At 41.9% G+C, this 72,089-nt stretch overlaps 1 protein-coding gene across 1 annotated transcript; it reads right to left on the bottom strand.

Annotated features, from left to right (window-relative positions):
* Positions 1-14,686: 14,686 nt before the first annotated feature.
* Positions 14,687-51,554, bottom strand: cnmd (chondromodulin). Its single transcript, XM_067985473.1, has 7 exons — positions 51,375-51,554; positions 50,663-50,800; positions 43,559-43,699; positions 42,298-42,411; positions 29,859-30,012; positions 28,151-28,398; positions 14,687-15,550 (listed from the first exon to the last, which is right to left on the bottom strand). Exons 1-7 carry the CDS (start codon positions 51,444-51,446, stop codon positions 15,326-15,328), a joined length of 1,092 nt encoding a protein of 363 aa, XP_067841574.1. The 5' UTR covers positions 51,447-51,554; the 3' UTR covers positions 14,687-15,325.
* Between the last annotated feature and the right edge of the window lie 20,535 nt (positions 51,555-72,089).

The following is a 72,089-nucleotide window of genomic DNA, read 5'->3' as shown; positions in this document are numbered from 1 at the left end:
AGGCATTACCCACGAGAGAGGGTGTGGAGTCAGTGGCTGAGCTTCCTGGACCTCTCTGAGGAGCAGTGCCTACGCAGGCTCAGATTGAGTCTGCAGGCTCCTTCATGAAGAATTGCTCCTGGCTGGACCTGGTGGCCACGCATTGCCCGTCGCAGTTAAAGTCACCACTGCCCTCAATTTCTTCCCCTCCGGATCTTTCTGGAGCACCACTGGTGACATCACCAGGATCTCTCAGTCGTCTGCACATAAATGTATGCGACAGGCCACGGATGGCTTGTTTGCCAGGGTATTCGACTACGTCAACTTCCCCTGCAACGATATCAGCCAGACTGGGAGGGCAATGGGTTTCAACTCTCTGACTGGCTTCCCACGGGTGCAGAGCGCAAATGATTGCATACACTTAGCAATCTGAGGACCTCCACATGAGCCAAGACTGTTCATAAATCGAAAGGGATATCACTCCATCAATGCACAGCTGGTTTGCGGTCACCGGAGGAGATTTCTGCAGGTGTGTGTCAGATTCCCTGGTAGCTGCCATGATTCATTCATTTTCCGTGAGACAAACATCCCGGCCCTCTTCCACACAGAAGACAGACTTAAGGGCTGGCTTCTTGGAGACCAGGGATACTCCCTGCAAACATGGCTCATGACACCTGTGAGAAACCCCACCCACGAGGCACAGCAGTGGGACAATGGCAGTCACATCTGTCATCGAACAAGCCACAGGAATGTTGAAGACGCACTTCAGGTGCCTGGATCGATCTGGGGGATCCCTTCAGTACTCACCAGCGAGGATGTGCAGAATAATTGTCGTGTGTTGTGTCATGCAGAACATCGCTCAGCAGAGAGTGTTACAGGTGAACGAGCTCGAATGCACTCATCAAGCATCCTCAACTGCCGGCAACATTGAAGAGGAGGAGGAGGAAGAGGAGGTGGAGGAGGAGTAGAATGAGGAGGATGATGATGAGGAGGAGGAAACTGAAGATGGGGAACTCATCACCAAAGCAGCGCTGCGCATTGTTGCCCATGATGCCAGGGATTCCCTCATCTCTAACAGGTTCTCATAATGAGATCTGCAAATTGAAGACTGCGCAATACTCAGGCCACCTGGAACAACCACCATCACCACCAACAACCCCTCCTTCTCCCCTTGCACAAAACAGTCCTTCAACCACGCATACACCCATTGCACACGCGCTTAATGGGTGGCATCATGTCATGGCATTCATGGCGAATTCACAAAAGGGACTTACTAATGGCCAAGACTTGGCAGTGGTGGTGATAATTGTTAAATTTAATGTGCCATAACAAAAAAAATATATAAGTTAACAACACAACAGCTCGACAAACACCCTTGTGCATACCCTTGGTGAATTACAATTGCTTAGGCTTTCTTTTTCTACCGCTTTTACGTGATGCATCACCTGCGGCTTCAGCAGAGGTTGCTCAGATCCCTTCCCTGACTGCTGAGATGCTCTCAGTCTACAACCTCTGGGTTTTGGACCCTGTGAGGGCCCTGACAATCACTGCTCCACCTGCACCAGGAGAGGAGGCAGCATTGCGGGTATTGGTTGAGAGCGGGGCAATGGCAATAGGAGTACTTTGAGAAAGTCCCCATTTCCATGTCCCTTTTTGCCATCATCCCTCTCCCAGGCCAGCACAACCTCAGTCCCACCACTCTGCTGGCCAGCAGGTTGGTGAGCAGATATGCCGCGTTGCAAGGCCATGGCTAAAGTATCTGTCTGCCTGTTTAAGGTGGCAGACATGTTGGCATCCAGAGCCTGCGCAGCCATGGTCATGGTCTGCATGGACTCATTTGAGAGCTGTGCTTGAAGATCAATGGAGGCTGCCATTCTCTCCAATGCAGACATTCCCATACTTTCCTGCGTAACAAATCCACTAGTGATGGAGTTGGACTCTTCCATCTTTCCTGCTATTGTGGAGGATGCACGTGGCACATTTTTCAGTACCTTGCAAAGATGCAGCTGTACCTCTATTATTCTCATTCTCAACGATGGCCTCAGGGGTTCAGCATCTGTGTCCAGCTGAGCAGAGCATGGAGAGGACTGAGCCCCCCAACGTGTGCTCTCCACAGCTGCCAATGCTGTATCACTAGGTGACAACCTAACTAACTGTCTAACAGGACCCACCAATGTGCCAGTATCTGCACTGGTGCATGGCTGTGACAATGCGCCCTCAGAGGGAATGAGCTCCTCTGGGGAATCACTTTCTTCCATCTCAGCTCTTTCCTTTTAAAGGCATGAAGGCCCTGGAACAACAGAAGCCGATATTAATTATTCATCGGAAAAGTGACAATCTTTCCACTGACCATACTGAGGTGTGGAACAGTTCAATCATTGATAAAATCAATTCATCATGTGTGTGAAAGATGTTAAAGTTCTGTCACCAGCCATCCGCGGGTTGCCAGTCTCTCCATCTCTGACGGATAGACATACAACAGTGCGACTTAACTCCATGGCCTCCTCTTCTGCATCCATGAGCTGGACTATTTGTGGTGGTCCACCTCCATTCCTCCTCCTCTCCCTTGCATTATGCGCTCCCTTCTCCTACAAGAGGACAAAGAACAGACCTGTGAGTGACTGAAGGTGATATAATCACCTGCTGGATGCATTGCTTTTGGTGAGGCTGACAATGAAATAGATGCATCGGAGAGTGACTGTCAGGCAGATGTATCACATTGCATCAGGATTGGGGTAAGTGGCAGTGGTGGGTGCACAAATGGGGAGGTGAGGAAGTGCATAGGAAGTGAAGGATGATTGATGCTGAAACTTAAGTGGGTGTGAGGAGTGATGTGATGGAGTAGGCATGTCAACACAGAGTGAGGGGTGGGGGGGTTGGGGGGGTGGTTGTTGCTTTTCAGAGGATGTGGGTGAATCAGCAAATGTACTCACTTTTCCTGACCTGGTTAGGTCATTAGACTGCTTTCTACACTGCCGCCAAGACCTGGACACCGTGCTTCTGCTGCTCACCTCTCCTGTCACCACCAGCCAGAACTGGGTTTCTTCCTCCCATCGCTTGGGTAAATTACCTCCCTCCTGGTTCTCACTGCACCCAGCAGTACTTCCAGTGAAGCCTCAGTAAACCTGGGTGCATCCTTTGCTTTCCTGGACTCCATTTCTCCTTTCTCCTTCAAAATCCAATCTTGGACTGGCCCTTTAAATAGTGGGCTTTAAATCATTTGGGTGTGCAGTAGGCCCGCTCGTGCATCTTAAAGATGTGAAACCCAGAAGCAAAGATAATTGACTGCAATCGAGATATTGATCGCAGAGTTAAACAAGTTCACTTTGCCTCCGGATTCCCCATGCGCAAATTCACCCACCCGCTGCATTCCCACCACCATGCTAAAATCATGCCCATGGTCTTTTAACATTTCAACAATATTGAAGATATGATAGCCTAGTGGTTATGTTACTGGACCTTGTAATCTAGACATAGGGACTAATAATCCAGAGAATATGAGTTCAAATACTACCATTGCAGCTTGAGAATCTAAATTCAGTTTTAAAAAAATCTCAAAATACTAGTAAAAGTGACCATGGAGCTGTCAGATCGTTGTAAAAACCTAACTGAACCCCTAATGTTCTTTATCCATCACCCCTGTGCGCGCTGACCTACATTGGCTCCCGGTCTGGGAGCACCTTGAATTTAAAATTCTTATCCTAGTGTTCAAATACTTCCATGGCCTCGCCACTCCCTACCTCTGTAACCTCCTCCAGCCCAACAACCCTCCGAGATCTCTGCGCTCCTCCAATTTTGACCTCTTGCGCATCCCCGATTTTCATTATCCCACCATTGGCAGAAGTGCCTTCACCTGCGTAGGCCCTAAATTCTAGAATTCCCTCCCAAAACCTTTCCACCTCTCTACCTCTCTCTCCTCCTTTAAGATGCTCCTTAAAGCATACCTTTTTGACCAAGCTTTTGGTCACCTGTCCTAATATCTCTTTATGTGGCTCGGTGTCAAATTTTGTTTGAAAATGCTCCTGTGAAGGGCTGTGGGATGTTTTACTATGTCAAAGATGATATATAAATGTAAGTTGTTGTTGTTGGTAGGGAAGGAAACCTGCCGTCCTTATACGGTTTGGCCTATAAGTGACTCCAGTCCCACTCCAATGTGGTTGACTCTTAATTACCCTCAGTTGTATCACTACCTTCTTAGGGCTTCTAGGGATGGGCAATAAATGCCAGCCTTGCCAGCAACTCCCACATCCTGAGAATGTGTTTTAAAAAAGTCTTGCTTACATAGCCATCAATGAATAATTTCATCTCAAGCAGGAGGAGAGAAGAACATAAGAACATAGGAAATAAGAGCAGGAGTAGGCCATATGGCCCTTGAGCCTGCTCCACCATTCAATAAGATCATGGCTGATATTCAAACTCAACTCCATTTTCCTGCCCGATCCCTATATCCCTTGATTCCACTAAAGCCCAAAAATCTAACAATCTCAGCCTTGAATATTCTCAATGACTGTGCATCCCCAGCCCTCTGGAGTAGAGAATTCCAAAGATTCATAACCTTCTGAGTGAAGAAATTCTTCATCATCTCAGTCCTAATCCTGAGACTATGCCCTCTAGTTCTAGACTCTCCAGCCAGGGGAAACAGCCTCTCAGCATTTACCCTGTCAAACCCTCTCAGAATCTTATATGTGTCAATGAGATCACCTCTCATTCTTCTAAACTCCAGAGGGTATAGGCCCATTCTACTCAACCTCTCCTCATAGGATAACCTCTAAGGCAAATACATCCTTCCTTAGGTAAGGAGACCAAAACTGTACACAGTACTCTAGGTATGGTCTCACCAAAGCCCTGTACAATTGTAGTAAGACTTCCTTACTCTTGTACTCCAACCCCTTGCAATAAAGGCCAACATACCATTTGCTTCCCTAATTGCTTGCTGTACCTACATGTTAACTTTCTGTGTTTCTTGTACAAGGACACTCAAATCGCTCTAAACACCAACATTTAATAGTTTCTCACCATGTAAAAAATATTCTGTTTTTCTATTCTTCCTACCAAAGTGAATAACCTCACATTTCCCCACATTATATTCCATCTGCTACCTTCTTGCCCACTTACTTAATCTATTTCCCTTTGCAGACTCTTTGTGTCCTCCTCACAGTTTACTTTCCCACCTAACTTTGTATCATCAGCAAACTTGGATACATTACACTCGGTGCCTTCATCTAAGTCATTAATATAGATTGTAAATAGCTGAGGCCCAAGCACCGATCCTTGCAGCACCCCACTAGTTACAGCCTGCTAGCCTAAAAATGACTCGTTTATTCCTACTCTCTGTTTTCTGTCCGTTAACCAATCCTCTATCCATGCTAATATATTACCCCCAACCCCATGAGCCCTTATCTTGTGTAACAAACTTTTGTGCAGCACCTTACCGAATACCTTTTGAAAATCTAAATATACTACATCCACTGGTTCCCCTACTAATTACATCCTCAAAAAGCTCGAGTAGATTTGTCAAACACGATTTCCCTTTCATAAAACCATGTTGACTCTGCCTAATCATATTATGATTTTCTAAGTATCCCGTTACTAAATCCTAAATAATAGATTACAGCATTTTCCCGACTACTGATGCTGGGCTAACTGGCCTGTTCCCTGTTTTCACTCTCCCTCCTTTTTGAATAGTGATGTTACAATCCACTGTGACCGTTCTAGAATCTAGGGAATTTTGGAAGATCGCAACTAATGGATCCACTAACTCTGCAGCCATTTCTTTTAGAACCCTAGGATGTAAGCCATCAGGTCCGGGGGATTTGTTGGTTTTTAGTCCCATTAATTTCTCCGGTACTTTTTCTTTAGCAAGGCTTTTGACAAGGTCCCACATGGCAGACTGGTCAGAAAAGTAAAAGCCATGGGATCCAGGGAAGATGGCAAGTTGGATTCAAAATTGTCTCAGTGGCAGGAAGCAAACGGTAATGTTCGACGGGTGTTTTTGTGACTGGAAGGCTGTTTCTAGCGGGGTTCCACAGGGCTCAGTAGTAGGCCCCTTGCTTTTTGTGGTATATATCAATGATTTAGACTTAAATGTAGGGGGCAAGATTAAGAAGTTCGCAGATGATACAAAAATTGGCCGCATGGTTGATAATGAGGAGGAAAGCTGTAGACTGCAGGAAGATATCAATGGACTGGTCAGATGGGCAGAAAAGTGGTAAATGGAATTCAATCCAGAGAAGCATGAGGTAATGCATTTGGGGAGGGGAAACAAGGCAAGGGAGTACACAATAAATGTTAGGATACTGAGAAGTGTAGAGGAACAGAGGAACCTTGGTGAGCAAGTCTACAGATCCCTGAAGGTATCAGGACAGATACATAAGGTGGTTAAGAAGGCATACGGAATACTTTCCTTTATTAGCTGACGCATGGAATATAAGAGCAGAGAGGTTATGCTAGAATTGTATAAAACACCAGTTATGCACAGCTTGAGTACTGCATACAGTTCTGGACTCCACATTACAGGAAGGATGTGATTGCACCAGAGAGGGTATGAGGATATTGCCAGGACTGGGGAATTTTAGATATAAGGAAAGATTGAATAGGCTGGGGTTCTTTTCTTTGGAACAGAGGAGACTGAGGGGAGATTTAATTGAGGTGTATGAAATTATGAGGGGCCTAGATAGAGTGGGTACAAAGGACCTATTTCCCTCAGCAGAGGGGTCAATAACCAAGGGGTATAGATTTAAAGTGATTGGTAGAAGGATTAGAGGGGAGTTGAGGAGAATTTTTTTCACCCAGAGGGTGGTGGGGTCTGGAACTCACTGCCTGAAAGGGTGGTAGAGGCAGAAACCCTTGTTGCATTTAAAAGGTGCTTGAATGTGCACTTGAAGTGCCGTAACCTACAAGGCTACGGACCAAGAGCTAGATAATGGGATTAGGCATGATAGCTCTTTTTCGGCCTGCACAAACACGATGGGCCGAATGGCTTCCTTCTGTGCTGTAAATTTCGATGATTCTATGATTCTGTGATTAATTACTTTAACTTTCTCACTCTTGTTAGCACCTTCATTCCCTACTATTTCTGGTATGTTTTTGGTGTCCTCTACTGTGAAGACAGATACAAAATATTTATTTAACATTTTTGCCATTTCCTTATTCCCCATTATAATTTCTCCTGTCACAGCCTCTAAGGAACCCATGTTTACTTTTGCTACTCTCTTCCTATTTACATACTTGTAGAAGCTCTTACAATCTGTTTTTATATTTCTTGTTAGTTTACTCTCATATTCTATTTTCTCCCTCTTTATCAATTTTTTGTTCATCCTTTGCAGGTTTCTAAAACTCTCCCAATCCTCAGGCTTACTACCCTTCTTGGCAACATTATGAGCCTCTTCTCATCCTTGTGTTCAAATCCCTCCATGGCTTCGCCCCTCCCTATCTTTGTTTCCTTTTCTGTCAGCAAGTACATAATTACGTGGGAGCGAGCCTGTGAATTTATAAAGTAAACTGAAGAAATAAAAATAGCTGTAATGTTAAGACTCCTCAGGGAGGTAAAAGTAAACACATTTACTGGGGGAACAAGCAACCTCTCAACAGTAAGCTATGACAGTATTTTTCCTGTAGTTCATTCTTGCTTTCAGATGTGTTTGGCTTTAAAATGAACAAAGTAGAAAACATCTTCTTTTGTCTTTCAGTGTCAAATCACTGCTTTTTAATACAATGCAAAGGACTGCTATTTGTTTTGTTGGAACTTTTTTCCTTCTGGTCTTTTGCTCCTGCCTTTGTGTCCTTTGTAGTTTTAGGAGTGAGTGTATGCAGTCAAACCTTTATTAAGTGAAGACCATTCATGAAAACAATGCAATCGGTTTTAGAACTGCGGCTTGCACTTGTAATGGTGACACTCTGCCTAATTTGATTGTATTGTACCTTGTACTAATTATAACCGGTAGTTATAACTCCATGTATATCTGAAGCTGACACCAATTCCAGATATTTCTGTTCTCGATTTCTTGTCTGGCACAAACTCCTTTTAAATCATTGGTTTTCAAACTAGGGTCCCTGGGCCTTAAGAGTTCATAAGGTGATCCCAGGGGTTCGGTAAGGACTTTGGATTTCGGACCAATAGGGGTGAGGCATAGAGAGCACTGCAGGCACAGTGGCATAGAGATTCAGGCATGCCCATTTTCGGATGCATGGAAGCAAGGTGGGGGGGAGGGGAGTGCACAGAGAACATTCCCTTCACCTGAATGGTGAAGCCCGAGGCACCCCATCAGTCTACTCTTAATCATCAGCAAAGTGATGGAAGGTGTCTTCGACAGTGCTATCAAGCGGCACTTACTCACCAATAACCTGCTCACCGATGCTCAGTTTGGGTTCCGCCAGGACCACTCAGCTCCAGACCTCATTACAGCCTTGGTCCAAACATGGACAAAAGAGCTGAATTCCAGAGGTGAGGTGAGAGTGACTGCCCTTGACATCAAGGCAGCATTTGACCAAGTGTGGCATCAAGGAGTCCCAGTAAATTGAAGTCAATGGGAATCAGGGGGAAAACTCTCCAGTGGCTGGAGTCATACCTAGCACAAAGGAAGAGTGTAATAGTTGTTGGAGGCCAATCATCTCAGCCCCAGGACATTGCTGCAGGAGTTCTTCAGGGCAATGTCCTAGGCCCAACCATCTTCAGCTGCTTCTACAATGATCTTCCCTCCATCATAAGGTCAGAAGTGGGGATGTTCACTGATGATTGCACAGTGTTCAGTTCCATTTGCAATCCCTCAGATAATAAAGCAGTCTGTGCCCGCATGCAGGAAGACCTGGACAACATCCAGGATTGGGCTGATAAATGACAAGTACAGTTCATGCCAGACAAGTGCCAGGCAATGACCATCTCCAACAAGATAGAGTCTAACCACCTCCCCTTGACATTCAACAGCATTACCATCGCCGAATCCCCCACCATCAACATCCTGGGGGTCACCATTGACCAGAAAACTGGACCAGCCGCATAAATACTGTGGCTACAAGAGCAGGTCAGAGGCTGGGTATTTTGCAGCAGGTGACTCACCTCCTGACTCCCCAAAGCCCTTCTATCGTCCAAGAGGCACAAGTCAGGAGTGTGATGGAATACTCTTCACTTGCCTGGATGAGTGCAGCTCCAACAACACTCAAGAAGTTCGACACCATCCAGAACAAAGCAGCCCACTTGATTGGCACCCCATCCACCACCTTAAACATTCACTCCCTCCACCACCAGTGCACCGTGGCTGCAGTGTGTACCTTCTACAAGATGCACTGCAGCAACTCGCTAAGGCTTCTTCGGTAGCACCTCCCAAACCCGCGACCTCTACCACCTAGAAGTACAAGGGCAGCAGGCACATGGGAATAACACTACCTGCACGTTCCCCTCCAAGTCACACACCATCCAAATTGTTCCTTCATCGTTGCTGGGTCAAAATCCTGGAACTCCCTACCTAACAGCACTGTGGGAGAACCTTCACCTCACATTCTGCAGCGGTTCAAGAAGGAGGCTCATCACGACCTTCTCAAGGGCAATTAGGGATGAACAATAAATGCTGGCCTTGCCTGCGATGCTCATATCCCATGAATGAATAAAAAAAATACAGCTATGTGAAAATCAAAACCAACCCAGAACTTTTAAACACAATGCTAAACTGTATACAAGCTCCTAATCAGTTTTCTGAAGGCCAGAGCAGGAGGTCTCATCAGTGTGTATACAGCACTAAAGAAGTGAACAGGTAAAAAAGATTGCTGATTTCCTCATGGCACCAATTTATAGAAGATTGGCTAAAACTCGGCTTCCGAAAATTCGGAGCTTGCTGAAACTCGCACCGCACGAATCAGGCATTTGGACCTAGTTGCCCGATTCAGTGAGGTGTGCTCCCAGAACATGAGGGCGATGCTCTGTGACCACACCATTATTGAATCAGCCCTGTTATTACTGTTGCCGTATCACTAATAACTTTTCTGCAATGATAGGTTTATTTTCCTTTGGGCAGCTGACACTGTTTTGGAAGTTGGCACAGCGGGTCCTGGGACTGTGTCAACACTTGAAGTGGGTCCCTCACAGAATTTGAAATTTGAAATTAACTTTGAAACCTCTGTCAGGATTGTTTTAAAGCTCAGCGCGGAAGTGTTTTCTGCTGTTGTACTTAAATATCTGGAATTGGAATAATGCGGCTTCGAACAGATTCAAAGTCAGGAAATTCAAAACTTGGATTTGACCTAGTTGAAATCATTTTAGGTCAGTGAAAACTCTTTCCTGCATTTTTTTTCCTCCCAAGGAGATTCATTTGAACAAACTATTGGGTTTAACCATCCACAAACAAAATAATTCTTCTTCTTTCTATACAGACACACATAATCTACATGAATAAGCATGTCCCCTGGGACTAGCCAAAGGTTATTATTTGTATTCGATTATCTGAGCTTTTGCCTATTTTGGTCAATTTGGAAGCACTGAAGCACAGGAGATGCTGGAATTATGTGTCTGTGCAGAGTTCCATTTTCAGTGTGCCACCAAAACATCCTCTGCCCTGTGGCAGTTCAGAGAAGTCCAATAACCGAGAGAATAGAGCTGGTTTGACACTTTATGGTGAGTGCCTGCCAGATCCCTGGCACTATAATGAGGCTGGGCTGATATGTGTTTGATCCCTGGTTGTCTGGTGTGGGCCCATTATGTATCAGAGTCATTGGTAAACGAGAGAAAAAAAAAATGTTTCCTCTACCCAACTGTGGGGCCAACCTATTAAATCTTAGCATTCAGATTCAGATTCTTGTTAATCTCAAGTTCACATTTAATCATGTCTAATGCTCTCCACATGCCACAAGAAGTAATGTGACTTGGACTTCAACACTTCCCATCTGTTCATGCATCCACGAATGCTCTTGTCACTGAAATCAGTGACAAACGCTTGATAAGTGTTTCACCAGAAATCACTTATTTACTCTTGTTAGACTTTGGATTCTTTTCAAAAAGGATTGCTGCAAGCTGTCCACACATCCATGCATGAAAACTAACTTGTTAATTTAGATAATACTCAAACATTTTATGAGGTTAATCATTAAACTTCCTCTTACCAAATCTTGTAAATTCAATAAAGCAGAACAATTTACTTGAACTTCTCTAAACTTGAACAGTTGAAATACCACAACATGATTTTGTTTATACCTATTTCTGTTACTCCTTTTTATCCATTACTTGTTAGTCTCCTTCTTTCCTTGTAGGTAATTTGTTCCCTCTGCCTGTCCACCATAACCAGTCAGAGCAGCGGAGGAGTAACTAACCTTCAAGGTGTTCCGCCTTTACCAGGGAAAATGCTGAGCCTCCATTTGACTTGTCCTTTCATGGGCTCACTGAGACTAGGAGCTCACCACATGAGAATCTCCAGTACAAGCCCACATCCTATCTCCACTATTTGAACAGTGCATCACGAGGGAACCAACACGAGGGAAAAACCTACTTGACCTCACCAATCTAGCTGTCGCAGATGCATCTGTCCATAACAGTATTGGAGGAGTGACCACCGCACAGTCCTCGTGGAGATGAAGTCCCTTCTTCGTACTGAGGACACCATCCAACGTGTTGTGTGGCACTACCACCATGCTAAATGGGATAGATTCAGAACAGATCTAGCAGCTCAAAACAGGGCATCCATGAGGCGCTGTGGGCCATCAGCAGTAGCAGAATTGTATTCCAGCACAATCTGTAACCTCACTCTGCCACTACCAACAAGCCAGGGGATCAACCTTGGTTCAATGAGGAGTTTAGAAGAGCATGCCAGGAGAAGCACCAGACGTACCTAAAAATGAGGTGCCAACCTGGTGAAGCTACAACTCAAGACTACATGCATGCTAAACAGCAGAAGCAACATGCTATAGATAGAGCTAAGCGATTCCACAACCAACACATCAGATCATAACTCTGCAGTCCTGCCACATCCAGTCGTGAATGGTGGTGGACAATTAAACAACTAATGGGAGGAGGAGGATCTGTAAACATCCCCATCCTCAATGATGGCGGAGTCCAAAACATGAGTGCAAACGACAAGGCTGAAGTGTTTGCAACCATCTTCAGCCAGAAGTGCCGAGTGGATGATCCTCCTCGGTCTCTTCCCAATATCCCTACCATCACAGAAGCCAGTCTTCAGCCAATTTGATTCACTCCACGTGATATCAAGAAACGGCTGAATGCACTGGATACAGCAAAGGCTATGGGCCCCGACAGCATCCCGGCTGTAGTGCTGAAGACTTGTGCTCCAGAACTAGCCGCCCTCTAGCCAAACTGTTCCAGTACAGCTACAACACTGGCATCTACCCGACAATATGGAAAATTGCCCAGGTATGTCCTGTCCACAAAAAGCAGGACAAATCCAATCCGGCCAATTACCACCCCATCAGTCTACTCTCAATCATCAGCAAAGTGATGGAAGGTGTCGTCGACAGTGCTATCAAACGGCACTTAATAACCTGCTCATCGATGCTCAGTTTGGGTTCCGCCAGGACCACTCGGCTCCAGACCTCAATACAGCTTTGGTCCAAACATGGACAAAAGAGCTGAATTCCAGACTGAGAGTGGCACTAAGGAGCCCTAGTAAAATTGAAGTCAATGGGAATCAGGGGGAAAACTCTCCAGTGGCTGGAGTCATACCTAGCACAAAGAAAGATGGTAGTGGTTGTTGTAGGCCAATCATCTCAGCCCCAGGACATTGCTGCAGGAGTTCCTCAGGGCAGTGTTCTAGGCTCAACCATCTTCAGCTGCTTCATCAATGACCTTCCCTCCATCATAAGGTCAGAAATGGGAATGTTCGCTGATGATTGCACAGTGTTCAGTTGCATTCGCAACCCTTCAGATAATGAAGCAGTCCGTGCCCGCATGCAGCAAGACCTGGACGATATCCAGGCTTGGACTGATAAGTGGCAAGTAACATTCGTGCCAGACAACTGCCAGGCAATGACCATCTCCAACAAGAGAGAGTCTAACCACCTCCCCTTGATATTCAACGGCATTACCATCACCGAATCCCCCACCATCAACATCCTGGAGGTCACCATTGACCAGAAACTTAACTGGACCAGCCACATAAATACTGTGGCTACAAGAGCAGGCCAGAGGCTGGGTATTCTGCGGCGAGTGACTCACCTCCTGACTCCTCAAAGCCTTTCCACCATCTACAAGGCACAAGTCAGGAGTGTGATGGAATACTCTCCACTTGCCTGAATGAGTGCAGCTCCAACAACACTCAAGAAGCTCGACACCATCCAGGACAAAGCAGCCCACTTGATTGGCACCCCATTCACCACCCTAAACATTCACTCCCTTCACCACCAGTGCACTGTGGCTGCAGTGTGTACCATCCACAGGATGCACTGCAGCAACTCGCCAAGGCTTCTTCGACAGCACCTCCCAACCCCGCGACCTCTACCACCTATAAGGACAAGGGCATCAGGCACATGGGAACAACACCACCTGCACGTTCCCCTCCAAATCATACACCATCCCGACTTAGAAATATATCGCTATTCCTTCATCATCGCTGGGTCAAAATCCTGGAACTCCCTTCCTAACAGCACTGTGGGAGAACCTTCACCTCACAGACTGCAGCGGTTCAAGAAGGCGGCTCACCACCACCTTCTCAAGGGCAATTAGGGCTGGGCAATAGATGCTGGCCTCGCCAGCGACGCCCACATCCCATGAACGAATAAAAAAAACATTACATTGGAGCAGAAGTAGGCCATTCAGCCCCTCGGGCCGGTTCCATCATTCAATTAGATCATAGCTGAACTGTACCTCAACTCCATTTACACACCTTTGGTCCATATCCCTTGATGCCCTTACCTAACAAAAATCTATCAATCTCTGTCTTGAGAGAGTTCCAGATTTCCACTACCCATTATGTGAAAAAGTGTTTCCTGAATATCCTAGCTCTAATTTTAAGATTGTGCCCCCTTGTTCTGGATTCCCCCACCAGAGGAAATTGTTTCTCTGTATCTACCCTATTGAATCCTTTTGTTATTTTAAATACCTCATTAGATCACCCCTCAACCTTCTAAACTTAAGGGAATACATGCCAAGTTTATGCAACCTGTCCTTATAATTTAACCCTCTATGTCCCGATATCATTCTGGTGAAACTGTGCTATACCCCCTCCAAGGCCAATATATCCTTCCTGAGGTGCAGTGCCCAGAACTGAACATAGTACTCCAGATAGGGTGAACGCCTTAACACATTAAGATATTTGAAACTAGCTATTAATTTGTTTCCTATCTTTACTTATGATTTTAATGTATCTTATATGTTGGATGTTATAATCCACCACATAAATTATCGGTTTTAAATATACAATTCTGTTTTAGCCTTTGGACTATTTTGAGGGTATACATCCAGTAATTCACTCACCAATTTGCACCCTTCATTAAATGCGAGTGAGTTGGCAGTAGGCTGATAGCCTGCTGCCAGGCTTCTGCCAATCCCACTCAAAGCTGGATGCTGGGAGGTATTTGAGAGCTTTCACACTTATCTCCAATTTTCGCTGGCTCCTTTATGGAAGTCCCTAACCGTTGCTTTTTGCCAATCTATAGCAATGTAGTTGAGATCAAGAGCTCAGCATACTGAGGGAAATCAAACCTGTATCCCACCATTACTGCAGACTTAACAAAAAAAAAATGACAAACCTTTTTTTATTATCAACACTCAATAGGGCCGGTGTACATATTCTTACATTTTTATTGGTTTTATTTACCAAAAAACCCAAGAAATTGTGTTGATTTTTTCTGAATATCTGTGCTGTAAGTTGAATTTAACTAGAAAACATCAAATGACAATGCACTACATTCTTTAATATTTGGAGAATGAAAATTCCAGAAGCTTAATAACAAAAAGCATTTAACAGTCCTAGCCATCTAATTCTAATGTATTAATTGGCCTCTTTAATCTTAGAGTTACATATACACCACCAATTGATTATATTATCTGTACAAATAAAGATCTAAGCACACATACATGTTGCTGCATGCTTTATTGCACAATTACGAAGGTCTGTACAGTTTTCTAAAGAAACAGAATCATCTTATGCAATTCTACTTTTGCCTAATACGGTTTAGCCACAATTTTGTTGGGTTTGGAGTACTTCAACTTTAAAACCAAACTCAAATGACAGTACATCTGCAGAAAATATGTTGTTGTAGACTGAGGTGCTTTAATCGGTATGATTACAAAGGCATTTTGAATCGTATCTATATCTGAAAATTCTTTCCAACAATAATCTTTATTAAATTCGTATCCAATAATTATTTGCCATTAGGCTCTATATTTCAAATAAAGGACATCTTCAGCAGCTTACAACAAACCAATGATACGTCCGACCCACCAGGAACATGGCATGATCAATCTACAAGCAACACGGCACCCTCGATAATTGTAAGGCCAGGGCATGTAGCCATCCAGGGGTTCGCATACACGCTGGCAATGTGAATAACTGCGCCTGCACTCAGCACAACAGATTCCTTGGTGGTCCAGCATAGGGTCAAAGGTCATGGCACCACTCTCGCCTTCTAAGAGTCGCTGGAAAAGCAAGAGAGACATTTTAGTGTTGCAAGTGTTTTGAAATTTTTTTTGGCTTTTGTTTTGAAACTCATTCCATTACAAGTAATTAAGTTCATAGTAAAACAACATACCATACCAATAACCCATGCTTCAATTTTTAAGGCATTAAGTCGAGGAGAAATTATTTTGACTGATTTCAGAATTGCACTAAGGTTATAAAACACCGATTTCATGTAATAAATATATGTATTTCACAGTCAGAGACACAATCAGTGTATGTAAATTGCCAGTAAGTTACTGGTTTGGTAGCCTATGTGTCACAAGTTAATAGAGTTGACTATACACTCACTGAAGCTTATCAAAGAAGCAAAATACTGTCTAAAATTGCATTCTATAGGTGCTGTACATCATCAATGTGGCCTAAGGCCTTCATCGTAACAGGATTTTCTTCAATGTTTATGTATAGGATTTTCAAACAGTCAGATCCATTTTGTCTGCAGCTTTACAAATCATGATTTCCCCCGCTCCCCCCACCCCCCTTCCATTGCAATAGGAAGGGATCCAACTGACAGGCTCCCAGGTTTTTACCAATGCTACTCTCAGGTGGCCAGCAGGGGGTGGGGGCACTTGAGAGTAGTCCAAAAATTAATACAGTTCCTTCTGATTTTCCAGCGTGACATTATATCGGCACTTAATGCATTTGTATTAAATTCCTCACTCCGCTACTCCGCCATTAAACATCCATGCGTTAACATTCCTGAGAGTAAATTCTACTCTCATGTTGCAATAGCATTTAAATGGAGGAAAAGCCGTTTTGACAGACAGACAGGGTTTTCGATTTACTGAACTGTTTTTATAAAATTACAACTACTTAAATTTTAAGAGAAAAATGGAAGTTCTTGGGGGAAAAAATCCAATGTATGCACTTCTACATGCTATAGATAATGTGTTCTTTGTTGCTTTGCCAGCATTGCATGAAAGCTGCAATTCCCATTCTGTTAGCTTCAGAAGGTGAAAATTTATAGTGCTGTGTGCAAAAACTGCTTTCATTGTGATGCTCCCAAAAGATTTTATTGAAAGGATTATGAAAAGGGTAATCTCTGGCGACTTTTTATAACCCGTGTCTCCTGAGATCGAGATTGCAGTTCATTCAGCTGAAAACTTGAATCAATCACTGCACCAGCGAGCTAACATGCACCCCATTAACTTTTCATAAAAAGCACGCAAAAAGTCAAGATCAACAAAGTTGAAGGGCATGTTCAGTAATGTTATATTATATAGAATGTGCAGCACAGAAACAGGCCATTCGGCCCAATAGGTCCATGCTTCACACGAGACTCCTCCCTCCTTAATTCATCTAAACCTATTCGCATAACCTTCTATTCCTTTCTCCCTCATGTGCATACCTAGCTTCCCCTTAAATGCATCTATACTAGTTGCCTCAACTACTCCTGTGGCAGCAAGTTCCACATTCTAACCACCCTCTGGGAAAAGAAATTTCTCCTGAATTCCCTATTGGATTTATTAGTGACTATCTTTTTGATACACTCGTGGGACAGCTTCCGACTGAATGAGTGCCTGTTTCGAATCTTTACGTGGCTCGTCCATGTTGCAATATCCAGCTTCACCACAGCCAAGTTGGGCCAGCCATTCGTGAATCACAGGTACTAAGGTAGGGAGGAGGGGTTGATCTGTGATTGGGAAAACAGACGTTACCGCCAGGTTTACTTGGCTTTACTTGGCATGGAATCCACCATAACAGAGAGATGCGACTGAGCTAGTGTCGTTTGGTTAGCGGCCTTGCTTGCCGATTACCCATGATTATCATCTGATGGTTGCGCGTTATTACTAACTATCACACATCAGATAACGTAACGTAACAACAACGGATTTAACATGTAACATATTTACAGAGAGTAAAATTAGTGGCTCTTTAGTTGACCCATCAACTTTGTCATTTCAAAGTCCACACTAGCGGCTCTTGTTTCGGGGACCCCCTGCGGGGTTGCTTCTATTCTGGTTTCCATACCCACTGAACTGGGGATCAAATGGTGTATTGGCTCTCCTCCCGGAATGCCTTCCTTGAGGTTCTGTGGAGCTCTCATGGACATCACCGGCTGAGAACTACTTTCATGGTCCCCTGGTCCTTGGAATTGACTTCCACAATTTGGTTTACAGCTGGACACTTGTAGATCTTGACTTGTTGCCATCCTCCTTCTAGATCTACTTGATGGAGGCTCGTGATACAGTGGTGCAGCTGTTGTATTTTACGCCTTGGTTGGCTGCCACCATTCGGCGGGGAGGTTTTCTGCCCGGTGCTAATCCCATCCGGCCGTGAGCGAACTCACATATTTTGTTTTAGAAGGTTCCCCTCCTGAGGGAGTGTGATCTCCGTCAGATCACCCTTTGTGCATTCTTTGAGCAGTCGAAACAGCCACGTGTCGTATGGAGGCTGGTGGGAACACGACTCACTGTGACCAAGAACACACAAGACGATCACAGTTACAGTAATACGAAGACTTCACCAAATGAGTGCTAGTTTGGTCGCGATTTAACAGCAGAGCTGCACGATTACAGCTACCATCACCGGACTTACTAAAACAAACACCAGTTGAGGGCAAGTCGTTACCCCCAACTTTTGGCTCCACACCAGGCATCCACCCGGGCTCTTGCCTGAACAGGTCAAGAGAGAAATCGCTTACCTCTGCAGATCTATGCAGTTCTTTGAGCAGCCCATTCAGCCAACGATGTTATGTTGTTTCCAGCTGGACCACATGGAGGCACGGCTCACTGTGACCGAGAACTTACAAGACTGTCACAGCTACAGCAATCAGAGGGCAAAACTCTGAGACCACCTACTAAGGCCTCGAAGAGAGTCATAGTTACTCTTATATTTATGGCCCCTAGTTCTGGTCTCCCCCGCAAGTGGAAATATCTTCTCTATGTTAACCCTATCAAACCCTTTCATAATCTTAAAGACCTCAATCAGGTCACCCCTCAGTCTTCTCTTTTCTAGAGAAAAGAGCCCCAGCCTTCTCGATCTTTCCTGGTAGGTATAACTTCTCAGTTCTGGTATCATCCGAGTAAATCTTTTTTGCACCTTCTCCAGTGCCTCTATACCTTTTTTATAATATGGAGACCGGAACTGTTCACAGTACTCCAAGTGTGCTGTAACCAAGGTTCTATGCAAGTTCAACATAACTTCTGTGCTTTTCAATTCTATCCCTCTAGAAATATTCTGATATATAAATTAATTTCCTTTGAGACCTTAAATGTTCGGTTGTGGTAAATGGGGATAAAATTATGAGGGGTTTTGATAGAGTAGATAGGAAGAAACTGTTTCCACTGGCAGGAGTGTCGTTAACCAGAGGACACAGATCTAAGATAATTGCCAAAAAAACCAGAGGGGAGATGAGGAGAATTTTTTTTATGCAGCAAGTTGTTATGATCTGGAATTCACTGCTTGAAAGGATGGTAGAAGCAGATTCAATAATAACTTTCAAAAGGGAATTGGATATACAGTTGAAAAGGAAAAAATCTGTAGGGCTATAGGAAAAGAGCAGGGGAGTGGGACTAATTGGACAACTCTTTCAAAGTGCCAGGCATAATGGGCCGAATAGCCTCCTTCTGTGCTGTATGATTCTAAGATTTTGAATTTGTGACATTAAGCTTTGAAAGCTATTAATAGACTGCTATTTTGCACTTTCTTTGTTGTTTCGATACAGTTCAAGCATTGTATCGACACACAAACTGGTTTGATGTTGCTGATTTGGATACAATAAAATTCCTGGCAAAAATATGTGACTACCTGGAAGAAAGCTCCTGCTACTTGGATTTCATACCAGATGCGATATAACGACGTTACGGTACCCTCTTTTTAAACTAGAAAATTATAGGTTCAGAAACATTTCCTGAAGTGCTTAATACACAGGAGACCATTCAGCCCATAATGCCTTTGCTGGCTCTTTGAAAGAGCTTTCCAATTAGGCTCACTCTCCCGTTACTTCATCAAAATGCTCAATCAAGTTATTCAACAAGATTTTCCTTTAACAATTCCGTGCTGGCTGTCATTTATTAACATATGTTTTCAAGTGACAATTAATCTTTGTTAAACAGCCAAAATGACAGGTAACCTTTCACCAACATTATCAGCAAATAGTAACTTCATTCATAGGTAAGTTTTTAAAAAATCTTGCTCTCTAAAAGGTGGTGATTTAGTGTAGTGGTTATGTTACTGGATTAGCGAGGGCTAGACTAATAATTCAGATGAATATGAGTTCATAATCCCACCATGAGAGTTTAAATTTAGTTTTAAAAAGCTGGCTCTAGTAAAAGTGATCATGAAGCTGTCAGATTATTGTAAAAACCCAACTGGTCCTTTAGGGAAGGAAACCTTCTATCCTTACCCAGTCTAGCCTACAAACCATTTGGTTGTATCAAACCACTACAAAGAATACAGACTGTAACAGTTCAAGAAGAAGGCCCACCTCCACCTTCTCAGAGCAACCAGGGATGGGCAATAAATGCCGGTCTAGCCAGCGATGCTCACATCCTGAGAATTAATATTTAAAAAAATCCTTGGTGGCGGTAGCCTTTCCCATAAGCCCAGATAGTGAATGTTCTATGTTCAAACACTTAGGAAAAGAATAATCTCTGTTTAAGATGCAAAATCTCACATTGGCTGAGATTAATTGATCTATACCCCTTTCTGCTCCAAATCTGCCTGAACTTGGACATTGGGGATGGGCTCATGGTCCTCCTTATATCTGGACTACTTCAACCAAATTCGATCAAAAGAAGCAAGAAGTTTCAATTTTAACAAATATTGCAACAGTCAGTCATAAATTAAACTTTACATTTTTTTAAACTCATTTTCATACCCTGCTATGTCATCAGAATCAAAACACATGCAGAAATATCCTACTTTTCCCATTATTATAATATAAATTTATTAAATATTAGCAATGAATGGGATTATATCATTGCTTAGAGACCATTCAAGCTTACTATCAACCCACTCACGCTTATTGTACATTAACCGGGACATTCAGTGCTATGAATTAATAAACAGTCCAAAACACCAAAGCATCTTCAAGTAAATTGAATTGCAGATAAAATATAGATAGAGACTTTAAGTGAGATAAGGACTGCATGCTAGGTCTATGTAAATATTCAGCATTATTATACCTGTAATTTTATTGTCAATTAATTTTATACCAAATGTGCATTATTCCAAGAAAAGATAATTTTACTGTCATCTGTATTAGCTCTTAATACTCACTGCCTGACTCTAGAACTGTCAGATTCAATTATTTACAAGTGAATCAATTATAGTGCACGACACATTCAAGATTTGCAAGATTGACTGCATCGGGTATGGTATAATATGTCCTTTTTAAAAACTCTTGACATTTTTGTCCCCTTTTCTGTCACCTCCTTCCTTCAGGTCCATATTATTTTTATTAGGAGGATGGAATGGGGTCAGATGGCAACCATGCCAATGAATGCCATCGTTGCCACTCCTTGATTGATTGACCGTGGAAGTTTTCTTTTGTGCTCAATGGTTAATGAAATGATAAAATCTTTATAAATAGGTTTACAATTTAATTTCATATAGCAAAAGGAGGAAACCTTCCCCCACGAGATGCATTTAAATATACAAGGCGGCCCACTCCTCTGTCAATTTTCCTTTCATTCCTCAGACAACCTGGCAGACAGCAGTCAAAGTCATCCTCTGTAGGGAATCCGAGTTGGAATTTTAGTCACGACATAGTATAATAAATGTAAAGTACTAAGTAGTATCCAGTATATATAAAGAATAATGGATCACTCAGGATGCATTACAGATATATACACATGGTCCTGAGTTAGTAAGGACATGTAACGTCTTTATAAGATATTTATTGCAATTATATTTCACATTCATTGTTCTTCATTACCATGGAACACTTCATCTGTGCAGTCAAACTCATCCTAATGCATCATGGGGACATGTACAACTACTAACTCCTGATTAGTTAGTATCTTGTATATGTACCGACATCTAAAACCAACTCAGGACTGCATAGAAATTCAACCCTGACAATTCAATGGATATTCGTAAAAATATTGTAGTTGATCACAACTAATACAAACATACTAAAGAAATCCTACTAAAAATCTTTTTGTGTATGATTTTTAAAAGTTTAAAAAAATTGTATCCTGGTAAGAATGATCAGTGATCAGTGCTGGCAAGCAGAACATTATTTTGATTTTTCTAACCTGACCTTGCAGGGTACCCTCCACTGCACTCGTGTGAACCTTCCACATCCCACACTGCCTGAAGTCCAAATGGCTTTTCTAAATGAGATGAATTATGGGCAGTTCTGCTTTATGAATTAATGACTGTTCAGAATGGGTTGAAGTAACCGTCAGCTTATTTCACTTTGGGCCTTGCAGCAAACAATAAGAGACTTTCAACCCATGGGCCTAATCAATGGTTGGAAGATCCACAGCTACGTCCCAGAAGTGAAAGGACAGTGTCCTAACATAAACCCACTATTCCACCCAGTGATTTGTTTATATTTAAACATTTTCTAATGCAACATCACTGAGACCATAAAATTAACAGTTTTGATTACAGAAAGTACAATTGTTTTGCACAAGATGCTAATAACATTCTTACTGCTTTAATCTGAAGCACTGGAGTCTCGTTCAATTATAAAATCCCTTTCCTTATATTTTGATTCAGAGACTGGTTTTTATGTTTATGGATGTTGAAATTGCCTTTGGAAATGTTACTAAGCAGGATTTGTATTGTAGTCTTACAGATATTATGCTAGTTTAGATTCTGGACAGAATTTTTGAATGCTTCTGTAAGTATAATTGTGAGAATTACAGATATCTTTTGTTGTTGATCTTGGTACAGTGATTTGTAAGAGTGATCTGTATAATTTGATTGCGGAATAATGTTAAAGTCAATCCTTTCTTTTTGGACAGAATGCTTCCTAGTAGATTGATTAGGCCTCTTTTTACTTTGCAGGTTGGTTTTATCCACTGTTATTTTTAATTTGTTTTCTATCGCATTGAAGGTCACCTGAATGTTATTTGCCAGCTTTGGATTACTGAGGTTTATCCCCAAGAAGAAAGGACTCTTGGGGTAATCACCATGGATGGAAGTTTATGTGCAACATGTCACCAGCAGGTACATTACGAATGTCGTGTATCACGAAATTGCCTCTTTTCCAAAAGCTCTGTTTTCTTGGGGTCTCAGAGAGGGAGAAGAGAGACAATGAGAGAGAAATGTGATCACAGTATAGTAGTATCACAGTATGTTACAGCACAGAAGGAGGCCATTCGGCCCATCATGCCTGTGCTGGCTCTTTGAATGAGCTATCCAATTAGTCACACTTCTCTGCTCTTTCCCCATAGCCATATAAATTTTTTCCCTTCAAGTATTCATTCAATTCACCTTTTGAAAGTTATTATTGAATTTGCTTCACCAGCCTATCAGGCAGTGCATTCCGGATCATAACAACCCTCTGTGCAAAAACAGTTTCCTCGTGTCGTCCCTGGTTCTTTTGCCAATCATCTTAAATGTGTGTCCTCTGGTTATCGACACTTCTGCCACTGAAAACAGTTTCTCCTCATTTACAGTGTCAAAACTGTTCATGATTTTGAACACCTCTATCAAATCTCCTCTTAACCTTCTCTACTCTAAGGAGAACAACCCAGCTTCTCCAGTCTCTCCACATAACTGAAGTCCCTCATCTCTGGTACCATTCCAGTACCTCCTCTGCACCCTCTCTAAGGCCTTAACATCCTTCCTAAAGTGTGGTGCCCAGAATTGAACACAATACTCCAGCTGAGGCCTAACCTGTATCTTTTAAAGGTTTAGCATAACTTCCTTGCTTTTGTACTCTATGCCTCTATTAATAAAGCCCAGGATCCCATGATTTAAAACAGCCTTCACAACTTGTCTTGCCATCTTCAAAGATTTGTGTACATATACCCTCAGGACGCTCTGTTCCTATGCCCCCTTTAAAATTGTTCCATTTAGTTTATATTGCCTCTCCTCATTATTCCTACCAAAATGCACCATTTCACACTTCTCTGCATTAAATTTAACATGTGTCTGCCCATTTCACCAGTCTGTTTATACCCTCCTGAAGTCTGTTACTATCCTCCACATTGTTTACTACATTTTTGAGTTTTGTCACCTACAAACTGAAATTATACCCTGTACACCCAAGTCCAGGTCATTATTATATATCAAAAAGAGCAGTGGTCCTAATACTAAACCCTGGGGAACACCACTGTATACGTGCCTCCAATCTGAAAAACAACCGCTCACTACTATTCTCTGCTTTCTCTTCCTTAGCCAATTTTGTATCCACGCTGCCACTGTCAATTTCATCCCATGGGCTTTAATCTTGCTCACAAGTCTATTATGTGGTACTTTATCAAATGTCTTTTGAAAGTCCATACACACATTAACCGCACTACCCTCATCCACCCTCTCCGTTACTTCATCAAAGAACACAATCGAGTTAGTCAAACAAGATTTTCCTTTAACAAATCCATGCTGACTTTCATTTATTAGCCCATACTTTTCCAAATTCCAATTAAATTTTGACTCTGATTGTTGTCTCTAAAAGTTTCCCCACCACCAACATTAGGCTGGCTGGCTTGTAATTGCCAGCTTTATCCCTCTTCCCCCTTTTTGAACAGGGGTGTAACATTTGCAATTCTCCAGTCCTCTGGCACTGCCCCCATATCTAAGGAGGATTGGAAGATGTGGCCAGAGCCTCCTCAATTTCTACCCTTACTTCCCTCAGTAACTTAGGATGTATCCCATCTGGACCAGTGACTTTTCTACTTTTCATACTGCCAACCTTTTAGGTACCTCCTCTTTATCTATTTTTATCCTATTCAATATCGCTACTACCTCCTCCTTTGCTCCTATATTGGCAGCATCCTCTTCTCTAGTGAAGTATTCATTTAGTACCTCAGCCATGCCCTCTGCCTTCACAAGATCTTTTTTGTCCCTAATCGGTCCCACCCTTCCTTTGACTACCCTCTTACTATTTATATGTTTATAAAAGACATTTGGATTCCCTTTTATGCCAGCCACTAATCTATTCTCATACTCTTTGTCCCTCATATTCCCTTTTTTAGATCTCCGCTGTACTTTCTGTATTCAGCCTGGTTCTCTACTGTATTATGAACCTTATATTTGCCATAAGCCTCCCTTTTCTGTTTCATTTTAATCTCTATATCTTTAGTCATCCAGAGAGCTCTAGCTTTTGATGCCCTACCTTTCACCTTCATGGGAATGTGTCTACTCCGTACCCGAACCAACTCCTCCTTGAAGGCCTCCCATTTTTCGATTACTGTTTTTCCTACCAATTTTTGATTCTAATTTACCAGGGCAAGGTCCCTAATTTACCAGGGCAAGGTCCCTTTTTAACTCAGCCCTCCAGCCCTCCTCCAGTTAAGTATTTTTACACTTGATTGTTCCTTGTCCTTTTCCATAACTATTCTAAACCTAATGATATTATGTTCACTGTTCCCCAAATGATGCCCCACTGAAACATACTTCACTTACCCCAGTTCATTCCACAGAACGAGATCCAGCACTGCTTCCTTCCTCGTTGGGCTGGAAACGACACTGATCAAGAAAGTTCTCTTGTATACTTTTCAGGAATTCCTCTCTCTCTTTGCCCTTTATACTGTTACTATCCCAGTCTATGTTGGGATAACTGAAGTCCCCCATTATCACTTTTCTATAGTTCTTGCATCTTTCTGTAATTTACCTGCAAATTTGCTCCTCTATCTCCTTCCCACTATTTGGTGGTCTATGGTATACACCCAGTAGCGTAATAGCTCCTCTATTGTTCCTTAATTCTAAACAAATAGATTCTGTCTTTGACCCCTCAACTACATCATCCTTTTCCAGTGCTATAATAGTTTCTTTGCTCAATACTGCCACCCAAACTCCATTCTTTCCTACCCCATCTTTCCTGAAATCCCTGTAATCAGGAATATTAAGTACCCAATGCTCCCCTTCTTTGAGCCAGGTCTCTGTTATTGCCACTATATCATATTCCCACGTGGCGACTTGTGCCTGCAGCTCACCAACCTTATTTACCATGCTACTTGCATTTACGCATGTGCACTCTAAACTCGTCTTAGACTGCCTCGCATTTGCCCCTTGTTTGATCCCTCTTATTTCTGAACTATTCTTTATTCTAGTTCTATTTGTCTCTCCCAGTCCTGTGCACCTTGTTACTCCTTTCTAATGTTTCAAACTTCAATTTGTATTTTCAATTCTATATTTTCTAACTTTAGATCATGCTGCTTGCTTCTTCTGAAGAGCTTCTTATTAGGGAATAGCAAAAACATGATGGCAGATTGTAAACTCTAATGCTATCAATTGTTTTCACATTGAGTTTTTGAATTATTTTGTCAGTCAGCTCCTCTACAATAGTTTTTGTTTTCTGATGTTTTCTAAGTTCTGTGGTGATTTGAGAAACTCTCTGGCTCCACGGGAAGCAGGATGTTGAAAAGGGAATACTTACATTTTCCCTGTCTTTAACAGTTTGAAAGATTGGTCTATTTGTAATTGGTTCATATTTTCCCCATTTTTTTATGCCTTTGGGGAATTTTCTAATGATTTGTTGTAGTTCCTCAGGGCAGATGTTGCTTCATTTCTTCTTTTAGGATGGTAGTCATTAAATCTTTCAGTGGAGATGCATCATTCTTTATTTTCCTCTGAGTGTTTGTTTCCAGAAGAAAAGTGTCTATTTCCTCATTTGTAAACATTTGATGCCTACTTGTCTTGACAGCTGGTTAATTTGATAGCAGCTCCATCATTATCTTTGCAGTCAATCTTTCAGAGGTCTTGAATATTCTCTCTTTGTAGATCAGGTTCAGGTAGCTCATTGTCAAATTTACACATTATTGCACCAGTATCCACATTAAATAGCTGATTTCCATGTTGTGTGTAGGAGAATATAGGTTAGCACTTATTACAGTTAGGGCAGTGTAGTGATGGCAGTGTTGTGGGTATTTATTGTGATGGCGAGGTTGAGGGAGAATATGTAGGATGGAGGGTCACGGGATACAAGTTTTTCTAGAAACTTCATGTTTGTGAACATACCAGAGAGAATATGTTGCTGTTTTGATACTGTAAGTGGGCATTGAGAATTGTATGAGTTAATAGGAACATTAGGAACAGAAGCAGGCCATTCAGCCCCTCGAGCCATTCAATTAGATCATGGCTGATCTGTACATCAATTCCATTTTCCCGCCTTTACTCTGTATGCCTTGGTACCCTTATCTAAGTCTTGAAAGCTCCATTTGACCCAAAATCCACAGCCTTTTGGGAAAGAGAGTTCCAGATTTCTACTAAGCTTTGTGTGAAAAAGTGTTTCCTGATTTTGCTTCTGAATGGCCTAGCCTAATTTTAAGATTATGTCCTCTCCTTCTTGATTCCCTCACCAGAGGAAATAGTTTTTCCATATCTATCCTATCAAATCCGTTTAACATTTTAAACACCTTGATCATATCACCCCTCAATTTCCTATACTCAAGAGAATACAAGCCAAGTTTATGTAGTGTTGTTACTCATAATTAAACAAACTTTAATTGGCCAACAATATGTTGATAATCAAAATATACCAAACACATTAGACCCTATGTTTGTAGGAATAGGGATAGTGTTGACTGAAAACAAATTCTGATTTTGATTTTTCAGATTTCCAAATCAAGTGTTCTGCATTCTGGCTTGAATTCCTTCATTGGCTGAACTGAATTTCTTGTGTATCATCATGTTGTAGAAGGTACACTACTCATGTGAAACTGCTAAAACCAGAAGCCAGCAAAGCAATCCAAATTTCAAATGGATCCGGACTAGGTGAATTCAAAACCTTAAAATAGAGCAGAAATCCTCAAATTTAGACAAGGTTTCTGTGCATGATCATATAATGTCTCAATCTTAGTCAGCTGAGAACATAGGCTGTCACATCAGGGCAGCAGGGTTATAGAACTTCTTTGACAATTATGAAAAATCTTATGATACTCATGAGTCATGATTGTTTTTGCATATTTTTGTTTCATTATACAACCAGGGTTGAAGACCAAGGGACACTGTATGGGACGCCGAGTTTGAACAGAGTAGGAGACAACATGGGATAAAATCAATTAGCAGTGGTTAGGTGACACCATGCTTGGGTGTTAAAAGCCTGAACGTTTTGGGATAGAAAAAAAACTGAGGGCAATAAGAAAATCCAACCACATGGAGTTGCATAGGCAATTCCTCTTAAGGGAATTACATCACTTGGGAAATGTCTGTAGAAAGATGAAAGCTCCATAGGGCCTAACTGGGAACCTCCTGCATGATTGCAGTCAATGTGTTTGCTATCGTGTTAACAATCATTATGTTCTTGATCAGTCAAAAATGGTGATTAAAGTACAATTATGCACATACAAGCATGTTTGTTTATGTATTCTTTGAAATTTAAAGTCAGTTACTTCGCACAGATGCCCATGCTTGTCTAGGCTCTATTGTTTGATTAAGTGCTATGTACAACTGTTGTGAAATAATCCTGAATGCCTGCAAGATGATTCAATACTTACATGATAGGGGTTTTCTGCATTGAAAGTAGATGGAACCCCTTCTTCTTCTGGAACGGTGTCATTTGCTCTTTGTTCTGGTCTTGCATCCTGAGCTTGGACATCAGTTGTGTCGATGTCAACCTCAGCAGGAGCTCCCTCAATCTGACCATATTCATCCACCACACCGGTAATAAACTCAAACTCGTTGTAGTAGGGGTCAGGTATCTGAGGTCTGTCATGGTCTACCGATCTTTTCTTCCTTTGGCCTTCTGTGAAAACAATAGTAATTACATTGCAAATTGGCTAACTTCAAGCAAGTTTTTTCCTTAAATGTTAAAAATAATATTATCCATTTTCAGGACCTGGGTTCAATCCAGCCCAGATTGATGGGACAAAAGTATTCTGCCTCCATTGGCTGTAAAGGTGCCACCTGAAATAAGTTTGAACATTCTCATTTCAATTCATAGTAGACTTGGCTCCACAACATAAAAATAGCACAAAACTGAGAATAAATTGGCAATCTCATAGAAACATACAACACAGAAGGAAGCCATTCAGCCCTTTGTGCCTGTCTTTGAAAGATCTATCCAATTAGTCCCACTCCTCTGCTCTTTCTCCATAGCCCTGCAAATTTTTCCTTTTCAAGTATATATCTAATTCTCTTTTGAAAGTTACTGTTGAATCTGCTTCCTCCACCCTTTCAGGCAGCGCATCAAAGACCCACTGTGCAAAAAAAATTCTCTTCATCTCCCCTCTGGTTCTTTTGTCAATTATCTTAAATCTGTGTCCTCTGGTTATCGACCCTTCTGCCAGTGGAAACAGTTTCTCCTTATTTATCCTATTAAAACCCCTCATAATTTTTGAACACCTCTATTAAATCTCCCCTTAACCTTCACTGCTCTAAGGAGAACAATCCCAAGTTCTCATTGGGGACTGATTGGATAGTTTTTTCAAAGAGTTGGCACAGATACGATGGGACTGTGCTGTATGGTCCTATAATTCTAAGAGAAACAGAAGAAATACTGAAGCAATCATAATTCTTAGATATAAGCCTACAATCACAAATCACGTTATTTTGTAGACATGTGACAGTAAGTTTTGCGAGGGGTCACTTATTGGTGCAAGGCCTTGCTTGTCGGGAGCATGGAGTTTAGTGCACCCTATATGCATCCACCATAATTTGCCTGACCTCGTTCTCGGCTCACAACCAACAGTGCAGGAGGTGTACGAGTAATCACTAAATAACTGTTGTTACAAATTATGCAGAATAACGTAGTCTACCTATGCTGCCCACCTGCAAAATGGCAGCATTGGTGAGGTAGCAGAAGTTAAACTCCACTTGGAACTAATTTAGAAACACAGACGTTTGAGGCGATCTGACGATTCATTTTACTTTATTTATTAATTATCTTTTTAATTCGTTAATTTTAATCACGGGAAAGCCAGGCATGCTGACCAACGCGCCCGGTCCATGCATTGGTTGAGCAAACCTTTGTGCCTTGAGCACAGCGTCACAGAAATCAGTGCAAGGGTGAATAAATAACGTTCAAAATAATATTTCTTATCTGTAGATTATATGAAACGTTAATTGACTTTTGTTTGTTCTGAGAAGGCCCACTTATAGGTTCCACAAAAACCATTTTGTCTCATCGATAGCCATTCCTATGTAGCCTTTATAACTAGAACTGCAGCAGTAAACGGTTGTTGCTTCATAGTCATCACGGATTACCTTTTGTATAAGTTGGACGAAGCCTGTAAATAGGGAGGTCACCACACAGTTCCAAAATCTTAGGGCTCAAGAAGGCATGGTCTTTGATTGGTTGGTCTGCGGCCACCCAGATGAGAGACTCTTCCTCAAACTTTGCCGGCATAATTTCATCTTCCTTAAATAATAGAACAGTAGATAATGCATTGCGTATTGTTCATCAACTATTCAAAAATAATGATGTAGTTATCAACCATGTGTTATATATTACTGACACATAGAATGCTAAAGAGAGCTCCACTATCACTGTCCCAAACAATTCAAGCATTTTGTTAATAACACTGACTTATTTTTCAGATGTATTTTATGGATAAAAGATCCTGTATTCCTGTTGTTCTAATTCAGTTTTTATTCACTGCAAATAGTTAAGGAATCATTTAAAAATATGGAACTTTTATATCACCAAATAGCTTTTATTTAATGCGTGCATTTCCAAAGCTTTTTGCAATTTCTTCTCAAATCCTATTCCTTTAAATGTAACCAAAAATCACAAAAAATGAAAGAAACATTTTTTAAGTTTTTACAAAACCAGCTGTGCTGTGCAATATCTGACATTAGCATCATCACACAGCTGGACAATTGCAGCTAATGATAGGCCTTTCATCTCAGCTAAGATTAGGATCATCTCTTCAAACTGAGGCGCGCCACAGTTCCAGTCGCTGACAAGTATTCCATCAGGACTGGCCAAATTTCATAAACCCCGGGAAGGGGGCAAAGGTAACTGTACTCCACCCTGAGATAACACAGCAGCAGATCACTCATTCAGTGTGGAGCTTGGGTTGTCTTTTCCCTTTTAAAATGGTGCTTCCAGAAATAGCTGGAATTACATCCATGTTACCACATGATGGCGCTGTTGGCACAAGAGTGGATATGCATGGATTCACTTGTGGATGTGAATAGGGTGGAATCATCAAACTCCTACAAACCTCCTGCTGTACTTCAGCGACAGGCTCATGCTGAAGTTATCGCAGATATCATTCCTTCGTGCTTACACAAGTGTACATCTATTGTGCAGAAACAGCAAACTTCCACATCTTGTTAAGCCACTTTTTCAAGGAAAATTCTCTAATCTAATTGATTGATGAGAGATTTCTGTGTTTTTCCCTTTAGGCATCTCTGGAAAGGGATTTGGTAGAACATCTTGTGAAAAGGGCACCTTGCATTGCTCAGACAGGCATACAGACATGTCTGGCTCTCGCTTAAAGATCTTGTGCTTGAATATCCAGAAGTACAATCGCCAGCCGTTGGCAATTTATTTGGCAATCTCATGTAAACGAAATTTAAGCAAAGACAGCAACTATCAGAATTTGTTTTTTCCCCAAGTTTTTCTCAAAATGTATTTCACATATAATGAATATTAGATGTTTTAATATGCAACATTTATTATATACTTGTGTACAAACATAACTGTGCCAATTGTTACCATTCTTAGTGGTAGACGTGGAAATTTATTTATATACTGCTATGGTTAAAAGCTAAAAATATCCAATTGAAATTACAAAATAATCTAGAGAATTAATAATTATATAAAGACAACATTTTCACAAGATGTTCTACCAAATCCCTTTCCAGAGATGCCTAAAGGGAAAAACACAGAAATCTCGCAGGGGCCGGTGCTGGGTCCCCAACTCTTTACAATCTATATTAACGATTTGGAGGAGGGGACCGAGTGTAACATATCCAAGTTTGCAGATGATACAAAGATGGGAGGGAAAGTAGAGAGTGAGGAGGACATAAAAAACCTACAGGGGGATATAGACAGGCTGGGTGAGTGGGCGGAGATTTGGCAGATGCAATACAATATTGGAAAATGTGAGTTTTTGCACTTTGGCAGGAAAAATCAGAGAGCAAGTTATTATCTTAATGGCGAGAAACTGGAAAGTACTGCAGTACAAAGGGATCTGGGGGTCCTAGTGCAAGAAAATCAAAAAGTTAGTATGCAGGTGCAGCAGGTGATCAAGAAGGCCAACGGAATGTTGGCTTTTATTGCTAGGGGGATAGAATATAAAAACAGGGAGGTATTGCTGCAGTTATATAAGGTATTGGTGAGACCGCACCTGGAATACTGCATAGTTTTGGTGTCTGTACTTAAGAAGACATACTTGCTCTCGAGGCAGTACAAAGAAGGTTCACTCGGCTAATCCCGGGGATGAAGGGGCGGACATATGAGGAGAGGTTGAGTAGATTGGGACTCTACTCATTGGAGTTCAGAAGAATGAGAGGCGATCTTATTGAAACATATAAGATTGTGAAGGGGCTTGATCGGGTGGATGTGGTAAGGATGTTCCCAAGGATGGGTGAAACTAGAACTAGGGGGCATAATCTTAGAATAAGGGGCTGCTCTTTCAAAACTGAGATGAGGAGAAACTTCTTCACTTAGAGGGTAGTAGGTCTGTGGAATTTGCTGCCCCAGGAAGCTGTGGAAGCTACATCATTAAATAAATTTAAAACAGAAATCGACAGTTTCCTAGAAGTAAAGGGAATTAGGGGTTACGGGGAGCGGGCAGGAAATTGGACATGAATTTAGATTTGAGGTTAGGATCAGATCAGCCATGATCTTATTGAATGGCGGAGCAGGCTCGAGGGGCCGATTGGCCTACTCCTGCTCCTATTTCTTATGTTCTTATGAAATGGATGGTTCTTGGAATGGATGCAAAAGGTTAGAGCAGCCACAAAAGACCAGCTTTTTGTTTTTCCTCTTATTTTGTTAATGAATTACCTGTAAGTATATTGTAAAATCTCTTACACCAGCCGACGCTAAAAATCTATTGCAAGCCCTCGAAGGATAAGGGAACAATTTATAAGCTCCCATAATTTCATACCAATGTGGTTTTTATAGTATGCTTTATAATATGGACTTAACAATAAGTCACACCTTAGATGTGGTATTTTATGGTAATAGCTGTGATGTCTCTGGTTATTATTCTGTATTCTCCCCTCTCCCTCCCCCAAGATGTTAGCATGTATTTTACACGTATAAACACTTTAATTAAAACTGATGCTTTATAGTAACATTCTAGCTGAATGCCAGATTTGCTCTGTCAGATTTAGTTAATCAACATACATTGGATTCTGACAAGACCACTCCCAAAGACAACCATTGCACCTCATGATGATTATTCTCTGGGGATCATTTTTAGCTCATTCATTATGTTGCAGTTTTGGAGGAGGGAGAATTCCACCTCCTGTCACAAAACCTACAATTGTACAAGTTCATGATTCAGGAATCAAAGGCCCACTTCTGTGTTCTCTTTATTTTGCTATCCAGTCTATTTCTCCTCAACGTATTGAGCCTCTGGAATTAATCATTCATCCTCCTTTGCTTATTCTGAGATCCTTGCAGTGTTCTTTTCACTCAAAACATCGAAATACTCAGTGATCAGAGGACTCTTACTAATGCTGGTCATGTTTTGGTCAGTTTCATTATGCCACCACTCGTGACTCCCATTAAGCTGGACTTTCTATCAACATTCTTCTTCCTATCTCTACCTCAGCATACGATAACTTAACCATTTTATTTCCCATTTGAGGTGCTAGTGACCTTGCAGTAAAAAATATTCTTGAGCCAGTAGCTCGAATTCCTACTGCTCTTGGCCACACTAGATGTGATAGGAGTGTTGAAAATTTCACCCAATGTATGAATTGATACTATAATGTTTGTAATGGGAATGGTTTGTTTTATGCCATATTGTTATATTCTGGTGGAAAAACACAAGACCAAACGGTAACGAGTTTTTATACTCTCTGCATTTGATTTCCTAATCAGCGTTGTGCAGAGAAGTGTCTCCACAATGCTAGTCAGGTGTTGACTCTGGGATGACAAACAGATCTGCAAGCAATGCTCACACCCATAAAGCAATGGTGAAAATAGTAGCATTCTGCTGACTGACTTCAGTGGCCAAAATTCTTTACAGACTTTAACACAATCAGACCCAGAATACAGGATTGGGCTTCCCCCAAGATGTCTCCTTCGGAAATTCACTGTGCCTTTTTTTGGATAGATGCCATTATTGCTTCTGAACACAAATGATCATTTTATCGAATTCCTTATCTCACATAGGGTCAATCAAATGGATAGCAAAAGATGATTCGAACGCTGACAGACTTGAGGAAAAGTTATCTACACCACTGACTGACTATTGATTGATCTCCCAAAAAGCATGAGATAGATCAGTAGGCACTTCTGAAACAGGAGTTGCAGGCTCATTTCAAAATGGCTGATTTTGAGGTCTATGTCTGATTGGTATTGTTTACAACTTCTTGGTTTGACACTACAGACTGTTAGCGCTCAGATATAGTGAAATTCCAGTCTGCAAAACATTATAAATCTCTTTTCCATTTTCATCTATCTCTTGTTATACTACTACATGTCAAATTTCTGTGGCTTCATCTCACATTTTGAACTCTTCAACCTTACTCGTTGTGAGTTCCTCATGCACCACAATATGGCTACTTCCCTAGACCAGAGCTCAATCAATCCTTTTTTTCAAATTTCATTGAAACTGCCCTTTTATCAGAATTGCAAGGTTTGTCTATTTTCCTTGTTCACAACATTAAGGAATTCAATTGGTGTTCATCCTGTCCTCAATTGGAGGCCCCTTGGGACAGATTCCTTCAAAGATTTGAAGGTCAGCATCTTCAGAAATATCTATGGTTAAGACAGACACATATTGTTCTCCCTTCAACAGTTGTCAGTTGATAATGATATCCCTGAGATAGGCCGTAGCTCTTAGGCTTATCTAGATGGTGGTAGCCATCATTCATTGTTTAATTCTTTACTTCCACCATCTATTAAAGTCTGTTCTGTTCCTCCAGTATACAATGGCATTCTGAACCTCTACTTAAATGGATTTCAAGAAACAGCAACTTCAGGAGAGATGGTTGAATAGCCTACCTCTCTCTAGCCATTCCGACTGTAAGAAGCATGCATTCTGGGATTCTAAGTGACCGTTTCCCTTATTTTCTATGAGCCTCTCTCTCTTACAATACCTGTAGCAATACTTAACGTTTCCTTAAAAAAAAATTCTAGACTCTAGAAATTACAGCTGGTATTAGCTTTAATTACATATTCCAGTTGAGGGGAAGGGACTCCTATGTTACAGTGCTGAAAACATGCTGGTCGAGCTTGTTGTTATTATTGGGACTGTGGTTAATCAAGCAGAAAGCGCACCATATTTTCAAGGCATTGCAGAAGTAGCACTAAGCTTGTTTGTAGTGACAGGTCAACTGCATAGTAGAGTTTCAAGATACTGAGCTCAGCTTAAAATAGGTATTGTGCTCCCCTAGCTTGGGACTTAGCCAAGGAAGGCCAGCAAGAATATAAAAGGGCTGCCAAAGATATCAGGTGGCACATAATTTGTATAGTACAGTTCTGCTGCTATTCTACCCATCAGGTATACTATCCCCAGGCACCATTATCTGGGATTGACTGAACAGCAGTGCCTTTAGAAGATAAGGCTTAGAGGGAAGCAGTAACAGAGCTGTGGCAATTCTCATACACCACCTCCAGTAACTGTCAAAGTTGTCAAAGCCTCAATTTTTTAGCATCCAATCTTTCCAAACTAGCATTGGCGCTGGCCAGTTTGCTGTGCACAGATTTGTGAAAGGGTGTCAGATTTAGTAGAGCTGACATCTTTATCGATGACGAGTAAAAGCAGGATGACCAATTCTACCAGTCTGCTGGTTTTCTGACCGTAGAGGGTCATTAATTGCACCTATATGGCCATTTGGACCCCTGTGCATAATGCTGTGGCGTACGTGAACTGAAAGGGTTTTTATTCATCAATGTGCAGCTGGTCTGCGACCCTCATCATAGAATCATGCAGGTTAATTTCTGCTTTTCTGACAGTCCGCATGATATTTATGGAAATCGTCTGTGCCAGCCCTATTTTAAGGGGGTAGTAAGACTGCAAAGATGACTTTTGACGTAGCACTTCATATTTCTCGACATATATCAGAGGGCATATTACAGTACAGACACCAGGGTCTCAAAAATCAGTCAAAATCTGCTGCGTATCTCTGCTCTGCAAAATCTCCCATCAAGCAACAAGAACAGAATCCTTGAAGCCATACCAAAGCAGGAGGATAGCAGCAACCACGAGGAAGGAGCTGCAGAAACATCAGCACGACCTTTAAAGACTGGTTCATCAGACACTTAATAAATACCCGAGTTACCCAATTTCTCAAACTGTTTGTCCACAACTACAAAATAAACTTTCCTAAAATGTCTTCTTTCCTTTATACTTCCTCAACTACCATCAATACATGTCTTTGTTATGGTTCTACATTATTCTAAACAATTACATATGATCCTCAGCACAATGTACAAATCAAGTACAGGACATTTTTTCAAACCATTGTATATATTCTGTGAACACTTCCCCTTTGTGCTGATGTATTGTGGATGATGTCTAACACCCAACCTACTACATTTTCTAAGTAATTCTCTTGTGGAAGGAATAAAATTGCTGGCTGGCTGCAGGGTTTCACTGATGGCTTTCTGCGATAGTCAAACTTGTACTCTGCATTTTAGAGAAGTCTCAGTCAGCCCTGCGAGGTCTGAATCCTAAGGTGCTGCAGCAGAGGCAGGAATCATGCTGAACCTCCAGCCAGTGGATGCCTTGGATTCAGTAGCCAACAATACTGGCTCCAACTCACTCTTGTATTGTGGCTCACCTTGTGCATTCTCCTCAACCAGTGTTGTACTGGTTGCTTGATCCTGCTCACTCAGACCTCTAGTGTTGTAGTTGCTGTTTGGTCCTGCTCACTTTCTGCCACATCTAATGTGAGCAGGAATGCTTGATGGGCTGGATGTGGCGTTGCCTTGAGAGACAGCTGCATGATCCATTCCTACTACATTCATACCCTTGCTGGGCACACTGTCTTGTCCATTGATGTGTGAGAACTGAACTTTGGCCAACAATGAGATCAGTGAATCCCTGCCTCAAGGTTCTCTCTTGCCAATCTCCCAGTATGTTGACACTGGCTAAGAGAGCATCTTTTAGATTTGTGCACCAAGCCTTTCTTGCATCAGTGTGGATACGGACAAAAGAACTCTCACTGTGCTTATGACCTGCGCCACTGAGAGCTCTGTTTCTGATGCCACAGGAGTTGTGTAGCATGGCAGACTGCAGTGAGACAATCATTTATCCATAACGGCACAGATCTGGCTAGTGAACTCCTCCTTACTCATCAGGCCTTGCCGTATGTTTTGTGTGGAGATAAGTAACTCATACAGATGATTCTGCCTCAAGTAACACCACCAAAAACAGATTATCTGGTCATTCACTCATTTCTTGTTTGTGGAACCCTTGTGTGCAGATTGGCTGTTGCGTTTGCCTACGTAACAACAGTGACTGCATTTCAAAAGTAATCTATCAGTTATAAAGTGCCTTCGGATGTTCTAAGGGTATAAGACATAATATAAATGCAAGTTCTTTCTGTCCTCCTCTTTAGCGGAGGTGTGATAGTGATATAGGATGCTGTGAGGACATTGTGAATGAAAGAGATTGATTCTTCCAATCCTAACAATATGTCAAAATGCTGTCTCAAATAAACACTTTTGAGCATTCCTTCCATTGACCTGATACTCTCTGTATAGTTACTGAAATTGAGAGTGTGTCTCTGTTACATTCTCACAGTAGTACAATATTACATGGCATGAACATTATAGTATTGTACTTGCTACGAGCTCTGGGAAAGGCTCCAGCTTCACTGTGCTCCACTCCATCCATGCTCTCAAGTGTAGTCTCCTCATAAGGTGTGAAGGGCTTGAGACACTTGGGACAACCACCTGTGAGAGTCTGCTCCTGATGATTATACACCATTTTATCTTGCAAGATTGGAGGCACACACAACTGTGACAGCACCACACAGCTGCACAGCCTCAGGGGCATACTGCAGGGTAGAACTTTATGATGCATTTTCCTTGTGTGAAGCCCCTTTAAGAACTGCTACTGCATGCACTGCTTCCCAAAAGCACTTGGTAATTCTAAGCACAGCATATATTGTAAGTGCCCCCGATCATAGAAAACATTCCTTGTGTTGTTTCCACTGTGAATCTAGGTGACTTGTTACAACTTAATATCTTACAACATGAGTGGATGAAATAGTTAGCAGAGATAACTGTCTGCAAGTCTACGTGTAGCAGATGCTTGACATGCATAACAATATTATTGGCTTACCTTAGCTTCTGGAAGCCTTGAAGGAAGAGTGGTGACTGCTTCAGAATGGTAAATTTGAGGGTTATGAATACCAATGGAAGGAAGCTCCATAAAAATTGGATGAAGCATCTCACTGTTCTCAGAGTTCTTTTTCTCCGTCTATTTCAAAGGGGGATACAAATCTACATTCTCTGCAAGTCAGTTTCTGTTTCTCGGAACTGGAAAGTAGAGACCATGATTGACAACATCTTGTTGCGTAAATTCTTCAGTAAGTAAAATCCCACAACGTATACATCTTAGCTCAGATTTCTTCAAGCCTGATGTCATCTTCCCGCTAACTTTCCAGGTCTCGAGAGTTCAGTAGACAGCAGTGACCCTTTCAGTAATTAATCGCCATATTTGTTGCAGCAGGGGCTTCTGGGGAGGAGACTGTCCATCTGTCCCACAAATCATGTTCCTCACTCCCTCAAACAGGACTCATCCTTAGATTGGCTTTTGCTCTGCCTGGAGAGCTGCGTTGCTTAGAAACATTGCTTTGGTAAAGCTGGCCTGGGCTCTTCTGTCAATAAAACTGGCTACCCCTCCTCTTGCTTTTGGTGAGAGCTTAGAAAGAATATTTCCTGCTGTTCTCAAGATGAATGGGGGCCATCCAGGTTAATGGACATGGGATACATAGGAACAGGAGTAGGCCATTCAGCCCCACGAGCCTGTTCCGCCATTCAATTAGATCATGGCTGATCTGTATCTTAACTTCATCTACCCACCTTGGATCCATAACCCTTAATGACACAGTTGACCCTCACTGTATCAGTTGTGAATTCCACAAACCAGCCTGTCTGGCTTCAATACAAAATGCCTGCAGCCTCTCTTTTAAAACACACCTAAACACAACAATCCTTTCCACAAAGAATAATACTGAAATGTGGCAGTGCCCAAGCTACTAAATCTACTGAATATATCCTCACGTGCTACGGAACTAGATATGCTGTTCCATAGAAACATAGAAAATAGGAGCAGGAGTAGGCCATTCGGCCCTTCAAGCCTGCTCCGCCATTCAATATGATCATGGCTGATCCTCTATCTCAATACCATATTCCTGCTCTCTCCCCTTGGTCTCCACAGCCTTCTGTGGTAGAGAATTCCACAGGTTCACCACCCTCTGAGTGAAGAAATTTCTCCTCATCTCAGTCTTAAATGTCCTACCCCGTATCCTGAGACTGTGACCCCTCTTTCTGGACCCCCCCCAGCCAGGGGAAACATCCTCCCTGCATCCAGTCTGTCTAGCCCTGTCAGAATTGTTCTAAACTCGAGTGAATACAGGCCGAGTTGACCCAATCCCTCCTCGTACGACAGTCCTGCCATCCCAGGAATCAGTCATAATAATTCATGTTGCCATAATCATTGTAATTGTATGCAGTTCGTGTAGATTTTTGTTTGCTTTCCCCATGAGTCCCATTAAAGTCTTTTCACTGAATATTCAGTTATTTTTAATTAGAATCGTAGAATGATACAGCACAGAAGGAGGCCATTTGGCTCATCGTGCCTGTGCCAGGTCTTTGAAAAAACTATCCAATTCAAGTATCTACCCAATTCCTTTTCGAAAGTTATTATTGTGCTCCTTCTACCCCCCCTTGTAGGAGACAGTATCACTGGTGAACTGTATCGCATCCAACTAGGTATGTCCAACTCGGGATGTTGGAATAGTGGCTGTACTCCCTGATATTGATGAATTTGGTGTGGAATGTCTTGAACAGTTGTCGAGAAGGGTGCAATGTCTGAGTACACATATTTGACTTGGACTATTCAGCATTATGGTCTGACTGTCAACTGGTGTCCCAACCTCCAGGCTGTTCTGTCCCAATCCTAGGTCTCAGATGCTATGCAACTACCCTAAGCTACTAGCTTTTTGGCCAAGTGTAATCTGTTGGACATTTTACAAGCCATATAAACCCATCAGTTTTTGTAGAGTACACTTTTTCTCTAATATTTTCCAAACCATTTGTCATTGTCAATTGCAACCTTTTGTCAAGGTCTCCCATTCAGACTGGAGAGCAATTGGAGAATTGACCCCACATCAAATATGGTGACAGTCAGATGACTTTGATTGAACACTCCTATGCGTCCACAACCTTCAACTGGTTCACCTACATTGGATAAAATTTCCTCTATGGATGGAATGCATTGGCCCAGCACAGAACGTATATTGGGGAGGAATCTTTCCCTCACTTTATCTTCTCAACCTCTCATTATTTGAGCTATGAAGGTGACTAGGGATATCCTGTTGCGCTAAAACTCTGAATGACCAACCTGCTGAACTCCATACTCACCTACTCTTCTGTCGGCATCTCAGTCTTGCAATGCCTACGACCTTGAAATGATCATTCCAATTTGCCTTTGACTAGTGGATACATTACATCCTCAGTGATGGATGATACTAATATAATGGTAAGAGTATCATATTAGTTTGGGTGCCTCAATCTCATTTGATGCTGCCTAAAGTAGCACCTCCATTTGCTATGGCGCAATGTGTTGTAGTTCATATTCTTGGGCGTTAGATAGCCCAGGGTCATCTGTAGAGAGAGGAAGGATACATGCTAACAGTGTTTCACAATTCTTTTGTGGTAACATGGCAATACAGTTAATGTATGATTGACAAACTATTGCTGCATGACTTTGAACATGAATTCAGCATTGGTATGGTTTCACTTTCTAATTTCTCAATTGGGTTATATGTTCTTGAAGGGATAACAAAGAGGAGAGATCCTTACCAAAGTCACTGTTGCAACCCATATCTTCTGCCCTTTTCACTTCTTCTGTGAATTCAAGGCAGAAGATCTGTGACACATTCTTCTCTGCTTCTGATGGTGTCCTTAGCTGCTAGGATTCTCCTTTTGTTGCTTTGCTTATCTGGTGGTTAAATGCAGTCTTTTTTCTTTATGTCCTTTGTTGCAAAATCTCTTTTTCACTTTCTGTCACGCTCCTCTTATTTTTGCAGATTGACTGGCAGTTTAACACAACCAGTCCTTTTGATACATGAATTGGCCACATGGGGCCCCATACCAAATATGGACATCCTCTTGACCACTGGCCCCATTACAATTAGAGCTTTGTCCTGCTCCATGAAGTGGGCCATTTGCCTTTCTCCAACAAATGTCAACACTGTTTGATGCAATTTCTACCTGATGATTTAAAGGAGTTAGGCACCCGTTTTCCTGTTTCTTAAGGTACTAAACAGCGATTATTTTGGCTGTACATAGCAATTTAATATACTATCAATGATAAGTTATGATGCTGCATATCAGAGATTCCACAGGCCAGGAACTCACAACTACGCTTCTTTAAAACATGTCAGTTTAAAAAAAAATCACATTAAATTTTTAATTAAAATTTTAATTGAACATAGCCCCTCAAATTCAATTTTGGTCCGAAAACCCTAGCTGTCAAATATTAGGTGGTCAAAAATTAAAGTTTAATTAAACATCACATTCTCAACATTAATACATGTTGGAGTTCACATTATTTCAATTTTCTGACCTGTTCCAGATATTATTTAAGATGCCACCTCTCCCTGCCTCAACTGAATCTAATTTGCATATCAGTAATTCTACTAATTAGCTCAGGTGGGCCAGGGCTACTAATAGTAGACAGGGAAGGGGGTATAATGTATCTTGGCTGCTCACCTAGAATAGACTCACTGCTAGGCTGGCACATGCAAATTGTTCTGTTTTTAATAAGCACATGACAAATATTAAAGAGTCCTGACTTGAATTTCCTCTATATGTCTCTAGTAATTCCATCTATTTTAGCAGAGGCATGAACTTGTTTATTTTAGTTGCGCTACGCGAGTTCAACCCATTTATTTGTGCACACAGATCTTTGGTTTAGCTTGCCTTCCCACTGGGACAGTAGGTGAATAGACTTCAGAATCTTTTCCGCAGCCTTCCAAGCGTATGAATTTCCCAGTATCTGGGCAACTAGGCCAGATTCCCCTGCCGAATCTAAATGTCACACTCAAGGGGAAAATCTTGCCCTGCAGCAAACTGCATCTCCTGTTGATTGACATGGCTATGAGGTCTGGAGAAATCGAGGGGCCTGCAAATTATGCAGCCACTCAGCGAAAGGATGCTAGAAACTCCAGCTCCGAATAGCACTAGTACATTAACTTTCTCCATTTAAAGATTATGCTACCTAGGTTTTGCTGTTCTAAAACCACCAGAAATTAAAATCCACTTAACACCTACAAGCTCAAAAGAAACCGCTTCTGTTTTCAGGTTCTCGATATCCGGCAGGTGTGCTTTAGCTTGGGATTTGATGTAGCACTTCTCTCCTCCAGCAAAGTGAATTCCTGTAACTCCCTGTAACATAGAAATTAGCTACTGTTAAACAATCCATATCTGTAGTTCCTCTCAAGGTGCACTGAAATGTGCCACAAAACAAGTGCAACAAAAATGCTACATTTACAATTGGTTAATTTTGTTCCTACGTTTTTCTTGAATAAATAGCCGTGGCTCAGTTGGTAGTGCTCCCGCCTATGCGTCAGAAGATCTTGGGTTCAAGCCCCACTCCAGCAGACTTGAGCATATAATCTAGGCTGACTACAGTACAGTACTGAGGGAGTGCAGTACTGTCAGAGGTGCTGTCCTTTAGACGAGATGTTAAACCCTGTCTGCCCTCTCAGGTGGATGTAAAAGACCCTATGGCACTATTTTGAAGAAGTGCGGGTTGGTTCTCCCTGGTGTCCTGGCCAATATTTATCCTTCAACCAAAGTCACTAAATCAGATTATCTGGCCATTACATTGCTGTTCGTGGGACCTTGATGTGTGCAAATTAACTGTACCATTTCATGCATTCCAATAGTGACCACACTTCAAAAGTACTTCATTGGCTGTAAAGCACTTTGGGACTGAGGTCATGAAAAGCGCTATGTAAATGTAAGTTCTTTCTTTTCTTTTTAATCAGGATCTATTTGTTTCTTTGTAGTACACTTTATACTGACAGTCTGAAAGATACAAACTGAGTACACCCTGACTGATCTTATAAAGGTGTTAATTCCCATATAATCAGGAAACAGGTATACAATTGTTTTACATAGAATCACAGGAGGCCAATTTTCATTTAGCCCTGTTCACACTGAAAAACGTGCAGTAGGCAGGTGAATTAAAAAAAAAAATACAGCCCACTGGCCACCCAAGACCAAATCTGGTCACCGGCTGCTGGCTGTTCAGTGACACCTCCTCTCGCTCCTCTCCCTCAACCCTCCTGGATCACCCATCCCTCCTTTAAAGTTTGGCTTCTGGCTTGGCTCCCCAATCGCCAAACTGCCTCTTGAGCGCTGGCAGTGTGCTGATCAAATTCAAATGTGGGCTGATTGTGAAAATGGTTTCAATCAAAAGTAAATAAGGTTAATTCACTTTGAAACAATATACTTGTGAATAAGCCAGGAACTGGAAGGTAACTAATAACAGGCTGCTCTTCTCAAGAACTAAGATAGTTTGACTTACAGTCTGAAAATCATGAACTTCCACTGCCTCTTCACTGCCACTTCCAGTTCTGAAAGTCTCAAGGTTGTTTTCAGTATCAATTTCCAGTGATCCATCCTTTACCTTTCCATTGATGCTCATGCTATAATGCATATTGTACACCTGTAATCAAACCAACAGTATTATTATTACTACTATCAGTAAATGGTCGAACTCCAAATTTAGGTTTACTATTTTGTATAAGACAGCCATGCTTTTCTACATTTGGAAAAAGATGAGGAAAAAAAGAGGCAGAATTTCCTCTTTAGCAGTTGAGGAAAATCAGGCAGGCCAGATTGTGTCCCTATCAGGGATGGAATGGCTTCTCCTGATAGGGCGCTGGATTCTTCAGAAAAAGGGGGGAACTGATAATACAACGCCACGGAACCACTCACGGGGGCACTCAGGAAATCTCCCAATTTGCTGCATGGCCATTTAGGCCCTGGTCCCTATAGCAGAGTTCGCTCTGATTTTCCTCTATACACTTCAGCTAGTCATTGGTTTACACACAAGTGCTAAAGAGGAAAATCCACTCCATAATTTCCTGACTGAGACAACAGTATGGCAACTTGCTCTCAGATCTCTCCCAAAACTACTCTTAAACCAGCTACTAACAGATGCACAAGTGCTGCTGAGACTAAGGGTCACGCTTAGTTTCAGACTAAGGGTCACCCTTAGTCTCCTCCCCTACCTAAGCAGAAAAGCCTTGCATCCACTCCATAGCTCCCTTTGTGGTCAAGATCAAGAACTATCTGTGTGGGGAAATGACAGACACAAAGCCAGATCCCTAACAGTTGCATTTCTTTAGTAAGTTAATAAGTAAAAATTGGACTTTGCTAAACAAATTAAGGAGGCCCTACAATGTAAAGTATCTTTTAATACAATGAAGGATAAAGGCTAACCATTTAACTGTCATACTGACACAGAGAAAGGAATATATACAATGGACGATGTATTATATAAGGTATCACTCATCAGATAGCTAGATTAGCTAGGCTTGAATATTTTTTACCACTTGTTAAGCTGCCAACTGAATGGCCTCAGGTTTAATACATCAGCAACGTTGGTGGAGCAAAAATTAATGTAATTAATTCCTTTCTCTGTGTGCTATATTATCCAACCGCATTGATTCATTGCTGTTCATCTGAAGCCATCATTTGTACAAATGGTTCCTGAACTGTACAATTTCTCAGATAAAGTAGCAGATGTTGGCATGGCTGCCTGCTTCAATTTCTCTAAACACAGCATCTCAGAAAATGGCTATTTGCACCGAAGAATGTGTGGGTGTGTGCCAGAGGTGGTGCAGTGTCCTTGGAAAATAGTCTAATTTTACTTAAGAACACTGACACCCTGGTTTTGTAAAGGAAATATCACATACACCAAATGAGATAGTAGCACATTCAGAAAGTGAAGCAAAATGTATCAGCTAATGAAACCACACTGGATTTGGATTATTCCTCACTTACATCAAAATGTTAGTGCTGTACAAGGATTCAAACTCACAACTGTTCTCTAAGCAATTATCCAGATTAAAGAAACAAGGCAGGATACTTGATTTTATTTTTAAACATTCATTTAATGTGAATATTTCCCTCTTACTATTTTAATTCCTTTCAAAACATTTTTATAGTTAGAGAATTTAGCATGGCTCGCATCCAATTAAAAGTGTGCTTCAAGGGTGTCACAAAGTAATTACAGGTCAGCAAGGCCATTCACCCCCATCTTGATTCATCTATCCAGAGAGATCCTAATGTCACCCCAGTGAACAATCCAATTGTTTCTTAAATGATTCCAGGGTTATTGCGTGCACTATTCTATCTGGAAGTTTATTCCACATGTTTACCACTCTTTGGGGTAGATATTGACTTTGTGCGATAGTGTAAAATGGGTAATAGCGAATCGGCAGCCCGTAATACATCTTCCCCGATTTTAATTTCCATGAAGGTCACTATTGCACAAAGTCAAGATCTACCTCTTTGTATGATGAAGAATTTCCTGATATGTCTTAAAACTACCCCCTCTAGCATAAACCCTCAGTTCTACTCTTTGGAATTTAATTTAAAGTAACATTCTGGGTTAACTTTTCCTATACAGTTAACAATCTTATACGATCACCTCTCAGGCACCGTCTTTCCAGGCTGAAAAGTCCAACTTTCTCCAATAATTCCTCATAACTTGACACTGGGGACCAGCCTCGTGGCTCTTGTTAATATTGCCTCCAGCACTAGAGTATCTCTCTTGTTCCTTGGTGACTAGAACTGAATGCAATATTCAAGATGAAGTCTGACTACAGCACAATAAGACTATTAAGTTTGATTGTTACTCCTCTAACTGATAGTCTACCATTTTGGCTTTGTAGTTCAATATCTTATTAGATCTTTTGATTACTGTGTTGAATCTACTAAAACACCTAGGTTGCTTTCAATTTCATCCTTAGCTATTTTATCACTATTCAAGGAGTAAGTGTGTCATCTATTTTTTCTTCCTATATGTAGCACTTTATATTTGTCCCTCCCATTGATCTGCCCACTTACATATCTTGTCCAACTCATTCTGTCATTTCTGAGTGGCCTCCTCCAATCCCCCTGCCATTCCTAGTTTCATATCATCTGTAAATTTGACTACTTTGCATTTAAGTTTCTGAATCCAGGTCATTTATGTAAATTTTAAAAAGTAGTGGTCCCAGCACCCAACTCAGTACTCCCCCTCCTCCCCACTAATGAGTACTCATTGTTACCTTCCCTTCAACCAGTTCCTTATCCATACTCTGAATCCCCACAGCTTTGAGTCTAATTAGTAGCCTCCCGTGTGGAACTTTATCAAAAGCCTTTTGAAAGTCGAGGTGCAACATGCCATAGCGCTCACCACAGTCCACTTGAGTTGTTACTTCCTCAAAGAAGTTGGGGAGACTGGTCAGGCAGAATCTTCCACTTCTGAATCTATGCCGACTGCTGTTAAGTAGATTATTCTTCTACAGATGATTCTCAAGTATATTACTGATAATCAATTCCATTATTTTACATGGGGTTGGAAGGTGAATGGGTTTCTAGTTGTCTGTGTCTGTTTTGATACCAGGTTTTCAATATGGGAACCACATTAGCTTATTTCTGTTCTCCTAGTACCTTCCCAGTGTCCAATAACTCCCTCATAATGACTGTCAGTGCTTCACAAATCTCTTTCCCTGTTTCTTTCAGCACTCCCTGATAAATACCATCCATCCCTGGGAATTTATTTGTTTTGAGCCCAGTTAGCCTTCTAGGGCTAGGACATTTGTAAAAAGTCCTTGATTTTACTTGGGTTATCTTTGGAGAGGGGATGTTGCTCATGTTATGTTTTGTGAATATTTAGAGGGAGCAGTCATTCAGAATATTTAGTATTTGTACTCATTCTGAGTTTGAAGCCGATTGCATCTTTTATGGTTTTCTCTTCTTTGACTACACTCATGCTGTTATGGTACGGAAATATATATTTTTTAACGGTTATGCTTAGCTTCAGCTGCTATACTCCCCCCACCCCCTCAATTCTCTCTGATCACCTTCTCTGCAATTTCTTGTATCTATCCCAATAAACTCCTGCTTTCTCTCTGTGCAATTTGTACATACCAATTTCCTCTTTTTCTCAATTTTAATTTGTTTGCTGATCCAGTTTTGTGTGTTTAGTCTCAGTTTGCTGGTTTGGGGAATATATTTATCCTGCATGCTCAGAATTCTGCCTTTAAAGGTCTTATTGGTCTTATACTGAAGTGTGGTTGTACAACCTCCCCTAATCTATTTGCTTTAGTTGTTCCCTCAGTTCTTTCAAAATTCCTGTGTCAACTACAATAACAGTTCCAGTGATGAGTTGAATCAACTAGCGGAGGCCAGGGATGAACAGATGCAGCTGCATTGTTGCTGCACTGGTATGGCTCCAAGATGACAGACCTAGTGACAGCAATGAGCTTTTTTCATATTAATTTGGATGGAGAGGAAGATCATTTTTAGCATTATATCAGAGTCTAAAGGTATATTTATCTTAATAATAATTTCAAACACTAATGGTTGAACTTGGAATTTTGCTGGGTGAAAGTCAGCTGATAGATGCCATTCTTCAAATTGAAATAAATATTTACTTAAGCCTGCCATTACAATCTTACTTTTACATTTTTCTCTGTGTTTACATATTACATAATTGTTGCACAACTGTTGAAAAATGAGGTAGGTCTGAGGTTAGAAACTTTGTGACTAAATTAGTATTAAAAAAATATTTCCCAACTGCTCTCAAATTGAGAATACTGTTGAACTATTATTTTACACTAGATAATTTACATTAGGATGCGAAGACAATCTAATCACACCAGTAACCTAGATCAAGCCATGATGCTTGTATTTAGAAATAATTCACAAATTTTGCTCATCAAATGTATTCTTACTAAAGTTATCATTACTGAAATAAAATTCTAATTTAGCTCATGCATATTAGTGGATAATATGGTACATTGGGTTACCCCATGAATATTTGTGCCATCAAAGTTTATTTATGGTAGCAAAGTAAGACAATTAAAATTCTTTATGTGCATATTTGAAAACAAATTGAAATGAGGAAGTTGGGAATAAGAAGCAAAGTCAGATTGAACTTTTACATCCAAACAGTATGAGAGTTCTGGGATGAGTTACCAAAGAAAGCCATTGCAGCAGACAATATAAAGGGGTATAATAGACAATTGGGTGTGTTTGTGTAGAGAGAAGGAGCTGAGGAATACGATGAGAAAGTGGGACAAATCTCTGGAAAAGAATCAGGCTTGTTGGGCCAAATAGCCTTTTCCTATAAGTTCTAATGCTTGTAAAATAATTACCATCATCACCATGAATAAGACTTTGTATTTTTTAAAAATTAATTCTCAGGATGTGGACGTTGCTGCCAAGGCTGGCATTTATTGCCCATCCCTAGCTGCCCTGAGAAGGTAGTGATGGGCCTTCTTCTTGAACCACTGTTAGCAGTTTGATACAACTGACTGGCTTGCTGGGCCACAACAAGTTAACCGCGATGGTGTGGGGCTGGAGTCACATACAGGCCAGACTGGGTAAAGATGGCAGGTTTCCTTCCCTAAAGGACATTAGTGAACCAGTTGGTTTTTTTCTGATAATCTGGCAGCTTCATGGTCACTTTTACTGATACCAACATTTTATTTCCAGATTTTCTAAAACCCAATTCAAATTTTCAAAGTGCCATGGCAGGATTTGAACTCACATTCATGTGAGATTATTAGTCCAGGTCTCTGGATTGTTAATATGAAAATAGTCTAATAGTGTTTAGTCCTGTTTATAACTGACACCATATTACTGTGAAGTCTTGTCACAATGTTTGCATCATCAGACTTCTTGGGACAAAAAGCAGGAGGCAACAAAAGAGAGGAAATAGGAATTAAGCAAAGGAACAAACGAACCTGAAAAATAGCATGAAGCATGAAGGGGGAAAAGACTTGGGGATGATTTTCAACTAGAGCACAGATCAGGCAGGCAGTGGGCGAGACAGACACTATGCCTACCAGATGGCTCCAGTGAGAGGCCCGAACCTGGTACCAATAGACAGAGCGTGCGCAACGCAGGCTCACACAGTGGGCACGAAAATGGCTTTGGGGTCCTACAACTGGCATAGGAAGCTGATTTAAATATTTTAATAAGGCTCCTATCTATTTCAGGGGGGTGGGCTAGCCGCCCATTTTGACGCTCGACTGGAAATTTTGTCGGTTGGCCTTGGGCAACCAATCTTTTTTCAAATTTCAACTGGCAGCCGCTTCACTTTCCAGCATAAATGGGGCAGGCGGCAGTTGAAAATCACCCTCAAACTGGTTTTCCCTCAAACCTATTTCCTCTCTTTTGTTGCCTCCTGCTTTTTGTCCCAAGAAGTCTGATGATGCAAACATTGTGACAAGACTTCACAGTAATACGGTGTCAGTTATAAACAGGACTAAACACTATTAGACTATTTTCATATCAACAATCCAGAAACCTGGTCTAATAATCTCACGTGAATGTGAGTTCAAATCCTGCCATGGCAGTTTGAAAAGTGGGACAAGATCCAATTCCCCTCCATTTCCACTTCCTTGGCTTTCCAGACTTTGTAACCTGTGGCCTAGAAGGCATATGCTCAGTTGTTTGGTTTAATTAACATGTATTTTGCCAAGAATAGAAAATGGCTGCTCTGAAGAAATCATGACTGATCACCTCACACCCAGTGGAAAATCCTGACAGGTAGTTTCTTCTTGCAGTGCCAACAGAGCAGCCTTCTCTCATCGATGGAATTCCACACATAAGGACGGCCTTGTCCTAAACTGGATTCCTAGATTCCTCACTAGGAGAAACGGCAGCCTTGGCTCCAAAGAGCCTTTTTACTGGCTATTGAAAATTCACATTTATCTTGAATGACCAAGTGTAAACATCGGCGAGTCATCCTACCCTAATATTAGTTCATTGCAAAATAACCATCAACTTTGACTTGGAGGCTGGTTTGGGCAGAGATATGCTCCAAAACTTTACCTAACTGTTAGTTACAAATGGGAGGGGGTGCAGGAGGAGAAGGCACTGTTTTCTTTTCTCAATCCCTACACACAGTACTCCTTGAACATCAGTTGGATTCAATTTCTTGATCATTTCATTTTAAAAAACATTTCAACCCTTCACATTTCTAACTACACAGCTATGGTCAAATGTTGACTGACATTCTCCACCATCTGTACATCACTGTTAAGTCTAGCCCGAGTTATTGCCAGAACTTCTAACCATCCAATTTATTTTCGCAAAAGTAACGGAGCAGTTAAGACAGTACAACTGCGATTCTGGTACGACACTGCACAATTCTCCAGAGTAAGAAGGAATGTAGTCCTGCGGTAGGCAGATATCTGCATAGGGAGGCGATTCTGTTAAATGAGTAAAAGGTGCCACACCAGCCGGTCCTAGTGCAGCCAAGAGACCATCAAACTTTCACAGAAGCCTGATCGCGATCACAGCTCCTATAGGCTTTGACCTAGTTAACCGTCTGCTTCCTATCTTCCATTTTTTTTGGGGCGGGGGGGATAATTTAAAAAAGTAGTGGGGATGCGTTGCTTACATTTTTGTCATTGATCTTCCAGAAGTAAAAAGCCCCAATAGCTCCGAGGACAAGCAGAGCAGCGCCGGTGATGAGAACCACGGCGCCGATCTTCAGCAGGCGGCCGCTGCTGGAGGGTTTGACGGCCACGGCGTAAGCCTTCAAAACAGACAGAAAGCAACTCTTAAACGATAGTGATCACAAAACAAAGGTACATATAACATATTAAACACAGAGCAAACACGCCCGCACCGCTACACAGCTCGTATATAGTGAGATCATAAACTTTAACTTTGAAAAGTAGGTTTAATTGGAAATTGACCATTAGAAAGAAACTGACGTCTAAAAAAGTTTCTGGAGGAACTTATATTGTGCCTAACGCCGCACAACTGAATGATGTCTGCTGGATAAAATGATGCAGTATGTTATTGCCACTTGTACCGATTTCCAGAGTTGCCACTTCGGTTCCTGCACAGTCAACCACTTTGAAATCCTGGCCTTTGGAAGAATTTTAAAATACACACCTTCTTGCAATATAAAAAAACAAAAAAAAATGGGTTGCAGTCACTAATCAATCCATTTTCTCATGATTGAAGAAACGCTTAAGAAGGGTTGACGTGATTTAAAATTTCTAGACTCTATCTTTGAAAGTTTGTATAGAGATTGGTCTAAAATGATATTCTAAAAGTGCCAGTAAATGGGACTTTTGAGTTTTTTTCTCCAAAGTACTTACAGGCGGCAGGCATTGCTCCACGTCAGCTGGTCCTGCCAGGGCTATGGGCACTTTTTCTGAGGTTTCTGCCATGGTGTCTGCGCTGCACTGACCCTCTGTGTCAGTGTAAAACCCCACTCCCTGCAGCACCAGGCAGCAACGTGCTCTGAATATCTAATAATCTCCGCCTAGCCCCTACTGCTCCTTCTAATTCAAACACACGCACCTCTCATTCCCTCTCGCGTCATTTCCTCCTGGAACAGTTCATTTATTTAGGAATTTGATGAGTAACTGGATCTTTTATTTTGACGATAAATGCCTCATGAGAGTTTTTTTTATAAAAGTGTAAATGCTAAATTAACTTCAAACATAATACACTCCACTCTTGACTATTAAAAGCACTAACAAAATTGAATTATGCAATAATTTGAATTAAGTAAAGTAAACGACACAGCAAAATGGGAATTTAATGCTAAAGAAAATTTGAATTAAGCGACTATGAATTAAGAGTAGACTCATTACAGACATTCGTCCTGTGGCTACTATATTGGAGATGAGAAACTCTAATAGTTAATGCCAATTTAGTTCACATTTACATTTATTTTCAATTTATCTCTCTCTTTTAACCCTCCTATTCCAAAAGTACTGCCACACAAGAATTATGTTTCCATATATACACGGTGCCCTCCAAAACGTCACCAAACTGGTCATTTTTCTTGCGTGAGCCTGGACAATGAGTGTTGGCGGACTATTTAACCATAAGGGGCAACACAGCCAAATCTGGTCCTGTCTAAAACCTACACACTTGCATTTTCCAGTAGCGGTCAGTGGATAGTGATCAGGAGCATGACCGCAGGCTGATTTAAAAATAAAATGCTGGAAATACTCAGCAAGTCAGGCAGCAACTGTGGAGAAAGAAACAGAGTTAATGTTTCAGGTCGATGACCTCTCATCAGAACTGGAAGAAGTTAAAGGTTTAATAGCTATTGATATCATTGTTGAGTCCAGAAGGTTGTAAAGTGCCTAATTGAAAGATGAGGTGCTGTTCATCGAGCTTCTGTTGTGCTTCATTGAAACAGTGTAGGAGGCTGAGACAGAGAGGTCAGAGTGGGAGTGGGACTGAGAATTAAAATGGCAAGCGACCGTTAGGCAAGGGTCACGCTTGCGGACTGAACGGAAGAGTTCAGCAAAGCAATCAACCAGTCTGCGTTTGGTCTCCCTATTGTAGAGGAGACCGCATCGTGAGCAGTGAATACAGTATACTAAATTGAAAGAAGTACAAGTAAATCAGTGTTTCAGCTGGAAGGAATGTTTGGAGCCCTGGACGGTGAGAAGGGAGGAGGTGAAAGGTCAGGTGTTGCATCTCCTGCGCTTGCATGGGAAGGTGCTGTGGGAAGGGGAGTGGGTTTTGGGGGGTGATGGAAGATGTGTTTGGTGATGGTATCGCGCTGGAGGTGGCAGAAATGGCGGAGGATGATCTGTTGTATGTGCAGGCTGATGGGGTGGAAGGTGAGGACAATAGGGACCTTATCGTGGCTGTGGGAGGGAGGGGAAGGGGTGAGGGCAGAAGTATGGGAAATGGTACGGATACGGTCGAGGCCCTGTCAACCACAGTTGAGGGGAATCCTTGGTTGAGGAAGAAGGAAGACATATCGGAAGTACTGGTGTGGAAGGTGGCATCGTCAGAACAGATGCGACGGAGACGGAGAAACTGGGAGAATGGAATAGAGTCCTTACAGGAAGTAGGTTGAGAGGAAGTGTAATAAAGGTAGCCGTGGGAGTCGGTGGGCTTATAATAGATATTGGTTGACAGCCTATTCCCAGAAATGGAGATAGAGAAGTCGAGGGAGGGAAGGGAAAATTCGGAGATGGACCATGTGAAGACGAGGGAAGGATGGAAATTGGAAGCAAAGTTGATGAAATTTTCCAGTTTGGGGCAACAGCAGAAAATTGCACCAATACAGTCATCAATGTACCGGAAAAAGAGGTGAGGGAGGGGACTTGAGTAGGACTAGAACAAAGAATGTTCCACGTATCCCCACAGAATGGCAGGCATAGCTAGAACCCATACATGTTCCCATAGTGACACCTTTTATTTGGAGGAAGTGAGTGGAGTCAAAGGAGAAGTTGTTCAATGCAAGAACAAGTTCAGCCAGGCAAAGGAGGGTGCTGGGGGATGGGGACTGGTCGGACCTCTGTTCTAGGAAGAAATGGTGGGCTCGTACGCCGTTCTGGCGGGGGATGGAGGTGTAGAGGGACTGGACGTGAAAAGGAGACAGTTAGGGCTGGGTTGGCCGGGCTGATTGTTCCCTTCCCTAGTCCAGGGATACTTGGGACAATCATTTCACCTTTCCTACCACCCTGGATGAAATCAGTGAAATAATTATACACCAAGGATTACGTTTTCGAACCTTCCTGGTCTGCATGGTTCAATACCACATGGGTTGGTTCATTTACCTATTGATCCATTGGAGGAGCTCATTACTTTTAAATTACTTACTATTCTTAAGTACATTCAAATTAGATTGAGATTAATAAATTGCGGTACGACTATCATTGAAAACTGATCATTGACTTGGATAACAAGTGCTTGCCGTTTATCAAGCATAGAAGACTAGGTTATTACTAGGACTGCATTTATAAACAGATGCATGGTGTGGTACTGAGTTAAACAGACAAAGAAGGTTCTTGTTCTATCCTATCTGTGCCTGGAATTTCTGTGATATTCTCCCAATGTCCCATTGTAACTCTTCTGGAGAAAGAGTGTGACTGGCTAAAAAAGGCAGTTAATATCACTTCTATGGGGGTTCTGCTAAAGTTATAGTGGGAGATTGGGAGAACCCAAGGAAATTTTCAGACTGGAGGGAAGTATACAGTGGTGTCCCCCGGGGTTCAGTATTAAGACCATGGCACTTTTTGATATATATTAATTACCTGGACTTGGGTATAAAGTGCATAATTTCAAAGTTTACAGATGACACAAAACTCGGAAATGCAGTAAACAGTGAGAACGATAGTAACAGACTTCAGGAGGACATAGACAGACTGCTGAAATGGACAGACACATGGCAGATGAAATTTAATGCAGAGATGTGAAGTGATGCATTTCGAAAGGAAGAATGAGGAGAGGCAATATAAACTAAATGGTACAATTTTAAAGGGTATGCACGAACATAGAGACTTGGAGGTTTATGTACACAAATCTTTGAAGGCGGCAGGAAGAGTTGATTAGGCTGTTAAAAAAGCATACGGGATCCTTGGCTTTATAAATAGAGGCATAGAGTACATAAGGAAGCAAGTTATGCTAAACCTTTATAAATCACTAGTTAGAACTTAGCTGGATTATTGTGTTCAATTCTGGGCACCACATTTTAAGAAGGTTGTCAAGGCCTTGGATTGGGTGCAGAGGAGATTTAGAATAGAATCATAGAAATTTACAGCACAGAAGGAGGTCATTCGGCCCATTGTGTCTCTGCCGTCCGAAACAGAGCTATCATGCCTAATGCCATTTTCCAGCTCTTGGTCTGTAGCCTTGTAGGTTATGGCACTTCAAGTGCACATCCAAGCACCTTTTAAATGCAATGAGGGTTACTGCCTCTACCACCCTTTCAGGCAGTGAGTTCCAGACCACTACCTCCCTCTGCGTGAATTTTTTTTTCCTCAGCTCCCCTCTAATCCTTTTACCAATTACTTTAAATGTATGCCCCTTGGTTATTGACCCCTCTGCTAAGAGAAATAGGTCCTTCCTATCCACTCTATCTTGGCCCCTCATAATTTTATACACTTCAATTAAATCTCCCTTAGCCGCCTCTGTTCCAAAGAAAACAACCCCAGTCTGTCCAATCTTTCCTCATAGCTAAAATTCTCCAGTCTTGGCAACATCCTCGTAACTCTCCTCTGTACTCTTTCTAGTGGAATCACACCTTTCCATTTATTAGAATGGTACTAGGGATGAGGGACTAGAGGAGCTGGGATTGTTCTCCTTAGAGCAGAGAAGGTTAAGGGGAGATTTAACAGAGGTATTCAAAATTATGAGGGGTTTTGATAGAGTAGTTAGGGAGAAATTGTTTTCATTGGCAGGAGGTTCAGTAACCAGAATTAAGATAATTGGCAAAAGAACCAGAGGGGAGATGAGGAGAATTTTTTTGATGCAGCTAGTTGCTACGATCTGGAATGCACTGCCTGAAAGGGTGGTGGAAGCAGATTCAATGGTAACTTTCAAAAGGGAATTGGATAAATACTTGAAGGGGAAAAAAAATTGCAGGACTACGGGGAAAGGGCAGGGGAGTGGATTAATTGGATAACTTTCAAAGAGCTGGCACAGGCACGACGGCTGAATGGCCTCCTTCTGTGCTGTATGATTCTATGATTCTATGACAGGGGCTAAAATATTTTGTGTCTCTCATTTCTCTTCTTTATGGAAGATCATGAAATCTCCTATGAAAGTTGCCACTTATGAGTCTCTCCAAATAACAACACAAACCAAGATGTTGATTTTTTCTTTAAAGTAGTCAACATTGGCAATCAGTCTTTTTCAAGCATCTGATATCTTCACATTTTAGTGCAGCATAATAATCATTCTGGAGAACAGGGTTTCAATTTAAATTAAAAATAAGTTTCCAGTGTATGAAGCTGAATGTTCAGGTCCTTTTGCTTCTAAGATGTCATGCCTGGTGGCAAAAGCTCAGAACCCATCTTTGGCAGACTCAGTAATCTCACTCCTGAACCAGGTGGGCCTGTCGTAGTCCAAGACACCATTTAAGATGGAGAAGCCAGCCTGGATTCCAAATGTAACCAGGAGGGGTAGACCTCTTACCATTCTGTCCACCACCATCTCCAGGTAGCGAGCCAGTTCTGTTGAGTAGGATGATTCTGGCAGTGAGAAACTTACTAGTTATTTTGTGCTGATAGGCTGCATGATTTTAGTTGGTTAAACTCCAGCAATACTGCTGCACACACTTGGGTCCCCAAGCCTTGGCTCTTGCCAACTTGCAGCAGAGCTTTCTGTACTTGGGGAAGCAGTATGTGCCCCTGTAGGGAGACTGTGTGCACCCCACATTATCAAACAGTAAAATTTACCTGTGTAGTAGCTTAGTTTGGATTCTCTTAAGCATGGCGACAGGTTCCCACATAGGTGGAGTACTTTCCCATCAGGACAGCCTGTTCTTTTCTGTACTCTGCTTTCCACTCTATGCATTTGTCTCCAGTTCCCTATTGTTCCACATGTTGGTTTTGTCTGCTTTTGGCCACTTTATGCACCTTCCCATTCCTTCCACTGCTGCAATCACATCTCTGGATAGAGATCATATTAAAAATCAAGCCTCGGGAGTTCACGAAGCAATGCTTCAACTACTCGTTCTCAGCTCAAACCACTATTAACACAGGTTAGTGTGGCAGCATGCATTACACCTTTTTATTCCCAGGAACAATTTTAGGAATGTGCATAAAAGTTAGCGATGGTTCCATTAATGCTGACTCAAAGAAATTACTCTATTTAATGCACATTTGGTTCATGTGCTAGCTCTGACACAGAGCAATGTGACCTCTATACAACTGTGTTTATTTGTTGCAGTGAAATACATCACAATTGATTGCATTTCTAAACCAAGATGAGTGATTGTCACATTTAACAAGTGACAATGAGATCTGGGATAATAATGAAATAGAAATCTACTGTGTGATTTTCAAGTTTCTGATAGCGTATAGTTGTTTTGTTTTATGAGGTGTGCTGGTAGTTATTAACCTTAGCACTAATAAAGTTACTATAAGTACGTTTGATTCAGTTGGCAACACTCTTGTCTCTGAGTCAGATAGTTGTTAGTTCAAACCTAATTCCAGGATTTAAGTACAAAATCTAGGCTGATATTTCAATCCAGTGCTGAGGAAATGCTTCATTGTCAGAGGGGCTATCTTTCCGATAGGATGTTAAACTCAGGCTGTCTGCCTATTCCAGTGGTTTAGGTGGACATTAAAGATCCCATTGCATTATTTGATAGAAGAGCAGGAATTGCTCCTGGCATACTGGCCAACATTCTTCCCTCAACCAACACCAGCAAAAACAAAAAAATTTGGTTTAACTGATTATTCATCTCATGACACTTTGTAGGATGTGTCTGTGATCAAAATGGCTGCTATATTTGCTTCCATAACAACAGTTATTGCACTTCAAAGCAATTCATTGCATGTGAAGCACTCTGAGATGTTCCTGAGAGATGCAATAAGGTGCAAGTTCTTTCAATATTGATCTGTCTCTGAATATCATAGAGATTGATGATCTTTCTGTTGGTCAATAAACCTTCACTACTTGTATTCAGTGCTTTATACTGCAGCTCATAATAAGAAAAAGTTTATCATTAGTCCCTATTTGGTTATGCAATGCTCAGAGACCTTTGACCTAGTACTACCTGACTTGATCTATGTTGTGTGCTTGGTTCATCCTGCCTACATTATTTCTTTGTGGGAACATATAATGAATGACCTGTCTATACTATGATTTTCAAACCAGATTATTGTCCATAGCTGTATAAGTGCAACAATGAATGCATAGCAGAGTGACACTGAATCTCACTCAACTGTGCTCTCCATGGTCCCCACTAGGATCCACCCAAAGCTGCTGGTGAGATAAGATTGAGTCAGCTGGAGATCACAGAACATCTGGAAATCCAGTGTGCATCATGGCACCCATCAGAGCCATCCTGTACCTACTAGCATGAGTCCAACCTGTTGTTCTGGTAGATGCTGCACTGACAGGGAGATATAAGGGTAAATGCTGTGCTCTTGATGTGGGTTACACAGTTGGCCTTATAATGCAAGTGTGAATCTACCCTATAATGTGTATGGCTATGACCCGCTGAATACTCCAAGTTCTTCCAAAACGTATGCATATACCTGCTTTATGACCCGTGGTTGTCCAAACTCATGTGAACAATCTCTGAATTTTGAAGAAGACCAAAGTGCTTATTGTGTTCAGCAAGCATAGCATATCTGCTGAGAGTGAGGAGGTGGGATTATTTTATGTACCTTGCTTGCACCTGCCGATCTCTGTGAGAGAGGGTTAAATGCAACTATCCAAGCAACAGGTGATCAGACACTAAATACTTGAATAACTAGATACTTGAGGAAATTAAATCAGCAATTTAGGGGCTCTTGAAAACATAAAAAGATTGAGGTGATTCATTTATCAGCCATCATTAAATCAGTGAGGGTCGTGCTAATTTCACCTGCAGTAGATTTTTGCTGAGGCATTCAGATACTTAATCATATTGTGATTAAAATGTTGGCTTCATATCGTTGAAAAGAAACAATAGAATGGGATACAGTCTATTCTGTTTACTTCAAAATTGCTTAATTTGAATTATTGGAAAATTTAATTTTTAGCACTAAATTCCCACTTTCCTATGTTATTTACAATTCAAATGATTGGACCATTCATTTTTTTAGCTCAAAAAACGACTAGTATCAGTGGACAAACATTATTGTCCTACATTCTCATGTTTTTCTTAAAAAAACAGAATTGCAAATATCATTTTCTGCTCCAGAAAATGTGAGAATGTGGGATAATAAAATCTAGACCATAATGGGTCATGTTTGGGAGACAGATAACATTAATATTGAATAGAATAAATGGATGTCAAAACGGATAGCTACCAGCATATTCTTGAATAAAGTCGCCAGGCAAACCATATACGATGTTAGTCCACAGACACTTGGGGGTCAATTTTAGGATGGCCGAGCGGGTGCGTTTGTGGCAGGGGGTTCCTAAAATTGGGGAATCCCGGAGTGGGTCGGGAGTCCGGCTCCAACCCGCCCACTTCCGGGTTCCCCAATGACGCAAATCGGTCTGCGCGCAGCCCCCGCAGGCGGGACTCCCACTGGCAATTAAAGCCGGCGGGATGACAGTTTAGATAGTTAGGGAGGTACTTGAGGTCATTGACAGACCTCATTGGGAACAGATTTTAGCAGGGATGTGATTTTGGACTCTCCTCAGCATGTTTCCCATGCTGTGGGAAACACTCCCTGTTGTTGCAAACGTGTTTCAGTCAGCAGCCATTGGGAGATGCAGAGGATTCCTTGACAGTTGGGGGGAATACCTCATTCATTGCAGCAGGGCACTCTGTCACCTCAGACAAAGTCTTGCCTGCCACACCGTTGTCTCCACACTCAAAATTATTACATCATACCCTAAACTCTGCTGTCCAAACACATTTACCTACTTTGCGGACCCCCTCACACTCACACCGTCAGGATGAGGGTTGGGGGGTGGGGGGGGGGGGTTCCATAGCTGCATTCATCACTCCATTGGAGGACGAGCAACATCACCAGCCTCGCCAGGCACGCCGTCCACCTCCGCCACGTGGAGCTACACAACACAGTGCTGCGCAATAGGCACCTGCACAAAGTAGTCGTGCAACTACACATACACCCACTGTAGGATGACCCAATGGGTGGCATCAAGGGTGTTCATGGAGAACCACATGAAAGGGCCTTATTGCACAAGCCAGTCAAAAATGGCCAAGACATGGCAGTAGTGGTGACAATATAATATGTAATGTGAGTTGATAAGAAATCAAACATACGTAAAAACCATGACAAACTCTCAAACACCCTTGTGCTTCCCCTTCATGCTCACGATACGTTTGCCTTACGCTTCCAACGACACATACGTGATGCATGCCCTGTGGCAGTTTGGGTGAGGCTGACCGTGAAAGAGATGCATGAGAGGGTGAGTATGAGACAGAGCCATGCGATTGTATGAGGATTGGGTTGAGTGGTAGTGGTGGGATGAGTACTGGGGAGGTGAGGAAGTGCAGGTAAGATGAGGATGAGGGTTCAGTGGGTGTGAGGAGCGATGTGATAGAGTAGTGATGGCAGTGCAGAAGGAGATGTGGGGTGGGGGCGATGATGTGGCAGACGGAGTGTAGGGGAATGAGTAAGATTACTCACTTCGGCTGACCTGGTTAGGTCATTGAAGTGCCTCCTGCACTGTATGCAGGTGCGTGATATGTTGGTGGTGCTGGTGACCTCCTCTGCCATCTCGAGCCAGGCCTTCATGGTGGCAGAGGCAGGCCACTTCCTCCCGTCCGCCAGGTGGAAGATCAACCTCCTCCTCCTCCTCCTCCTCCTCACCCCATCCAGTAAGACCTGGAATAAGGCATCATTAAACCTGGGAGCAGCCTTCCCCCTGGGCTGCTCCATGCTGTAATTTTGCCTATTTTCTGCAGCATCAGTCAGTGGAGGACTGTCCCTTTAAATAGGGCTCCTCCAGCTGACAGCCTGTGATGCGGGTGCGCAGTCCGTCTGCTGCGCAGCTTTCCAGCGCGAAACCCGGAAGCCAAGATAAGTGGCTTCAATTTACTTACGATCGCGTGCCAAACCCACCGATTTCACTGGGCGCGATACCCACGCGCCCTGTCGACCCCCCACTGCCAACCTGCCTCCCTCCTAATATCGGGCCGTTGATTTATACTACTTATAAGCCCAGAATAGTTTAGGAGTTACTGGATGGACCTACTAAAATTGGGACTCCATTTGGATTAAAGGAAAAATCAAAGAAATAGTGCAGGTCACTGAAATTTTAACAGTGTTATAAAGGTACAGTGTATTCAAATGTTGAGAAAGATTTCTGATCTTCTTTGGCAAAGTTTTACATGGCAATGACCATTTTCATGCATGGTCTACAAAACTATGAGACGAAAACTAACTCATAACAACCAGGAAGATCAATTAGTAGCAGGAATTCTCCAGATTCAGTTGGCATCAAGGACTGTTAAGATCTACTCTGAATCCATTGGTTAAGAGCTAGGATGCTGAGGGAAAGAGAACTTGCATTTATTTAGCACCTTTCACAACCTCAGGGCATTTTAAAATGCTTCACATCCAATTAAGTACTTCTGAAGTGTACTCACTGTTGTAATGTAGAGTTACATGGCAGCCAATTTGCATACAGCAGGGTCCCACAAACACCAGTGAGATAAATGACCAGATAATCTGTTTTTGGTATTGTTGGTTGGGGGATAAATTTTGATTGGGACACCAGGAGAACTCCTCTTCTTTGAATAGTGCCATGGGATCTTTTACATTCACCTGAGAGGGCAGATGAGGTCCTGGTTTAACATCTCATCTGAAGGACGGCACATCCGACAGTGCAGCACTCCCTCAGTACTGCACTGAATTGTTAGCCTAGACTATACGCTCAAGTCTTTATCATGGGGCTTAAACTCACAATCTTCTGTCTCACAGACGAGAGTTCTACACTGAGCCGAGGCTGACATCTAAAATAAGTCTATTACTATAAAATAAAACGTACATATGATGTAACTCAGTATCTGTATATATGACGTAACTAAAACATTAAGGTGTGTTTCAGCTTCACAGTATGCGAGCTGAAACTCGAAAAATAAATCGCTGATCCAGGGAGCCTGGAATTTCCTGGATCTAATGATGCCTCAAAGGTTAATTTAAAAAAAATACTTTAATACACTGAAGTCTGAAAAGTTATATGTTTAGCACGATAATGACTAAATATGAGGCAGTACAATTAATCCTGATGGCGTAGGTACTGATGTGAACAGAGCAATTTCAGCTTCTGAAATAATAATGATCTGTTTCCTTTGGAAATCAGCAATTAGGCTAGAAAATATTACATAATGACTCCAATAAATACAATTTAAATCTAAAAAGCTAAAAGCAATTGAAACTATGCAAGCCCAGGTACCCTGTGGAGAAACATCAGGAGAAAAACCTCCTCTATTTTTACTCCCTTGGAGAAAGAAAATGAGCTTCAAAAAGCCTTCGACCAATATGGCCTCCAGTGCAATAACAAACTGCAACTGATTCTCCATACTGAGGAAATGGATCATACAACTGGAACATACTATCACACATAAGGAGATTAATTAAGGTCATCATTGAGGTGATAGGAGAAAGTACAGATGGTAGGTATCCTTGATTCTTTACAGAAATGGTACTTGATTCAGTGGAATTTGTTGGCCATCATGGAAGTCAATAAGCCCAGCAATCATTGATATCCAACCCCTGGGTAAGCAGTCACTCTAGATGCCTCTGATAAGAAGACTTCAAGCAGATTCTTGAGGTGGCTCAAAAAATAAATTGGAAATTCAACTTGATGGCCAGGAAAAGATACATTTTTCCAGACTTTCCTACAGATTTAGGAAGAGGTTCTAGAATATTAAAACAAAATGGTGCTTTGAGAGAGAAAGATCTGTTTTGCTGTAGATCAAACAGATCTCTGTTTTTACAGAAGGTCCACAACAAGTGCAGCTACTTCTTTGACAGCAGCACATAGGCCATAAGTAGCATTCCCAAATGAAAGCTGGGGTAGCAGAAAATTTATTGAACTAGTCATACAAGGAAATGCACATAGCATCCTGAAACAGTATCCACCCAAATGGATCTGTTTATTGAACTGACTTAAATACACAGGTAGAAATCCAGAAATAAAATGGAATAGGATAAGAAAGAAAATAATTTGTGAGAACAATTTTAAAAAGGACCAGGCCTTCTCTGTTACTGAATTCCATCTTTCCCTTGCTGTCTCTAAGGAAACAGTATTATTTCTATTAGAACTTATTGGCCTAGAAATTGATTCACACCGGCCTGCAGGAACTAACTAGGCACAGGGAATGATCCAATATTGAGCGCCGGCCTCATTTACATCAGGCCAGCGAGCTGCAGACGTCTGCTGGGTGTCCCTAGGCAGCTTGCCGGCCACTGTGTTGCTGGCAGCAGCCCTCAGGTAGGTCCTGAGAGAGGGGAGGAAGTGATCTGGAGGGAAGGGAAGTGATCAGGAGGGGGAGCAACCAGGAGAGGCCAGAATTGGGAGGGAGAGAGATCTACTGGGTGAGGGGGGGAAGCGATCGGAAGGGAAGGGGCGTGACCGGGAGAAGGGAAGAAGCCAATCGGGAGGGAGGGAGGGGGCCAATTGGGGGCCGGCAATGATCTTCGGCACTACATTCAGGGCAACCCAATTTTGCATAGTAGGCCTCAAGTAGGCGTTAGGCCCACTATTCACATATGCAACGGGACTTGTGCCTGCCTCAAAATGGCGGACACAAGTCCCTGGACACTTCTATTTCTGCCTGCATCAATATGGCGGGCGGTACACTTCCGGTGTGTAATAAACCTGCGCGCCTAGCTCGCCATATTGAATGGCTAAGTGCCCATTTTATGCCTGGAAAACGGGCACAGCGCCATTAAATTTCTAGTCCCTAAAGTGTTAAATTATTAGATGGATTTTATAATCTTGTGGAAATTGCTCGCTTTACCTCATAAATCATTGAGAAATTCAATACTATTTTCCTTTTTAATTTGGCCAAAATACATTTGTCTATTTTTTTTTCTTGCCCTTTTCAGAACTTGATTGTCAGGAAAGCAGTATAGATGTTGACAATATAATTTTAGGAATTATATGAGGAGAAAATTATTTGTGAAAATGTATTAAATTCATGTAGGCTGAGGGGGGAGGGGGAAAAGATATTGCCCACGCATGTAATTTGGAGGTAGGCAAATCCCAGTGGGATACAGATTTTCCCTGTGTCCTTATACAATCACCAATGCAAACAATGCTATTTGAATGCAATACTGATGTATCCAAATCCAGCTGTATGTATACAAATTGTACGTTAATTTGCACTAATACCTGTGAATCCCTCTAAACTTACCATCTGCCTTTCATCCCAGTAGGGTTTCTTGACTTTCACCACCTCATTACCAGAACATCTCTCCTTCATGATCAAATACAAAACATCATTACAGAATTTTGGACCTTGTTATCAGTGCACATCCCTGGCTTATTAAATGTAAATGATCCATTGAGCATGTGGATTCTGTCTCACTCCCAGTTCCTGTATAATGTAATATGTCTATAGATTGCAGAAGTAAAATAATAACAGCACCTTTAACTTCCTAATGCACTTCACCGATGGTATTTTGAAATACTGCCATAGGTTGCTAGATCCTATCTCCTTTCACATTTGTCTGCTGCAAATTACTTTTGCTCTCTCTCATCCATTCTCGCTGAGTCTCTACCACCTCCAATTAAATCCTTCCGAGAGTTGTTTTTTGTCTGTGTTTAGAATTGCAAAAGGATGTTGGATTTGTGTAGAAAATTTTTGAATCCAAAGTTAGGTAAGGGTATCGAGGGATATGGAGCAAAAGCGGGTAAATTAAGTTGAGGTACAGATCAGACATGATCTGATTGAATGACGGAACAGGCTCGAGGGGCTGAATGGCATGCTCCTATTCCTGTGTTCCTACATTCTTATATCCTTTTGAAAAACGAAAAAACTAGCAGCTTTACTTCACCACCACCTCTCTCGATCCCTCCACTGCCTCTGTGCTGTCAGGCTGCTTGTCCGATATCCAGTACTGACTGAGCCGTAATTTCCTCCAATTAAACATTGGGATTGTCTTCGACCCCTGCCACAAACTCCGTTTCCTCGCCACCGATTCCATCCCCCTCCCTGGCCTCTGTCTCAGGCTGAATCAGACTGTTCGCAGCCTCGGTGTTCTATTTGACCCTGAGCTGAGCTTCCGACCCCATATCCACTCCATCACAAAGACCGCCTTCTTCCACCTCTATAACAATCATCCATCTCTGCCCACACGTTAGGCCATCTGCTGCTGAAACCCTCATCAATGCTTTTGTTACCTCCATTCTCGACAATTCCAATGCTCTTCTGGCTGGCCTCCCATCTTCCACCCTCCATAAACTTGAGCTCATCCAAAATTCTGCTGCCCGTATCCCAACTCACACCAAGTCCTGTTCATCCATGCGCACTGACCTACATTGGCTCCCGATCCACCAACGCCTCAATTTTAAAATTCTTATCCATGTTTTTAAATCCCCCTATTAACTGTCAAAATCCAGAACTGCGAAATTAATATTTTCATATATTTTAATTTTTCACTGCAATACAAGTAATGGAATATTAGGTACATCTGCAGCTTGAGTTATCATAAGCTCATATTCCACTGCACTCCCAGTATAACTATTTGTTGTCACAGAAAAGGCAATTGGGGTTTGGTTTTCACAGAAAAAGTTGCAGAATGTGATCCCAGAAAAACATTAAAAACATGAGAATCCATTTAGCTTCCCCGACCTCTTTTCATAGCTGAATGACCCAAACCTGGGATTGCCTTTCCACTATTTTCATATCTTTTTATTAGTAGAGTGAGCTACCTTGGCACAGTGTTCCATGTGTCAATCATTTCCTTGGATTCTTATTCTGTACATTAACTTGCACATCCCAATACTTTACTTGCATTTGCAGTCCACTCGTCTTCAATGCGATGAAGCCTACGGTGTTAGGTAAGATATCAGGCTGGGTCCATTTCCTAACTTATTTATTAACAGGCACTTTTTTTGACATTCATATTTGCCATTTTTGGTGCCAATATGTATAACCTTCTTGTTATTAAGTGTCATATGTGATTTGTCAGTCCAGTTGCACTGTCGCTGTAGATCATTTTGAATTTTTATCTCATTCCTCTAAACATTTTTTCCTATGCAAATCAATACCATCTTCAAACCTAAAAATTATACTTTCAATACTTAGAAATATATCTAGAAGTGTTGTGAACAGCAGAAAACTGCATAACTTGCAACTGGAGTATGCTGCTGGTCACTGAAGTCCAATTAGAACCACTATCATAAAGCGCTACCATTGTCTCCTATTATTTATCCAATTTACTACTTCATCCTTTATCCCAAAAGCTTTCACTTTAACCACAAATCTCTTGCTCAGCATCTTATTATTGCCTTCTGAAGGAGAAGCTATATAACATCTACCACATTCACCAATTCCGTTATAGCCTGCAAGAATTCGAGTGACTTTGACCTGTCTTTCATTTACCTGTGTTTGGCTGGAATTACTGCTTTCACACATATTAAATGTGCTTAAATTGAATTCTTTTTAATAGACTCCAATCTCTTATCCATTATAGATGTCAAGCTAACAGGTCTATAAATCCCAAATGATGCTTTTGACCTTTATCTGAAAATTAGAACAATATTAGTTACTTTTTAATCTTCTGGTACTGTTCCTGTATTTAAAAAGCTGCAAAAAAATTCAGTGTTTACATCTACCTTAATCTCCTGAAGTAATTCCAGATGCATTTTGCACGACCCCATTGTCATAAAAATATCCAGCAGTTCACCTTTTAAATGCCAGTTTCATTGCTATTGTCTCTTTCCCTCATATATTAAAATACAGCTCTGACCTCTCCAGCTACAAAAAAAGGGCATATAACTCTTTTGAGTAGCGAAATCTATTAAATGTATATATCATTTAAAATTTCCACTGTGTTGTTTTTCTCTCATCATGGGCAGGATTTTAAATGGGAAATGGGTGGGTTGGGAGCTGAGTGGCATTGAAAGTTGCAACAATTTCAGACCCCCCCACAACCCGCTTCCAACCCGCCGATTTCTGGATTTCACTGGGGCAGGTCGAGGGGCGGGCAACCAACCTGCTCTCAGGAGACGGGTTGGGCACTAAAACCTTTCAAGGAGGCGCGGGCCTCCATTTTGAAAGGTTTTGCAATTTCAACCTCTGGAAGCCAGGATTCCCAGGCCTTTTCCTTCATGCGCATGAATGGAGGCAGAAGGCCCGAAACTGCAGGTAAGTGCCTTTATAGTACAACTTGTGGGCCCGGAGGAGCAGGAGTGCTTCCCCCAGGCCCAATAAGCCTACCTGCAGCGAACCCCCCCCCCACTACAATCGTCGCTTCACCCTCCAACGATTGCGACCCCCCCACCAACAATCGCTACCCCCATGATGACCCCCAGATCCTAACCCCCTCTTTGTTACTGACCCCCCGATGACTGACCCCTCTCTCCCGATGACTGACTCCTCCGCCCCCAATGACTGACTCCCGATGACTGACCACCCCCCCCGATGACTGATCCCAGATGACTGACCCCACCCCTGATGACTAACTCCCCCTTGGTGATCCCCATGCCCCCTTATGCCCCATGCCCACCCATGCCTGCTGATGCCCCCATGCCTACCCATGCCCCCCACCCCCCATCCATACAATCTAAGACTTACCTTTTCACTTACCTTGCTCTTCTCCCATCCGACTGAGACCAACCTGTCAATCAGGCTGGCCTATCGGATGGGGAACCATAAAAAAAAAACAGCCTTATGTCCAAATCGTAAGGATGTCCGGGAAACCCATACTTCCGGGTTTCCCGTCTGTCATTTGACCCCCCCCCCCCGCGCCCCCCCACCCCCCCCCCCCGCCCCCTTCTCGGCTCTGGGCTAAAATTATGCTCCATATCTGTCTCTACCTTTTCTAAAGCATGACAGATGGTAAGTGTAGCAGCATGCTTGGGAGGAACAGGTGACTTGGGTTCCCAAAACTCTCCACCACTGGGGTTTTCCTCACCTCATGTCTGGATCTGTTGTAGACTAATTATAGCGATTAATTGCTATGATTTGTCAACAACTCCATTATCATTGTATCATGTGACTACCAGACTGGTAGAAGGCGCACTAGATATACCTTGGTCTTTTTTCATCTAACAGTCCTGTGTTCCTAATCTTTAATGAGTTCCTTTAAATTTTACCTAATTTTACTTAATAAGAATATAGCCCCAAATATGTATCAATTTCTTATACCAGTTTTCACTTTTTATCCTGGATGGCTTGTTTATTTTTATTTTTACTGTCAATGTTTCAATTTTACAACAATTTCGTCATAGGACGACATGTGCTACCTCAAACAAATCTAAAATTAAACAAGAAAGTAAATGGAAGGAAAGAAAATAAACAATGTGATTGGAGAAAGGCCAAGAACAACAACAGAAACATAAGACAATTTTTAAAAAAATATTCATTCTCGGGATATGAGCATGGCTGGCAAGACTAGCATTTATTGTTCATCCCTAGTTGCCTTGAGAAGGTGATGGTGGGTCTTCTTCTTGAACCACTGCAGTCCATGCGGTGAAGGTACTCCCACAATGCGGTTAGGTAGGGAGTTCTAGGATTCCAACCATCGATGATGAAGGAACTGTGATATATGTCCAAATCGGGATGGTGCGAGACTTGGAGGGGAGCTTGGAGACGATTTGGCTAACTTTTAAAAATACTGGTAAGGGAGTAAGGTCAAGAATAGAAGAAAGCTTATGTTAAACTGAAATAATCCAACGTCTTACAGATATCACCTTAAATAGCCCTGAAAAGCTCTGTCTGTACTGTGAGTTTCAAAGGCAATCCTTCAGAATTAGCAATTTCCTTGAGGAAAGTCCACCAAGACTCAAAAGAACAAACAGAGCTACTTTTCCAATAAAGGATAACCTTGCAAGCACTTGATAAAGTAGGTCTCATAATTTGTCCCTAGAAGATAGAAGATAGGAAAGGAGACTAAGAAGCAGAAGAGCAGCATGGAGAGCAATAAGCACATTTGTAATGTACTTCAACCTAACACACAAATCAGGTCAACAAGAAAAAACAAATTAACTTCTGGCATTAGCATAAAATGGGTGGTATCTGATCAGCTGCGTGCTTTATATCTCTTTCGCTTTTCCTTAAAGGAAAATTGGGAGAGGTGTACAACAAGCAGCTGGTCCGATATCACCCATTGTACACTATCGGCAAAAGTTAAAATTACCCCAAAGGAGACAGAAAAATATAAATAAGATCAGTGCCTGCATCTTCCAACATACCCAACAGAAACAGAAATGCAGAGTATTTTTTAAATGGTGAGAGATTGGGACCTGGGTGTCCTTGTACTTGAGTCACTGAAAGCTAACATGCAGGTGCAGCAAGCAATTAGGAAGGCAAATGGTATGCTGGCCTTCATTACAAGAGTATTTGAGTACAGGTGTAAAGATATCTTACTGCAATTATACAGGGCCTTGGTGAGACCGCACCTGGAGTATTGTGTACAATTTTGGTCTCCTTACCTAAGAAAGGATATACTTGCCATAGAGGGAGTGCAACGAAGGTTCATAAGAAATAGGAGCAGGAGTAGGCCAATCGGCCCCTCGAGCCTGCTCCGCCATTCAATAAGATCATGGCTGATCTGATCCTAACCTCAAATCTAAATTCATGTCCAATTTCCTGCCCGCTCCCCGTAACCCCTAATTCCCTTTACTTCTAGGAAACTGTCTATTTCTGTTTTAACTTTATTTAATGATGTAGCTTCCACAGCTTCCTGGGGCAGCAAATTCCACAGACCTACTACCCTCTGAGTGAAGAAGTTTCTCCTCATCTCAGTTTTGAAAGAGCAGCCCCTTATTCTAAGATTATGCCCCCTAGTTCTAGTTTCACCCATCCTTGGGAACATCCTTACCGCATCCACCCGATCAAGCCCCTTCACAATCTTATATGTTTCAATAAGATCGCCTCTCATTCTTCTGAACTCCAATGAGTATAGTCCCAATCTACTCAACCTCTCCTCATATGTCCGCCCCCTCATCCCCGGGATTAACCGAGTGAACCTTCTTTGTACTGCCTCGAGAGCAAGTATGTCTTTTCTTAAGTATGGACACCAAAACTGTATGCAGTATTCCAGGTGTGGTCTCATCAGACTGATTCTTGGGATGGCGGGATTGTCGTATGAGGTGAGATTGACTAGACTAGGCTTGTGTTCTCTAGAGTTTAGAAGAATGAGAGGTGATCTCATTGAAACATACAAAATTCTTACAGGGCTTGACAGGGTAGATGCAAGGAGGCTGTTTCCCCTGGCTGGAGAGCCTAGAACCAGGGGTCATAGTCTCAGAATAAGGGGTAGGCTATTTAGGACTGATGAGGAGAAATTTCTTCACTCAGAGGGTGGTGAATCTTTGGAATTCTCTACCCCAGAGGGCTGTGGAGGCTCAGTCATTGAGTACATTCAAAACAGAGATTGGTAGATTTCTAGATATTAAAGGCATCAAGGGATATGGGGATGGTGCAGGAAAAAGGCAATGAGGTAGAAGGTCAGCCATGTTGAATGGCGGAGCAGGCCCGAGGGGCCGGATGGTCTACTCCTGCTCCTATTTCTTATGTTCTTATATTCAACACTCAATCTTATTAATGTAACAATGTAACAAAAACCAAGTGACTATGATTATCTTTAAACTGTAACTGTTTTAGCTTAACAGAGAAGTGTGAAAAAACACAAGTTGTTTCCAATGTTGGTAGCAACTATTAATCTGGAATTCTCTAACCCAGGTGAAATGAATTGAAGATGTTCACTTGTGATGTATTTATTATAAAATTTGCAGGTAAATTGTCTTCCTCAGCAATGAGCTTGGGAAAATTGGATAATTAATTTTATTCAGTGGAAAGGACAGATTACCTCCTAGAGCAAAGAACAGAGCTGACTTAATTTATTTACAGGGGAGACTCTCTTTAATATGCTGAAACAAACAGCCGTACCATCGTAAAATAGATCATCGTCAATACAAATAAGCAGATTTATCCAGAGGTGAATGTTAGAATGGACCTTGCTTACAGCCTAAAGTATAATTAGCCTTTTTAATATTGCCATGGTGTCAGAATAAATAAAGCAATATGTGAAAAAGAGGAGAGATGTCTACGATTGATAAGGATGAAGCAGGAGCCTCAAAACAAATTAACTGGTAATTGATGCAGGCTGGTTGACTGTTATTTAACGTCCCTGTGTGTTGTGATGTGCATACGCAGTGGTTGGGCTGCGCAATACTGGGTTTTGATGGTTAAATAGCCTTCTGTGCTCATTGTTGGGTATCACATGTTAAGAATGGCCATTTGGATGACGTACTGGGTGGTTGCTACGAGGGAAAGTGCATTCCAAAATGAGCCTTTACGTGAGGAAGGGAGAAAAGGAAGGAACATTTGGAAACCGCAAAGGTACGGCCTATTAAATCTGAGTCTGTATAAGAGCTTGTGATTCCTAAAATCCTGGGACTGGGAAGGAGTACACCAGGCAGCAGGGCTGGAATTTGGGCCAGGACCCAGTTCTGCTGGCTCTTTGTCCCTTTTTCCTCATGATGAGAAGTTCTGACAGGTTATTATGATCTGGAATGCACTGCCTGAAAGGGTGGTGTAAGCAGGTTCAATAGTAACTTTCAAAAGGGAATTGGATAAATACTTGGAAAAGAGCGGGGGAGTGGGACCAATCGGATAGCTCTTTCAAAGAGTGAGCACAGGCACGAAGGGCCGAATTGCCTCTTTCTGTGCTGTAAGATTCTATGATAGGAGTGGATGGGTGCCCCTTGTACCGACACCCTTCCATCCTGATGTCAGAAGGGGAGTTGGGACTGGTGGGATACTGCCACTTACCAGAAATCTCACCAGTCCCACTTTATTTGAACCTCGCAGAAAGCAAACCTGTATCACGCAGGGGTACTAGATACATGAAGGCGGTAAGGCAAAAAATATTTGCTTCTTAATGGCAAAGCCATCAATTGCCAGCCAGCAGGAAAGCAGCAAGTTCAAAATTTATACTTTTTGATTGTCCTCAGTTGGAACACCCTCCACAAAATGAGGCAGCAAGATGCTCCACTAAATTTCCTCCTCCCCACTTGTAGGGTGTTTTGGGGTTGTTCTCACCCAATTGATCGGTGCAGATATCTGGTCCCCGGTCTAGCCAAGGAACACTTATACCTCACGGATTCGGGGTTCAGGAAAATGGGACTTATGCTAATGCACCCGGTGATGGATCACGTAGCCGAACAGCACAGAGAACACACAAACTCGGTGTTTGAATTGAATTGGAATGTTGGTTTTATTATACTGTCAACACGAA

The sequence above is a fragment of the Heptranchias perlo genome, chromosome 6 (genome assembly GCF_035084215.1).
Source record: "Heptranchias perlo isolate sHepPer1 chromosome 6, sHepPer1.hap1, whole genome shotgun sequence".
Lineage (NCBI taxonomy): Eukaryota > Metazoa > Chordata > Chondrichthyes > Hexanchiformes > Hexanchidae > Heptranchias > Heptranchias perlo.
This window is presented reverse-complemented; position numbering and strand designations above follow the sequence as displayed.

Bases quoted from the DNA above. Each gene is read 5' to 3' on its own strand.
- cnmd (XM_067985473.1), bottom strand. From the start codon at position 51,446: ATGGCAGAAACCTCAGAAAAAGTGCCCATAGCCCTGGCAGGACCAGCT. The intron at 50,801-51,374 runs GTAAGTACTTTG...TCTGTTTTGAAG, and splicing joins TGGAGCAATGCCTGCCGCCT to GCTTACGCCGTGGCCGTCAA. The intron at 30,013-42,297 runs GTAGGTGTTAAG...CTATTATTTAAG, and splicing joins AAGCGGTTTCTTTTGAGCTT to GAAGATGAAATTATGCCGGC.